The following is a 72089-nucleotide window of genomic DNA, read 5'->3' as shown; positions in this document are numbered from 1 at the left end:
CTGCTAAATAAAGTATTCAATCAATCAATCAATTTGGGTAGATATTTGTCTCATGACCTTGCTGCTTGGTGACTGTATTCGCTCCGTCACCCTGTCCTGATGTCGCTATACTGCGTTCTCCTAATGGTTTCATGCTGGAGAGAGTTAGCTTATTATTCTAAAAGGTTTCGTCGGGCTAAGCCGTGCATGTGTGCTTAAACGTACATTTCATTAACAAACTGCGGAGGTATAAAAGCGGATTTATGGGGCTTCAAAAGATCACAGGAAGGACGGCTTTGAAAGCCCTCTTGGTGTGTAGTAGGTTATATCAGCAGTTATACGCCGTCTTTCACACAACACCGCGACTCTCCGAAGGACGGTCGTTGCACCTGTCTTCATGGAGCCTGGTGCCTTTGCCTTTCACAGCGTTTGACGTGTGGACAGCAACAGCTAAAAACAGACAAATTATTCCGTTATACGCATAAATAGATCACTACATTTAAAATACACATGAAAAGGAAGATAACTTCAGATTAAGTGTCATTTGATATGGACTCTCTGATTTCATCTGCTAGACTAGTAGTCTAGTAGTCCACTGTTTCCCAAACACTGGGTCGGTACCCATCTTTGGGTCGCGGACACATTTGTATGGGTAAAAAAAAAACACCCACAAATGTTCATGAATTAAAAACACCCAACCCTAACCCTAATTCAATGATTTTTCAAAAGAATTTCATGAATGAAAATACAATAATTCAAATAAATTCCATAAATTAGAAAACAATGGTTTAAGAAGTATAGTGAAAATAGCCAATCTACAAGCTCACAAGGAGTCGTGAGTTTGTAGATCTGCTATTTTCCCTAGCTTGGGTCCTGGGGAGACAGCAAATTTCTCTTTTGGGTCTTGAGCTAAAAAAGTCCATATTGACTGCTAGATCACACAGGTCACCGAGTGCTCGCCTGAGCAAAAGATTAGCACAACGCACGTCTAATCGGAAGCCTTGCTTCCCACCGTCCACTATAAGACACACCGTTATTAATGATACCAGTAGATTAATTCGACTTTTATCACAGAAAAAAAGGAGCAGATATATCAAAGGATGGCAATAAGAGCCAGAGGCAGTTCAAGGATTAAACAAATGAACCCCAAAAATCTCTGTGTGTCTCGTTTAAAATTTACATATTTTCTCAACCAGAAATATATGAACAATAATAGGCCTAATAACAATACAATTGTAGGGAATAGCTAATTTAACCTGTGTACCAACACCGCTTTATAATGAGAGAAATGACAAAAACACTATTTTACACACAGTTTTGTTTTTCAACTTGAACTGTATTTCGTGGTAAACAGAAAATAATTGAGGCCTATATAGTTATTTATTCACCTGAAATAATTGATGATGATTTTCATGGGTCATTTCACGATCAAATCAACTGGGGGGGGAATGAACTGTTGTGGCACATGGTAACATAAAAAACAACTTTTTAATTGCCTTTTTACGCTTCTCTCAGGACATATTAATTGATTTGTAGAATGTTATGCAAAACATGAATGAGTGCTATTGTTTTTCCAGGACGCGCGCAACACACGGTCATTGGCCATTGGATTGGACATCCTTTTCTTGAGAACTGCCCACACGTCTCACCTTCATGCTTGTAAATGAAGGGTCTCTTTGCATTCCGCATTTCCTACTTTTTCAAATGCTAATACATGCAATGATCGGGGTCGTTAACACCTCTTCCGAACTCAGTTCTTCCTTTATTGTTGTTACTGGTTACTGCTCAATATTCCTATCACTTTCGGCTAATCCTGCAGGATTAAATATAGAGGATAGACTCAGTTCATCATTGAAGTCGCAACTTCAATTTTCGCAAGAGCATAGACTGGAGGTAGACTAACACGTCAGGGATATATACAGGAAGATAGGTGGGCACTATAGGGACATCTGGGCACCTCGATGTAAAAGTGTCTAGTAAAGTCAAGTAGGTCAAGTATGATGTGAACATGCACGGTACATCATTAGACTTAATTGTATCCTTCAACTTCTTGTGTATCGCCCAAAATGACTGGATACAGGGTTTGTAGATATTTGTAGCACTTATACTTGTCGAATGTTTAAGCATGTCCTAATCATATATTTACGTATATTTTTCAAATATAAATATATATATTTTTTTAACATTTTGAACAAAATAGCCAATTTTACATCGAGGTGCCCAGATGTCCCTAGTGCCCACCTATCCTGTTACCCGCGTCAGGAAAAACATATAAAAACGAATAATCCCCATGCGCGCGCGTCTCCGAATTACGCATGCTGTAACATGCAGACCCAGAGTAATCAAACTAATAAAAATGCCCCCATATACCCACACATGCAAAATGTAAAAACAGCAAATAAGACAACTAAAAAGAAATGCAATTAACTTAGCTGTTGTCGTTGTCATTCAGCGGCTTTCAACACAGTTTGCATAAGCAAAGTTAAGATTTGGATTTTTACGCAGCGGAGTTAATGCGCATCAGATCTTTCAATCATGCACCCCCCCCTCCTTCTCCTCCTCCTCCTCCTCCTCCTCCTCCCTCTGCCACCGTTAAATGGTGTATGACGGACGAACACAGGCACAAAGCAGCGGAAAGCAGCATTGCTGTTGTCCCTTTGTTGACAAATCCATGAAACAACTTCAGTTTGCATGGTTTAACAGCGAGAGGGGGGCGTGTGACGTCACTCTCCACGTGACGCGCGCCGATAGTACATCTTAAAGTGGGTAAAGTAGTAATCTATCAGAGACAGTCCTTTAAAAAGCCGGGCTCCTTTACAAGCATCTGTCATCTCAGAAATCACTCGTAGGAAATATACGGACTGCAAAGGAACGGCAGAAACGCGAAGCCACGGCAGGCAGTGGACGCGAACTCTACAAAACTCCGAGACAAGTCCACCCTACAGGCCCACACCACATCAGTCCACCCATCAAGTCCACCCTCACAGGCAGGCCCACACCAGCGACACGGTGGGGACATATCTCCAGAAGTGTAAGTTTCTCCGGCTGACTGGCTGGCTGGCTGGCACACTCTGACCTGCATTTAGATTTTGGGCGACATCCGATCTCCAGACGGGCGAATTACACACACCGTGTGTGTGTATGTGTGTGTGTGCGCACTCACTCACTCACCCAGTCGGTCGCTTGTTTAGGCTCCGGTAAAAAAGTATCAACTGTGAGATGACCCTGTCTGGAGGCAGCGACAGAGCCAGCGACATGTCCGGCCAAACCGTGCTCACTGCAGCCGAAGACGTGGATATCGACGTGGTTGGAGAGGGCGACGACGAGGGAATGGAGAGGGACAGCGACTCATGCGACAGCCCGACAGGAGGAGGAGGAGGAGGAGGCATCATACACGACCTCCGAGGGGACGAGGAGGATGAGGTGGAAGAGGAGATCGAAGTGGAGAAAGAGACGCGGTCCGGCGGGGGGAGCCCGAGCTGCGAGAGCTCTGGCGAGGGAGAGACGGGCACCGCGAAGGGAGACGGCCAGGACGGGAGCGCAGCCTCGGGAGGAGGCTCCATCACGAAGCCAAAGAACAGCCTGGTAAAGCCGCCTTACTCCTACATCGCCCTCATCACCATGTCCATTCTCCAGAGCCCGCAGAAGAAGCTCACCCTCAGTGGGATCTGTGAGTTCATCAGCAGCCGCTTCCCGTACTACAGAGAGAAGTTCCCCGCCTGGCAAAACTCCATCCGTCACAATTTGTCTCTCAACGACTGCTTCGTAAAGATCCCCCGGGAGCCAGGCAACCCCGGCAAGGGCAACTACTGGACGCTGGACCCGCAGTCGGAAGACATGTTCGACAACGGAAGTTTTCTCCGGCGGAGGAAACGGTTCAAGAGGCACCAGCCGGACATCCTCAGGGACCAGACGGCGCTCATGATGCAGAGTTTCGGGGCGTACAGCATCGGGAACCCGTACGGCCGCCACTACGGAATCCACCCGGCCGCCTATTCCCACCACCCGGCGTTGCAGTATCCCTACATGCCGCCCATGGGTGGTCCCATGCTCCCGCCGGCCGTCCCCCTCTTGCCCTCCGCGGAGTTGAACAGAAAAGCCTTCAACACGCAGCTCAGCCCGAGCCTGCAGCTCCAGCTCAACAGCCTCAGCTCGTCGATGATCAAGTCCGAGCCCTCGAGTCGGCCGTCGTTTAGCATAGAGAACATCATCGGGGTGTCCAGCTCCAGCGCCGCTCAGACTTTCCTGCGGCCCCCGGTGACCGTTCAGTCGGCGCTGCTGAGCGCCCAGTCCCTCTCCCTGAGCCGGTCGGCTGCGATAGCGCCGATGCTCAGCGTGCCGTCGAATCTGATATCTGGACAGTTTTTACCGTCGGCCACAGCAGCACAACTATCCAAATGGCCTTCTCAGTAACTTTTAAGGGATAGTTCACCCCTAAAATGACCTTTTTTCCCCTATAAATTACTCATTCCATGGAGCCTTGAATTCATATAGTTTTTTTTGTTTTTATCGCATTCCTAAGCCAATAATCTGGCCGGTTCAAAACCAAAAAAATCTCCATGAATTCAAGGCTTCATGGGGTGTGTAATTGATAGAAAATAAGTATTTTTTGGGGGTGAACTACTCCTTTATAAGACAATATAAACATAAACTCTTATTTTTGTATAGAGACATTATTATTGGGAAGATGAACCGACGCAGCACGAATAATAGGCAGCACTGGACTCTGTAGCCATGTAAAGACTTTAAAAAAAGAAAGAGAGAAAACCGAAAAGGAAAGCTTTCTGTACAGGTAATATTTGTAAATATTTGTAAAGAAAAATGATTTTACTTGTTTGACTTTTACCCGTTTCTTTCGTTGATTCTTGTTGTTTGAAATGTAATATCTGTTAGAGGGGCTTTTCGTGACCATCAGCCTATTTTAAACTTTCTTTTTTGTATTGGAAGCTCATTACAAATGGACTAATAATAATCGGCACAATGTTTGCTTCCTTTTCATACAAGACACAAAAAGCTCCGAAGAAATAGCCTGTTTATAAAAGATCAAATATATGTAATTCTATGTAGCTATACTGTGTTGTAAACTGGATTCATTTGTAAATAAATCTAAGAAAGGATTAACATCTATTTTTTATCAAGTTTCTTAAATTATTACTAATACTATAGCCTAATTCACGAGAATGATTCAAACTGTAACTATATTAACCACATTCTAACATAAATACGAGGAACGCGAGGGAAATTGATTTAGACAAACATTTATTTATTTATATGAATATTTTAGTTATGATCATGTAGACATAAATACACCTAGCGTTATATCATTTTTTTAGGCTGCTTGTCATTAATACTTACTTCTAATCTAAATACTATTGAATAAGATTAAACACATTATTAGGCCAATTCAAACTATCAAAACAATTAATATAACATTGTCAGGACATCTCTTTTAAAATTGTTGCTGTAGACTAATAACCTTTATTTTTGGGTCACGAATATACATAACTTCACATTATCACATGCAGTAATTACAAACTGGTTAACCACAGTGTGTGCATTCGATTCAAATATCTTAATAGGTTCACGCATTTATTTCTAAATATAGGCCAATTTAGAAATTAATAATGCGAATAATCCCAATGAACAATAGCAACAATATTAGGCTGTTTACATTTTCATTCCAACGCCGACAAAGAAGGCGCAGGGGGGGGGGTCTCAACCTTTTCAGGCCGTGACCCCCAAAATAACCATATATTTGAACTGGGACCCCCCATCTTGTTTGACTCGGTTCCACAGATAAATATTGTGAAAATAGCAGATCTACAAGCTCACAACGCCTTGCAACGCCAGGCGTTGTGAGGCTATTTCCACAATTTCGGCCTCTTTCTTATTATTTGACAATTTGGCCAACGTTTTATAGTATCGTTTGTTGATGATACTTTTGATGCAGTATTTGGTCTTTTTCTTTTCTTGAGGTATTAAAAAGGCCTTAAAAGTCCTTAAATTGTTACTTCACTATCATCTTGGGGGACCCCCAAGATCATCTTGGGGGACCCCCCCACAAAAAAAACATGTGGGGGTCCCAACCCACAGCTTGAGAACCACTGGTCTAACAAGAACCTGCTACTATAAAAGTAACACTTAGTTTCGCAGTTGTGTCTGGCTAATCACTTTTACATAAACAGCAAATGGTGCACACAGCGAACAGGGGGTTATAGGGGGGCTATATTTATCTGATACCCATGGGAAAAGAGAAAGGGTCTCTCTCTCTTTTCACTTTCAGACACCGAAGGAGGTGCTGTGGCAGCAGTTGTCACGCGGGTGGCCATTCCGCGACAGACTCCTTGTTACATTGTAATTATTATTATTATTATTATGATTGAGACCATTTACGAGCATTATAATAATGACCGCACACACTGCAGATTGTCGTAATCTATTGAAGAAAGGAGATTGTGCCTTTTTTTCCCGTCTTTATATTTTCCCCTATATCTCATTTTTTTAATAAGCCTGGGTATGCGGCTATATCAAATTTCAATTAAGAAAGATGGGGAGACCAACACTATATTCGTGCATTAGGCCTATACTGCGAAAATTCAAATTATTAATTTATTAGGATGGATGACAGATTGTTTATGATGCCTAAAATAAAAAATAAGGTTCCTAGTGACTTGAAAGAAAAGAAACACAACATCATATATTGTGAATATTTCAAAGAGTTCGTGACATTCTAATTATTTCCCCCCCTATATTTGATAAGCTAATTTGCGCGAAAATGTTGGAGGCTCACAGACAAAACCATAAGAGCCGAGGAACGGGCCGCTAGAGGGCGTTTATTGACACCTTGATCTTTATCACACCAGTGGTTCTCAACCTTTTCAGGCCGTGACCCCCCAAAATAATCATATTTGAACTGGGGACCCCCCATTTTGTTTGACTTCATTCCACAGATACATATTGTGAAAATAACAGATCTACAAGCTCACAACACCTGTGTTGCCAGGTGGTGTGAGCTTATAGATCGGCTATTTTCACAATGTTGTCCTCTTTCTTAGGCCTATATCATTTGACCAATGTTTATAGTATAGTTTGTTGATTATACTTTTGATGCAGTATTTGGTCTTTTTCTTTTTCTTGAGGTATTAAACTCGTTAAATTGTCACTTCACCATCATCTGGGGACCCACCCCCCAAAATCATGTGGGGACCACCAGCTTGAGAACCACTGGTTTAAGGAGCATCGCTTATCGAATGGTGCTGCATCTATTAAAACAAATAAGCAGCTAGCAGTTATGTAAGCTTATAGACATAATTTATATTGGCACGTGGACACTGTGAAATTGCTGAGATTCATCGGGTTTTAATGGCGGACCTATTTTAGTATAGAGTGACGGGTGGGAAAGACTTGACTCTAACAAGTGCAAGGTTACAATAGATCCCTGCGTTATATATACGCACACACTTGACGTCAAATGGACAAATAAACGCTCCATGCATGGAGTTGCTCTGGTGCCATGAAACTAAAATCAAGCATTCCTAGGTTTCTGTTGGAATTCCCCACCTTTTTTTTGCATTCGAAAAAATATAATAATTTCCCATGAACAATTTGACACTAAGTTGTGAGATTGCATTTGCTGTTTTTAGTGATTTTAGTTTTAGTGAGTAGGCTACATATATAGCTGAAGAGTAGGCCTATATAACCAGGATGTGAATGGTCTGTGGTGGTTCTAGTTTTCATTATAAATGGGTGCAGTTACTGAATTATGCCTATTTCGGTGGTTATACTGTAACCACTGATGGAAATTATTAAGGAGACTTTTTTTCTTTTCTTTTTTTACACCTAGCATTTGCAAGCAACCAAAATTGTTTCCCAATTTTTTTAAATCTATTTAGCAAATTAAACAATTATTGTGTGCAGTCTCTGACAGCCATGCAGTAATCTTTTGTCTTGATGACCCTGCCATGCAGAAGTCAAATGTATTTAAAGTGGATAGACCACATGGTAAAAATGCTTATATCTAATCATGATACTACATGATCAATGTGTGTATTTAATATGATTAAATTAGTTAATTAATTGATATATCATTTTTTCCCCTCCCACACACAAATGCTAATTTCTTTGTGAGATGCACCATCGGTATTTATAAATGGCTGTTTTAGCATTGCTGGTAAAAGCTGTCATTTAAAACCAATATCCAGAATGTTCTGTCTCTGTGGAGGCCTCTCCGCACCTGTGCAACAGCAGGTGCGGCTGCATAGATCATTATCGTGCACGCGCTCCTGTGTAAACGCGTGTGTGTCCGCGTGCATAACGTTGAGCGCAAAATGGTCTATCTGCTAAATTTTGTTTTTCAATATGGATAAATCACACGAACCACGTCATCGCTACAACGCCTACTCTTCAAAACACATTTATATTAAGCTATGAAGAAAAGCACTATAATTGCTTAAATGCCCCCAATTTCTCATATTAGTTATTTGTGAGAGGATTTTTAAAAATTAATTGCACGTGGGCAGATAGCTTTGTCCCGTGAAACTGAACTCAAAACTTGCTCAATGTCATCTACATTTGTATTTTATAAGAGAGACTGCATGCAACAAGGGCACAAAGCAGTTGTAAGTTCATATTTCCTATATTGAATCTGTGATGTACTTTTTAGAATTTACAACATATACAAAGCTCCTATAGCTGGCTAATTCTTGTGACATTTAAAAAAGAATCTATGCACACACTAATATTTCCTTGACCTGCCAATGAGACACATTTCAACCGCTGCCATGATACAGCAGGGCAAGGTTATTATACAGAAACGTTATCATTACTATGATAACAGAATGGGAATATAAAACCTCCCCTTGAATTGTATCTGCATACAGCAAGTTGACATGGTGGGTGTATTTACATTGTTGAATTGATTATACAATAATGGTATCTGTAATCTATCCAAAGAAGATCGGAAGATCAAGACCAATGGAACTCTCTGCCAAACCCAACTCATAAGAGCCAGGCTTGAGCATGTAGGCAGCTGTTAAGTTTTCAGTTTAAGAATGAGCTCCTATTTGACATGGGTACTGACTGCTGCATGTCGGTCCTTTTATTTAATCATCTGGCTTCAAGATCAATTAAATGGTTGCCATGCAAAGGAGTAGCTCAGGATATGTAGGGGTGGATTTGCACAGGTCTTCTTTGTTAAGTTTGCCTATAGTTAAAGACAGTTAATGGTACCTAAACCACAGAATGCTATAGTTAACTATAATCTTTCAAGGGCATTTTTGTTTGAAATGTTGTATAAAGAGAACAATTTGCGTAACAAAAGTATTTTTTTAAATTAAGGGATGCATTACTGACAAGGATTATGTTCAGTCAAATAATCCACTAATGTTTAGCCAACTCCATTTGCTGTTATTTCAAATTAATTTTCTGTGATGACTGTAGAGGATAGATGTCATAGAGTCAGTGCGAGTAAGTATTTCTAGGTACAGAAATATGTTGTGTTCATATCTCAATGGCATAACTTGACATACCAATAGACGTCATCTGTCTGAGTCTAGCTTTTAAGGAGCAGGTCAGATTCACAGTTCTCATTAATGAAACTTCAGAAACATTTAGGCTCACATGCAGTCTCACACATTCCAGACAGTATTATTCCACTACTTCCTTTGACCTCATGGAGAAATCAACACCATGTTGAGAGCTACTGTAGTACAGCAAAATTTAGTCTCAATCCTCTAGGCTACTCAGGAAATAAACATCCATTGCCAAAAGGGATATGTGTATGTAGCTCATAGAAGGCTAATTCAAGGCTTTACTATTCACAGCTCTCTGCTTGTTTACAGTGATGACATTCGTGGAAGTCCTTCCACCTCATGTATCTATCCTTTATTTGTACGGCAGGGTCTAGCAAACATGATACATAACAGTGAGGTTGCAGGGTAGAAAAGTGCAGCTCATAGCTTTTATGATGATTAAGACAAAAGCTATATTACATCAACCTCAAGATTATACTTTTTTTGGGCTTTCCCAAAACGCTTTTAACCACTTAAACCCTACTGTACATCTTTGTACATCAAATCGAAAAAATATCAGATCTGCAAGCTCACTGCAATGTGATGTATTGTCAGCTTGTAGATCTGCTATTTTCACCAAATGTTCACCTATTTTTGCCAAATGTTCACCCGTTATGCCCAGAATAGGAATGTGGTTAGTAACCACTCCTCATCTGTGTTAATGTTAGATAGTGTGAAAAGAATACGAGAAACAGTAAAGTAAAGAGCTTTAGCTTGTTGTTGTCCCAAACTGAAGCTTTGGCCTGTGGGCAGCTGTGACAGAGTAGAATGGCATTGGCGAGCAAGGCCCAAACGTCCATTAGAACTAGGTCATCTCCCACCACGAGCTATTGCCCAAGCCTTCTCCAGGCACAGATCACAGACAGTAAATGTAGATACAGCAGTTACTGAATATTTAAAAAGGCATAGAGATGAAGCAATAAATGACAAAGTAAAGCTGGCGCGCCCGAGCATTAATAACTAATGCACACCAGTGAGTTATAGGCCGTTCTCATTGTAATGAAAGTGTCATTGCAAATCAGCAGTTGTCCAAGGTTATTATTATTTATACATAATTGATGTCCGAACAACGAGGAATGTGTCTCGCCCAACAACTCTCAACACCTTGGGAACAAAGACCGTCGGTGTCAACAGAAGTAAAGGTCACAGAGAGGAGAGCTGAGATTTACATGGTAAGGAGAGCGGAGGTGTTATACACCTGTATAAAGCATGCTATACAAGCTATACATACACAAACTTAAGCCCAATGTATGACTGTGTCGCTCGCTGAAATGCACTGATTTTGAAAATAACTTATTTTCAGCAAGTGACATCATTGTGCAACAAAGTATAAATTGGGCTTTAGTGAGTTGGGCTTTAGTTAGTTCCTCGCAGAGCCGGCGAAAACTTCTGGGAACTCAGATTAGGCTTTAGTGACCTCTTGTTGAATATATCCTTGGTTCTCAAACTGGGGTCCGGGGACCCCCAGGGGTCCTTGGAGGGATACCAGGGTGTCCCCAGCAAAATGTGTTAATATAGTCACAATCACTTTAACCACTTTAACCATATTTTCTTGTTTGGCTATTCAAAAATAGCAGATATACAAGCTCATAGTGCAGCACCGAGTGCCGCGCTATGAGCTTGTAGATATGTTATTTTTGAAAAATCGTGAAAACTTGTGCAAATCTTTGAATATATATATTTTTAAAGCTAACATTTGTAACTCAAATCTTTGCTTTTGGGGGTTCCTGGAACATAATATTTTGAGATGGGGATCCGCGGCCAAATACATATAAGAAGAGAACCACTGGAATATATATACTGTATACTATGAATACAGTATAATGGACTATTTTGTAATGGGCATGGTGACTTTTTTCTATGGCAGCAATCTTCCCATCTAGCACTGCAGAGGACACTGCAGCCTCTTCTTTTCCAAATACAGTATATAGAACTGGATGCACATTTTGTAAAAGTTGGTATATGTCTAAATCCATGTGGTTCAAAAGTGAACATCATTTAAACATCTTTGCAAAGGTGGGGTAGGTTATATATTCTTGTATGCTAATCCAGTGTTTTATATCTAAAGAGCTATAGAATGTTAAACTTTTAACAGAAAGAATTTGAGAAATGTCTGCCTTTTGGAGTAGTATAGTCATTTGTAAAAATTACATATTTTAATTATTTCTGAAATAACAGTCCAACAGCTGACCCATGGTAAGTAAGTAGGCCTACTGAACGTGTGTAACCATTGGCAGACATTTCGCATTCAGCACCTTGCCACAGGCCTGGTTCCATCCATGAACCCATTCACCAGAACCACATGACCCATGTGGTTGAATATCGTTGCTGTAGGGTGGAAACCAAAACCATTCCTTTTTTATATTAAAAACAAACTAAAATAGTGATATTATAAGCTCACAGTGTGTCACATTGTGAGCGTATCTGCTATTTTCACTACTTTTGTGGGACACACTTGTAAGTAGGGCGTTAATTTACAAAAAGAACATAAATAATTGAAATGTGGAGATATGAGGTTTCTGCCCGACAGCAAGGCTATGCATTGATGTCTTTACAGTCCACAGCCATAAAGACATTCAAGAGGCGAAGAGGGGTTATTTCAACTCAAGTGTGATTTTACACAACAAAGGGCTATTCTACAAAACATAACATAACATACTACAGTTGATACCAGACCATGTTATGAGCACACAGAATGAAGTTCTGTGCTTAGTCTATTTGCAGGAGAATCGAGATGGGCAAAAAGCAATATCAATAACAATTTGTAAGAAAATACAAATTAAATGTAATTCCATTAAAACAGCCAAACAGTGTATTCATTGGGAGTGCAAGTGCATTGCATTACAGTATACAAGCTCCATGACAGCTCTACTTGAATTGGTCTGGTTGTTGTAGCAAAACAGTTTAGCTCAATTGTCTTGCAGTCCAAGTCTGTAATATCACATCACTGTGAATCAAATGGACGAGAGGGAAAAGGTGACAGTATCAGGATGCTGCCAAGGAGACATTAATGATAAACATGTTTTAAATTAATAGATGATGATTATTTGAATGAAATTAGTAATGTCCCCTCATATATTTATTTTCTTGGGTGAATTCAGACAATGTGGGACTTAACCCCTTTTTTGAATATTTAATTTTAAAAGAAAAAACATCTCTCTCACACTTATGCCAGTGTGCCAGTGATCACCCTCCCCTGTCCCTAAGGTTGCCTACCCTTGTTGTAGCCTATGTGTCAATGGCATTGTGGATGATTATTGCTGAAGATGGATGGAGAAAAGCTAATAAAGTGCATACTTGGTTTGGTGGGGTTAGAACCAATTGGATATAAACTATATATTTTGTAGTTATAATCTCCTCTGTGTTTTAGAAATTAAATCGTTTTTCACTGTCACATATGCATTTGCTAATAATGGGACACACCAACAAATCATTTAAAAGGGATTAATTAACAAGCACTTTGGTTTTAGCCTATTATTTAAAAACGATATCCAATTCAGAATAATTGTAATAGTTGATGATAAAACGCCTATCTCATTCTGAATTGCCTCAAAGATAATGAAAATATTAAAATTCTTTGTTAACAAAATTATTTTTTACAGAGCTTTGTGAATTTCTTATAACAGATAATAAACTTTAGGGTGAACTGAAGTTTGTCTCCATTAAACATCTAGATTATTTTTAAAGTGTGTGTGTGTGTGTGTGTGTGTGTGTGTGTGGGGGGGGGGGGGGGGGGGGGGGTAAAGTATATACTGGAGTATAAAGTATATACTCCAGTGGGGGGGCTAAAGTAAATACTCCAGTAAAGTAAAAGTACCTCAAAATTGTACTTAAGTACAGTACTTGAGTAAATGTACTTAGTTACTTTCCATCACTGAATGTCATTTACTTACCCGGTAGATCTGATCATTTGCCTTCAAGTACAAGTTAAACTCAGGGCGTTCACTGAAACTGGGAATTTCAACTACCAATCTAGCACGAAGACAATGGCGATACAGCGGAGGGAGAGGTTCCCTCCTGTACAGTACACTTGTATTGGATTGGTTCCACTCAAAGTCCATCTTTCAATCCCTTTATGTGACGGTCACCGAAGTTCAGGCTTCATGATTGTTTTCATTCTGGAGCGGACATTCTTTTATCCGATGCATATTGAACGCCTGCTCTAGCAACACGTAAACGTCAACGGCCGCCGTCCAATGAGAGCACGCTACGTCGCTTTGACTGGTGACGTATCAGGAAGTAAGTGCAGTAAACAGAGAAATGAACACATTCTAGGTTTCCTTTCGTGTACCAAAACAATCAATTGTTCTAGGGTTTCGTGTACCAAAAAAAAATCAGTGTCTGCTGTCAGAAAGCATGGAAACGTGGAGTCTCATATCCATCTGTGTTATGCTCTGTCTCACTGCGAGATGGGGGGTTTCACTCAACTCTTATTCAGGTGGGAAATGTTTGCAGCACACATGGTGTTACCATTCAGCCTCTGGTTATATCTGTAGGGCTGTCACGATAATACAATATTAGCCTTAGATCAAGACTATCGTAGATGTATTTAATCGATTGTAAGTAACATTTGTATATCTACGAGAGTGTGTCCTGGACCTTCACCAGTAAAGCCCGTATTTCTCCGAACATGTACAAATGTAAAATATAATGTGCTTACCCGGTTGCCCCAAATGTTGACTAGCAGTCCGGAGTCTTTGTGCAATGTATTAGTCCATATTTTTCAATAAAGAAGTGTTTAAATCATGGTTTAAAACCCGTCTGTGGCCGAACGCCATTTCCCCCCTCGTTTACTTCCTGTTTATATTGAGTGTAATTCCGGCTTTCACCGGATGCGCCCCGTCACTACCGCCCATTGGGCACTTCCGACAGAATCGGCCACAGACGGAATTAAAACACTTCTTTATTGAACAATACGGACTAATACATTGCACAAAGACTTCGGACCGCTAGTTAACATTTGGGGCAAGCGGGTAAACTGGTGAAAGTCCAGGGCGCACTGGGGGGTGGTCGTCAAGACTCTCGTAGATATAAAAATGTCAAAATCGATCAAATACATCTAGGATAATCTTGATCTAAGGCTCGACGATTAATTGTCACACAAATTATCACGATTAACGATTTAATTGGGTTTTTGACAGTGAACATTGGAACATTATGAATAAAAACTTAATTTCTGTTTGCCTTTTTAGGGTTCGTAATAAGAAATTGCACAGGGCACATATGCAAATAACTTGAATAGACAAATAAATTATAGACATTTCATCATTTTATACATGTAAAAATAGCAGAAGTAGCTGCTATTTCTGCTAGTTTTTATATTTGAAAATGTGTGAACATTTTTCAACATGGAAATGATTATGACGATTATGCAAAAATAATTGCGATTATCTCAAATAATTGCGATTAAACGATTATGTAATAATTGTGACAGGCCTAGTAATGAGAGCTATGGTTCTTATGAATCCTTGAAATGTTTACTTTCCACTCAAAGACCTAACAGTCGAATTATTATTATGTCTTTCCTATCCTTTTAGGTGCAGGCAAACCACCCATGTTCGGTGACTATGAAGCTCAAAGGCATTGGCAAGAAGTGACATACAATCTCCCTGTTCAGGAGTGGTCTGTATAAATAGTCAATGCACTATTACTCACTATAACTACTGCAGTATAGCATTGGGTATTAAGATTTAGCTTTTATTATGCCATGGGTCCAATTTGAACTCCATTTGGAAAGTAGGTGTGTTTCACTTCAGCCTGTGTGTGTACTCACTCAATAAGTAATTTCTGCGACTTGGAGTCAGATATTGTCCTCTAGTTTCATATCCATTTGAAAGTTCTGGCAGAAAACGTGTTTAGGGTTTAGTCACGTGTCGTACAACAGAATGTAAATTAGGTATTTCACTGTGAGATTTGGTTTCAAATCCAGAGTTATATGCATTTGTACAGGTACTTCAACACTACTGACAACGACTTGAACTACTGGGGTCTCGACTACCCTCCCTTGACTGCCTACCACAGCCTGCTCTGTGCTCATTTGTAAGTCTGAAAGTAAATTAGAATCACTGTAATTTCTGCTTTAATAGACACATGCAATGGAGCCTGGGTCAAAATAAAAGGCAGCTTTTGTTGTTCTTGGCTCAAAATCTCGTTACAGTAGCCTCACACATAAATAAATATGTAACTGTAATTGAATTGTTATTGACCTCATACAAATAGGGCAAGTGAAGGATCAATGTTATTACTGCAGATAAATGATTAGACTGTGCATGCATATTTATGCAACCAGTTCAGACTAAGTTTTGATATATTTTAGATGGTTATGGTTAGTATGCTAACTTCATTAAAATCACCTAAATATATATATATATACCGGTAATATAAATATTGCATCACAGTTGTATGCCTCTGCCAACCAGTTGCTGTTTACATCTATGTCTGTCCAGACTCATATAGTATGTACAGTAGTGAATGAATATGTTGAAGGAATTCAATGAAAGTGTTTGTTTTTGAGGTCACAGTGACCTTGACCTTCCACCAGCTGCTACTCAGTTCATCCTTGAGTCCAAGTGGATGTTTTCCCTCAAAGTGTTCCTGAGATATCACATTCACAATGTTGGGACGTACAGACAACCTTAAAACATAGAGCATGGCTGTACACCGGTGGATACATAAAAACACTGGGCACTACCCAAAGAATGTTATAGTGCTATGGTCCTCTTTGTTTCATAAACTTACGAATGAGATGATATCATCATGATATCATCTCTCCTCCTGGGAGAATTTGTGTGGCTTGGTCTGCTGATATCTATTCGCACGCACTGAAATCCTGGTGTATGACATGTGGTATCTCTTTCTGCCCTCATGCTCAACTGTCAGTGCACAAGGCAAACCGATGAAATAATAGGGTGTTTTGCAAGTTGAATGATCCACCTTTTATAACATTTTTTTATGATTGAAAAAGCACATCTGCATCTGTAAAACGGACTCTGGTGTCACTGTACTTTTCTGCAGAGCCAAGGTGATAAACCCTGAATGGGTGGAGCTGCACACCTCTAGAGGTTATGAAAGCCCGGCACACAAGGTGTTCATGAGAGCCACAGGTACAACAATTACAGTACAGCATAGATTTCTGCTCATCGCTATTGGGCAGAAACCTTGTATTTCCATATTTCATGTTTTTATATTTCTTCATAAATGAATGCTATTTGGTCATCCTTTAACCACTTAAACAAGCCAATCTAGTTGTGAGCTTGGTTTTGGACATGATTTCTATGACAGTGATAATATCAATGTACTATGTACTAAAATAAGACTGATCATTTTGATAGTGCTTCGTAGTGCTACTGTACAGAAACTCAGAAAATTGACTAACAGGTGGATTGTTAGTTTTGATTAGACAGCTGTTATTTGGATCTTAAGGAAGTCATAGATATGTACTACCATGTTACTGTATATACTGTACATACAGTACTGTTAGACACATTATTTAACATGCTGTTTCTTCCTTTCCCTCCATCACAGTCCTACTTGCAGATCTGTTGATTTACATCCCTGCGGTTGTTATATACTGTTTTTATTTATCTGATGGATCCTCCAGGAAAAAGGTAAAACCAGTAGCTAGTACTGCGAACTAAAAGTTAATTGTGAGGAACACTTATGAAAGCTGGTACAACCCTCACAAGATTTGTCTTGTAATAGATTTTTATACATCATTTACATATTTTACAAAATGTTTTAATAATACTTTGTATATATGAGAAAACAATAACAAATACATGAATTTTGAAATAACTATATAATAACTCTATATGGTATAGATTGAGTGTAATGATAACCCTGGAATAAATAATTGGACTTGACAATGAAAATATGCCAATTTGTCCCAGGTTTGCACTCTCCTCTGCATCCTGCTCTACCCTGGTCTAATTCTCATTGACTATGGGCATTTCCAGTATCCTTTTATATACAATCAAGTACAATTTCCTTATGTTAAAAGTGTGATTTTATTCTGTTGTTAAAAAATTACCGGAATGTGCCTGTGACATCAGAGATTTTGATCACTGCATTTGACTGTAGCCACCATTTGCTTGATTATACGGTAATGCCGAATTCACACCAGGAGCAGTATAACGCTTCCGCATTCTGATCAATGCATTGTCTATTGAAAGGAGTGACTGTTGCCTTTTCCACTGCAGCAGGAGGTGGGGCCCACAAAAAGCAGTGATGTAAAGTTGAGAATGGTTCAACTTTGCCACTGTATGGCTAGTAGAGAGACTGGCAGCCAACCAGAAGTGCAACTAAGAGCGAACTTGGCATACACACAAGGTCCACAACATCATCTTTGTGGGTGTGTCAAAACACAGTGATAGAAATCACTACCATTGTTGGTGTGAATTTAGCATAAGACATGTTGGCGTACTTTAAGGTTGCTTTTGTTACTAAATCACCAGTGATAAAAGAAGCATCACCCATCCTATGCAATACACCTGAACTTGTTTCCCAGCCTTTTATGTTATTTATTCTCCAAGAGTGATTTGGTCTGTAGTTTATTTTGTATAGGGACTTAATGCTCACTGTTCAAAGTATAAAACATATTGCTAAACTAAATTCAAGTGGGTTTGTGCAAATAACATTTACAATTTTAGTATTATATTATCAAATTGTCGAGGCATGGCGTTACTCATTTAATTTCATTATAACACCATTGTTACATCTTACGTTACAAACTATTACCACTATCATTATGGAAACAGGACAGAAAACGTGCACATGTGAATTGAACTCGTCAGGTAGAGTACCCACTGTGCCATGGGACGCTAGTCTCATGCCCACCCACACTGAGTTGCTGATTTACACAAAGCTTTACTCAACCTTGTACATGGAAAGATTGGATATGAACCTTGACTGTCAGGTACAATGGAGTGAGCCTCGGCTTGGCACTGTGGGGGGTGCTTGGTCTGGGTCTGGGCTGGGACGCGCTGGGGTCCCTAGCCTTCTGCCTGTCTATCAACTATAAACAGATGGAGCTCTACCATGCCTTGCCCTTCTTCTGCTACCTCCTGGGAAAGTGTGTGAAACAGGGCCTTACCGGACGAGGGTGAGCTGTTTTGGCCTATCTTTGTCAACACTTCTTCCATAAGTCTTCTCTCTCTCTTGCTCTCTCTCTCGTTCTGTCTTCTACCTTCCTTAATTTTCTTTCAATCCCGCCTTCTTCCGTCCACAAAAAACGGAATGATGATTCCCCTCACTGAATGATGATCTCAACTTTATTGCTCAATCAGAAACTAATTGGCAATAATTTAACAAATTGGTAATCATTTTATAAATACATAACTATGGTACAAAATTACTGCAGTTTAGTGCCCAGTATGGGAAACCTCAGAGAAAGGGATCTTATTGTGTTTTTTTTCGGTTATTTATATATATATTGAAGGTTACTCATTATGGCTTATAGTATCAGTTAAATGCAAGACACATAAATGTAATGTAAATCTATGGGCAAGCATTAACGCAAAGCGATCTCATTCTTTTACCAAGGTAATCAGATTGGATGCTGCCATACTAGAACTCCCAGTGACTGTTTATCTAGTAACAATGTACCAAGGGCATCTGGTAGCAAATGGAGAGCTGGATTAGAAGGGCCAGGGGGAAGATATGTCCAGATGACACTCTCACCATGCCCAAACTCCTCTGCTATTCCTGTGTGTGCAACTTCTACCAGCAGCTTCACAGGTCCAGCTGACAACATACATACCCTGACCTACACTAAAGACTTTCAGCTGATGCATGGCTTTCACTGCATTCCTGAACAGGGGGTCAAATCTGGACATGCAAGTAGTAGCACTGCTTAATTGTTCCAAGTACAAAGTAAAATCCTCAGTGTTAATTTAACTTGTAAAAATGAACCCAAATTAACCTATAATATCTGAGTTAAATTAACAGTGAGGACTTTACCGAGTACTATCCGTAAATATTCATACTTTATTATATATTTCTTATTTTAGAAACTCCCGCAGCAAATAATGAATAGAATAGGTAATACACTATATTTACTGCAATGTTTCACACAGTAAAATCCTAAGAGCTCATTCATCCACTTGATGAATGTTGAGAGTGTTAAAACATTTGTACACTGTACAGAGTTAAATTTACATTAGTATGCATATTTCTCCCAGACATTGTGTCTCTCGTTAGTGTCCCTGTTGTCTGTTTGTCTTGTAGGTTGTTCTCGCTGGTGAGGATCGCTGTGACAGTGTTGGTGACTTTTGGCCTCTGCTGGCTGCCCTTCCTGTCTGACCCCGGCCAGGCCTTGCAGGTTGTCCGCAGGATCTTTCCCGTGGCACGAGGGCTGTTTGAGGTACAGCTGAGGTTTCTTAAGGCCCTACGCAAGCCCTGGATAAATTTAGTTTCACCCTGAAACCCAGGCTTGTAAAAACTCATTATTGCTGTCGTCATGCGGGAACATAGCAGAAGTATGCTTCACACCGTTTGAGATTCTAACCTTTGGTTTAGAAAACTTGAGACGTACATGGACATTTCTTCTGACAAATAGCCATAAGCCTGATAATAAGATGGTGTCGCTCACCGAAATATAAATTAGGATGCATTAATAAATGCATAAGCCATTCATTGGCAGTATTTGGCAGCTAATAACAAAATAGTCTCTCTGATATCTGAGTGTGTGTAGGCCTACTGTAGGTATTTTGGTCGCTGAAATTACACTGTTATTTTTTGTTAGTTTTTCATCAGCCCTTGGCCATGAATCCTCATAGACCATGAATATCATGTATAATCACATTACTTTAAAAAGTGGATGTGGATGGATTATTTATGTTGTTTGTAGCAAAACATTCCTTCACAGTTATACAGTTACACACATTAATTCCTGGGAGCTTCTACTGAGCAGATCCTCAGTCTGGAGCAATTGGAGGTCAAATGTCTTGCTCAAGGACATCTTAAAGCCTGATTTATACTTAGTTGCGCAGCGTGTCTCACACCCAAAATAGTGGACTTACAAGCTCACAACACGTCGTAGTGTGTTGTGTTGTGAGCTTGTAGATTGGCTATTTTCAGTGCGAAGTACCGATGCACAACTAAGTCAACTAGATCAGGCATAACAGCATTTCATGATCACTGTCCCCACCCATATTTTTGCAGCTGGTCATGTAATCACGATACTTGAGTAACAACGTGATAATATTTTAGGATAATATAAATTTTCTTCCCCAATGTTTTGAGAACATCAACAATTTAAAAGAACTTCCTTGAAAATCAGGCATAATCTCCAAAGCTCTCTTCTTGCTTTGCGTCTGGTTCATACACTCTGTCCCACACCTTAACTGGAGCTAACAACCTTCCACCCGCTGTTAATTCCTTAGCGCTTAGCCAATTGGAAATGGATCCCCCGCGGGATCAAAGAAAACAGAGGAGCAAAACGGTGAAAGGTCAGGGGATCGGTTTCACTGTCCGGGGGTTGTGATGTCAGAGGATATAGATAAATCTACCTAATTTATGGCCAGGGGTGTTTTCAGCGCGTCATAGCTGAGCCATGTTCTAACTGTACAGGGCAACGAGGGGTGCCAGCTCGGCACTTATTGCATATCAGAGCCCGTCCAACAACCACGGGCAGCTGCGTCTTTTAGGTGTAAACATGCCTGTGTGTGTGTTAGAGAAGATGGACGCACACACACACACACATGTTCATTGGTTCATCAGTGAGATGCTAAGATAGAAGTAGTGGATGAAATGATTGAATGGGATAGGGTTTAGTCAGAGAGAGAGAGAGAGAGTCAGAGAAAGAGTATCGTTGCAACATTTCCTTTACTGGATCTGTTGTAAAGCTGTCATGGAAGGGACAGAGGGAAAGTCTGTGTGTGTGTGTGTGTGTGTGAGTGTGTGTGTGAGTGTGTGTGTGTGTGTGTGTGTGTGTGTGTGTGTGTGTGTGTGTGTGTGTGTGTGTGTGTGTGTGTGTGTGTGTGTGTGTGTGTGTGTGTGTGTGTGTGTGTGTGTGTGTGTGTGTGTGTGTGTGTGTGAGTGTGTGAGAGAGAGAGGTGACGGAGAGTTCTAAGTCAAAGTCCACGGCTTGCCTTTCTTGTCCCGTTCGCTGAGGTTGCAACCACCACAAGCTGTCATGGATGTGAGAAGTAATTGAAAATTCTACCAGGGGAGTGAATGGCACCATGTGCCAAGGCAGTATTTGTTCAATGAAATGATGCAAACATAATACACAGGGTGTGAGAGACACTATACCCTCCTGAGACGATAGCGACAGTTTGAGAGGCTCCGGGGGGCAGGTTGCCCTGAACTATTGTGAAATGTCCCTGTAAGCAGAAGCTACGAAGACGGGAGAGGGCGCGAGAACGTGGGGGTGGGGAGTGGTGTGTGACTGATCAAGGATGGTGGTGGGTTTGAAGAGTGTGTGTGGGGGGGGCAGGCAGGCGGGTAGTTGTAAGTTTACCCACTGAGACACATTCTGGTGTCTCAAGTTGCTGCCTGCTCACAAAAATGGCACCAAATGCTTCTGCCTGTGAAATTCCACGCTAGCTTATAGGTGAAGGAGCCTTCCCCCCCCAACCCCTTGCATTTGCCAATGCGGCAAACCCCCACCACCCAGACCCGTTCATGTGTTGCCCTCAGGCTGCGTCCAGGAACATTCCGGTAGTGGTTATTTGGAGTAGGGCGGCAGAGAGGAGAGAGAGACAGACAGACAGACAGACAGACAGAGAGAGATGGGGGCTAGACGACGTGGATCGGCCCAGTGCTGACTAGGCTGCCTAAGATCCACACAGCTGTGTTCTGAGCAGCTGTGTCAAGGAACAGCGAGAAGGACACTCCATAGAAGCAGGCTCTCTAGACAGGATCATACCACTTTAAGATCCTGAATGGAATGATGAGGCTCATCTAAGGGGCAGTACCTCTATGGTTTCTCAAGAGTGGGCTTCGGCCTTAATATCATCTGATCTCTGCACAACTGCTTAAGCGTCTAAACCAACTGGACACATCCTCGTCGCTACTAAAATACAACTTCTTTCTTCCAAGCTGCCGTTAGTGTCATGCATAACCAACATACCTTCGATTCTGCAATTTATTCTTCACCGTTGACAGGTCCAGTGTTGTGCGAGACTATTTGATGAGCTCCAGTTTAAGCCAAACCATTGAAGATTTATTGTAAAATATCAAATATGAATCCGTTTTGATATACAAAAACACATGTTTCTATGGTATGGGTATCAGGACAGCAGTTTTTCTTCTCATAGGCCTACGGGTGGTCTAAATCTGCTGGCTATGCAGGAACAACTTTGTCTAAGCACTTAACCCGGTGTCCCCAAGTTTACAAATAAGTACATCGCTTTTTTTGACGTCCCGCGTCTCTGACAGACAGTTGATTTATGACAGAAGGGTAATCCACTCCTGTACAAATGCCCTCTGGAATGCCCTGAGGAATCTTTATTGCACTTTCAGTTGGGAAATGATTACATAGAGCGATGCCACTTATTTGCTTTCTCTTCAAAACAGAATCCTTTTTAAAAGGAGTCATCGGTATACTTGGGAGTGCCAGTACATTTGAAAGGCTGTGCTTTTTTTTGTGCCAGTATTGATTTATTCAGCGGACAAAAATGTCACCATATTGTCCTTAACCACTTAAACCCTATATACTTCGTTGATCAGAGTCTATACTGCCCCCCCCCCCCCCCCTTTCACTCTACACCAAATCTCATTGCAGAAAATAGCTGATCTATAAGCTCACAAGCTTGTAGATATTGTGACACGTTGTGACTCATTGTAGATATACATATATATATATAAAGACCTATATATATTTTAACCAAATATTCGGCCCACAATAGGGACGCTAGGGTTCATGTTAATGTGTGTGTGTGTGTGTGTGTGTGTGTGTGTGTGTGTGTGTGTGTGTGTGTGTGTGTGTGTGTGTGTGTGTGTGTGTGTGTGTGTGTGTGTGTGTGTGTTGACAGGATAAGGTGGCCAACACATGGTGCACCTTGAACCTCGTGATAAAGATCAGAACCATCCTGTCCACTGATTCCCAGCTCTACCTCAGGTAATCCCTCTATCTGTTTACCGCCTCATCTTCCTTCTCCTTAATCTCACCAACAACATCCATCTTTATTTACGTCTTTCTCCATCCTTCTCTCTGTCTCTTATTCGCACTCTTTTTCTTTCACACGAATGCCACGGAGCTTGCCCAAGGGGGAAGACTATGATCTAGCAGTGAGAAAATAAGTTTATCCCTTATAATAATATCTTGTGAGGAGCTTCTGAATGTAGAGTCACAGCTGCTGTGGGCTGCACTCACAAGAGGTCGAACTGGAAAGCACGAGGAAGCACTGAACCATGCTTGGTATTCAGAGCTAGAAGTCAAATGTGTGATGTAGATACTGTAGATACGTTTTATCATATAAAAGTTCATGGAATTTCAGCCTTTATTGGATAACGTTTGTGTGTGTGTGTGAGGTGACAGGGTGAGTTTTATTTTTCAGTATACTGTAATGGGAAGACATAATACGTACTACATTTTGTGATGAGAAAACCACACACACTATGGAGTTGCAGAGGTGAAGAAGATGAATGGATGTCCAGTTTGCAGACCTCCATTAATCTTTTAGTAAATCAAATATATTTTGAACACCTATATAGGATAAAAACATATTTTGAGTGGCTGGCTAAAAAAAAATATATATATATTATACATATGTACTTTTGTAGAAACCTATTTACATTCCAAAATATATTTTTGTAAATGATGAAGTGAAATACATATTTCCCATGAGGGCAAACTGAGAGCATCACAATTCCACTGCAGGCCATCATGTCACGGATACGTTTTTGGATATGATGTGTTATTTTAGCTGAAGCCGTTTTCCTTCCCCTGGAGGCCGATCTATCAGGGGGAGAAAAGGCTGGGGTGGTGATACAAGTCATGTCATCATGGTGGGGCGTGCTTAAATAACCTGGCAGGCTAAAATTAGGAGCCCTGTGTCCACAGCATGGACACGATTCTGTCAGACTGTTAAGTCCTGGGATTAGGTTGGACTTCTTTGACTGCAACGCATTTCAAACAAATGAAAAACACTCTTGTCTTCTTGGCTGGGGGAGTGGATTACTAAATGCTTGGGTGTGGGTGCACTGTGTACTTAGAACGAATCAGCTGTGTGATCTGTGTCCTTCCGGACTGCAGAACCCTGCCCTCTGCATAACACTTGGCCACACATGCACACGCGTGCACATGCGCACGGCGCACGCACACACACACACACACACACACACTCACTCACTCGCCCTCACTGAGGGCAGGCGTTTCCGGCCCTGTCCTGCCCATGGGAGACTTCAACGTTTTCAGGCCAGGGACCCCCAAACTGATGGGGAGATGGAGCATGGACCCCCTACCTCATAGGGTGGGGGGGGGGGGGCTACAACATATATTGTATAATTATGTATAAAATTGTGTTCATATTTATAAAGATACCATTGTGCATTCAATAGTAAGCTATTCAAAATAATAGACAGATTAATATAGTCATGCTTTTATTTTAAACATACATGTACAGTGAGAAGGGTGTCCGTACTGCCATTTATAAACATACCTCATTAATTGAGAACAACAACAATCTGTCAATTGCACAATAATCATGTATACAAGCTATTCAAAATGGACAGAATCAGGATTTATTTTACATGAATTTAACATAAATGTGGAAAATGTTTTAAAGATATTTAAAGACAAATGGAATTTCTTTGAAAAAATAATGAATATATACATATGCATATTTAAAAAATATATTTTATATATACATAAAAAAGAATATTGTCTAATCAAGCAACAATTTCGCGGACCCCCTGCAGTACCTCCGCAGACCCCCTAGGGGTCGCGGACCCCCTGTTGAAGACCTCTGCTTTAGACTCTAAGGCCTAATTTATACTTAGTTGTGCGCCGCACATAGAAAATAGCAGATCTACAAGCCAGCAAAATGTTATGTGCATGTAGATCTGCTATTTTTGGTGCACGCACAACACAGTGTACTGTATATCAATCCCTCAACGTAGCCCCGTGACATGGCTGCCCTCACACCTGCCACCCCACTTTCCAGCAAAACACTCACACATATTGTCTAACAGTCTCAACCCTCATTCAGTGACAATTGAAGTCAAGTCAAGCCAAGTCACTTTTATTTACATAGCACATTTAAAAACAACAGGAATTGTTGGAATTGAAAGGGTTAAACTAATGCTGGGCTGCCCTAAGTAGGTGGGGGCAGTATTTATACATTTCACACATAGCTGGGGTCTTATGTGTGGGGTAAAAAAAAGGGCAGCGTGCACAGCTGGGTTCTGTGGTGTATGGGCTTAGTTTCTGGGATGGGCCGGGTTGATTGTTTACACATGCAGTAAAATTAAGTCTTAACAATTGTGAGAGTTAAATAAAACAAAATATTTTGTTGTTGTACAAGTCTACAGTGTTGCAAGTACTGTATATGTGGTACAAAAACAGCATTAGCTTCTTAATTGTGAGTTTTGAATAACGGGTAAGGACAAGGAGAGAAAAAACGCTGCAGTTCTGCAGCTCAACCAAGGCTGAGTTGACCAAAGCCTTTATCATTGCTTGCTCAGCCGAAATGCATTGTTTTTTTAATGATTATTTGATCTGACTACAGAAGGCAAAACTAATATTGTTATTAGTAGTGACTAGTGACAGAATGGGGGACCATGTATAAATTGCACATTCACTGAAGGATTAACACAATTATGGTAAAGAACAGTAAAATCTTTAAATAAAACATAACTGGTCGTAATTGAAAAAACCTGGGGTAGCCCGATAGCTGAGTGGTTAGGGCACATAGGCACAATGTCTAATGCCTGACAGCGAGTTGCCTGACAGCCGTTTGCTGAAAGTCACTCCCCTACTCTCTCTCTCCATGTTTCCTGCCTCTCTACTCTGTGCCTATCAAATAAAGGCTAAAAAAAGCCCTCCCAAAAATAAGAAAAAATAAAATAAAGATCCCAATCCCACTAAGGCTTCGTCCACACGTACACGGGTATTTTCATAAACGTAGCTTTTTATATGCGTTTTGGGGGGTTCGTCCACACGCAAACGCGTTTTTGCTCCATGTAAACGCATCTTTTGGAAAACTCCTGCCACAGTGTAGATTTTTAAAAACTCCGGCTATGTGTTCCCGTGTGGACACGGTAAACGGAGTTTTTGCATTTAGCCGTTAACGTTTAGCCGTTGTCGTGTGGACAGAGAGATTTTTTTAAACAGGGCCGTGTAGACGCGGAGGTTTTCAAAAACGAAAACGAAATATCTGCGTTTATGAAAATACCCGTGTACGTGTGGACGAAGCCTGAGGGTGGCACTAGGGGAAAAGACATAGGGTCACCAAATTCAGTAGGTTCATCCTCTGGGGAGCATGAATGCGTTCAGCAAGTGTTCTCAATCTGCCGATTCAAATTTGAGCTATCTTGTGTGCCAATGGACCTTTTGACCTAATGGGTCACCAAATCAGCAGGGATCCCAGACCGTTTGTCTAGGGAGCCTGGATGTACTGTACACAGCAAATTCCATGATAGTTGTTTTTAGCCTGTAGTTGTTTTTAGATATGTTGTTTAGGACCCAAGTGGTGGATGGACTGACTGACCACCCAACATTACCATCCTTAGAGCCTCACTGGGCTGAAGATATCAATGTTTACATTGGCTCTTGATACTTATACGTTTAAGTTTATGTTTCTTCAAAGTACTTATGTGAGTGTTTACCTACATTTTCTAATTATTGTCTTTCAGTTTTGCCCTCACTCTCCTCGCAGCGTTACCTTCCTCCATCAAACTGTTGACAAAGCCCACATTCTTGCAGTTCAAACTGGCCTTGGTGAGTGTCTTCGACTTGCTTAGAACACCCAATCCAAACAATAAAACATTTTGATCCCTGCCAAAAGAAAGACGAGGCACTGTCTTGAATTATGAGCTACTTACTTATCAGCAGCCCCGCCATAGCAGATAGCAGCCAGAAAAAGAACCAGTAATGTATTATACGCTACTATAATGTTATATGTGATTTCCCCTCAAGACATATATGACATAATTCTCAGGCATATATGTACAGAATATCTAATTTCTGATATTTCATGTTATCCAGGCCCTTTTGCATTTCTGTAAACTGTATGCTTATCACAGTCACTTTCTGACACAATACCACACATCACACTATCATAGTGTTTAAATTATTATTATTATTATTATTATTATTATATTAAAACTGTTAATGCTGTCTCTGCTATTATAACTAATTAAGTTACTTAATTGTAGATATTTCTGATTTATTAGTAAACTCAGCATTACTTTCAGGTCAATTCTTCCCTGGCTTTCTTCATGTTCTCCTACCAAGTCCATGAGAAATCTGTCCTGCTGCCTGCCCTGTGAGTAGAGAGCTGACACTTACTATGACTACCCCAATGTGTAGTCGATTCTGTCGCCTACCACCTGAAACATTTAGGAAGATACTGTATATAGAACGTCTGGAACTGGTGATGTGAATGTACACGGCACTTTGTTCATGGCTTGAAGAGATCCGCATTTTGTCAACTTGACATCATACTTCTGCTGCTGTACTTCCACAGCTGCCGAGGAAAGATGTATTTATGTAGAGAGAGCTGCTAACTGAGGGGTTATGCCCCTCTGTCAACATGCCGAGAGCCACATGGACACAACAATGTGCAACCCCTTAGCTTCCATTTGTTCTGACTTGTGTGTGTGTGTGTGTGTGTGTGTGTGTGTGTATGTGTGTGTACGTTTGAAGCATGCTCTCACCAGGCCATTTTTAACCTGAATGCACTATTTACACGTCATGTGAACATGCAGACATGTGTGTGTTTCCTAAACATTTCCCTCACCGCAACCCTGATGAAAGGGTTTGGCGCCTCGTGGTGGAGTTTGATAGTGGACAGTGCAGGATTTTGTTCCCAAGATCTGGGCTCATCTATTAATCTAGATTAGGGTTAGATTGTTGCGTTATTAACTATTGAGTTATATCTCCCACCTGTTCCTGAATCAATCAGTAATGCATGTCCAGGGATTAGGAAAGAATGGCAGGCGGCAGCTCAGGGTGTTGTTTGCGGAGGATCAATTATTGGGCTGTAACAGGATCGCCAAAGAGCACTGGCTGTAATTATGGGCTCAGGGACCAGTGGAAAGTGCTCCCCTTGGATTGCAACGCAGAGATGGCCCGGCTAGCACTGATGCAAGGAGCCAGGTTTATTTAACATTGGAATACAGTCGTACAGTATACGGTAGATGTGCAATGCATGCACGCAAGTACACACTTAAACATTCTTCATGTAATATCTCATCATTGATAGAAAAGAGGCTCTTAGTCTTTTCCCCAAAATTATTTACATTTCCTGCGATTCAACCTTTCACATGAGTTATTGACGTGTAGGTTTTAATGTTGAAACCATAAATCTGTCTCTTTAAAGTTGTGGCATCTCAGTTTGATGTGCAGATAAAGCCTATCACGAATAAACATTCAGTCATCTCATTCTTGAAGCACACGGTAAAAGTCTGGGTCTTTACTGGATATTTAACAGTAACATTTATGCCAGTAGTATCCATATTAAACTGTCTCTGGATTGTCACGACAGGACGCAACAGTTTGTGGGTGATTCCAAGGGTTCAAATCTAGCTTGCTGCATGTTGGCATATATCCACATCTTACTACAAATATCATCTTCTTTAGTATGAACAGTGTTAACAACCGTGTTAAAACAAACTTTTTCAGGCCTGTCTGCCTCCTGTTGAATGACCTTCCCCTAGTCGCCATTTGGTTCCTGCAGGTCTCTACATTCAGGTAAGGACGTGCGGAAAAAATATCAGACTTAGGCAAGACTGTCCTTTGGTAGAGGTTTGGGTTATGTAGTTACCTTGCCATGATGTAACTCCAAAGGTGGACAAGAAATCAAAATGTATTGCTCCATTGATTAGAAATTGATAATGCAAAATATGCTCCTCATTGACATTGTACGGTGAAACAGCTCTCAAAGTCACTATATTAGCACTTAAACGAACACAAACAAAGCTAATTCAGACAATATAGAACATCATTTTTTCTTTTGACTTTGAGAGCTGTTTCACCGTACAATGTAGGTCAATGAGGAGCATATTTTGACTGATCAATTTCTAATCAATGGAGCAACCATTTTTGATTTCTTGCCCACCTTTGGAGTTACATCATGGCAAGGTAACTACACAACCCAAACCTCTTCCAACGTGTTCTTGACCATTAAACCAGTAAAGAAACACTAAACATAAGTGTAAGATTAGTATTCATATTTTAAATGAGGGTTCTTTAGAAATGTTTCATTTTGGGACAAATGGTCATGAAAGCATTTTGTTTCTGTTGAGAAGAGCTTTCCCCACCACCAGAAAGATAGTTAGGTCCTCCTAATGCTTTAGCCAGTCAACTGTTTTTTTAAACTACTATTATATAAGATTACGCTTACTGTAGACACATCCTCAGTCTTGCTTTGAATGGCGTGTGGCATGCAGAAGACGCACTTTCTCCCTCTCTCTATACACCAGCTGTTGATAAATTCTTCCGGCAGCACTAATTGTTGTGCGCGTGGTTTAGTATAAGGATATAAGATAAGTATCTGTGGATTACACAGCATAGTCTGCATGCCTGCTTTCTCTATGCATGCGTTGTATGAGGACACCAGGTCATTTTGTAGCAGCTTCTCGGTACAGTCTGACAAAGCCTGCTCCGTAATCTGCATCCACTACTCCCTCCACCATTAAAAAAAAATACATCTTTTGTTAGTGTAATTGGTCGAATGACTGCTCATGCACAGTAATTGTAAGGGCACAGAATGCACTCTGTCTGTTGAATTGATGAAGTATGTATTTCTAAAATGTCAAACATTTATCTCCTGAATGGAGGCGATTTTGTCGTACTATCACTAGTTTTATTGTGGACGGTTAGGTTTTTATGGGCTAAGGAAATATGTAATTTGCAAAGAGTCAACTGTTGTTCTTGTCTAAGTCCCTCTACGATAATAAGATAAGCTGAACATGAGGGTTAGGTCCGTCCCTCCCTGGGAAACGAGGAGAAGACTTGGACTACGTTACCATTTGAGGTTTACTGCTACTCATTTTGCCAAAGAACTGAATGTACTATATATAATGTAGCTGAAAAACTACATTAATTTGTATTGTATTTTTTGGCAGATTTGTATTGATGTCTACAATGATATCTGATCAATCAAGCCACAACACATAATGTTCATTGAAGCTGTGTGAGACCTTAATCTAGAGGGCCTCGGGTGTTTCAATCAATCATTAGTCCCTTTATGGTATTAACCACTTAGCCATTGTTGTATAATGGTGTCACGCAGCAGAAATAGCAGATCTACAAGCTCAGAATGTGTTGTGAAATCTTGTAGATCTGCTATTCATGCCATGCAACACATAGGAATAGGAATATACTATGAATTAAGCAGCTAGGCCCAAGCTTTTTGAGAATTTTCACCTTCGGTATAATGACATGCTCAAAATATGGACGCCAGGGTTCATATGTCTTGCCAAACTGTATAAATGCTATTATTTGTCTGTTTCTGTGTAAATAGCATGCTGCCTCTGCTTCTGAAGGATGGGCTGCTGATACCATACATAGTGACATCGCTGGCCTTCCTCCTGTTCAGCACCTACCTGCTGTCTGCACTACAGCGCTGCTCTGAAGACGAGCTCAGACTAGGGGGCTACCGCAAGCTGCTGTTTTTCCTACCCACACTTGATTTGGCATTCATAACCAAATGGAAGGTAATTCTCGAACGGTAGTAAGTATAGGATAATATAGTAGCTGAGTTGTTGTGCGATGGTTTATCAAAACACGACACCACAGCACACAGGACATGATGGTGGCACAGTGGCTGGTTTGCATAATTTTGCAGGTTTGTTTTCAAAACCAAGGGCACAGTCTTATTGCGACCCGATGACAGTAACCAAAGCACAGACTTGGATAGCTCGTTCAAGCTGTGAGTTGACATCCGCGTACTGTTCTCTGGACTCCAGGTGGCACATACTGTCAGAGTGGCACTTGACCTAAATTGCATGGGTGCGAGAAGATACATCCAACTGTATAAATAAAGATCATGCGGTGCTGTAAGCTGTGTAAGCTGTCCGGTGATAAAAGCCCCTGAGAGCCAAAGAATTATTTATCACTTATTTAGGTTTCCGCAACGTCTGAAGGTGCTGCACCCGCGGCTCTCCTTAGCGACATGGGCACCGATAGAGTGTCAGAACTTAAGAGAAGGCGTCTTTTTATAGCGCGTACCATTAACATAGGTTTGCCTAGATATATTTATTTACACAAGCGGCATAAATAACGAGCGCCCAGTGATGGTGATTGGGTTTCGCTCAGAGGAGGGTGGGCAGCACTGCAAAAGGTGCTTACTCCCACCTAGCACACTCGCTGATCCCTAGGCCGTCGATCCCAAATAGACACATGAATGTTGATCCCACTCCCATCAGCAGCTCTCTGATGGCTGCTCTGTAGCTGGGTGAGAAGAGATTTTGAACGGGCAGATATAACTCGTCCCATAACAGATCTGCTCAACAGTGTTGTACATGTATCACATTCACAAGTCATACTCAGTCAGTCCTCATATGACAAATTTGGTGTCAGTCACAGAATAAACACTTAATGTCATTTGTCAACTGTCTTGTTGATAATATCAGCCAGTTTGTTCTCATATATAGTTTCACTTGATATTTAATTATGCAGAAAGCCAACAGTTTCTTTCTTGCCCGGGATTCCCCGTCTTTTGTTTACTGGGATAGAATATCAAGTCAAATGGTACCAAAGAATAACCGCTTGATATTTTTTTATGACAATAGTCTCGCGTTGCCAGACGATCTGGGGTTTCTGCCTGTCAAACCTACTGCTTTGAAAACTAATCATGTCCACAACCCAATATGAAGGGCCACCCCATGTCTTTACATTGATTTTGCGATGCAGGTTAAAACAAAACAAAACATTCTAGTTATTTCCATCCAGTTTTAACAATGTAAGCTGGGAGATTGTCCTCTGTCTCGAGTTGAGTGAAGCATCTCTAGAGCACGATTTTTTTAGTGTACCATGACTCTAACATTCTTCCAGGATGGTCTCGTTTGTCAGAACATTCTCAAACAACCAAATATCCCAATGGAAGATGAACTGGTTTCATTGTCATAAAGGTTAAGGGACCGGAGTACACCCCCAATGGTTGCACTAATGATTATGATTAGCTCGCTCCCTTGAAGATGAGAGGAACATCCTCAAATGGGTTTCCATCATTTGACCATATACTGTGATTTCTCAAAACAACTTACTTCCTGTTCCGTTTTCTGTTGCACAACAACAGCTTTGTTGTAGTGACCATTTGACCCCATGCCTTGGGGTACTCAGTCTTTCTGCATTTTAGCAGAAAGACTGGGCTGTGGATGCGACCATGGATCATCTTCTTGTGAAGTGACTCTCTCTCTGTCTCTCTCTCTGTTCCAGTTCTACATCAGCATCGGTGCCATGGTTGCTTTGAGCTACGTGAGTGTAGCTCTAGTCCCTCCAGCCAGGCTTCCCGATTTGTTTCCCGTCTTGGTGTCAGTCTTCTCTTTTCTACAATTCCTGACATTTTTTGTGTACTTCAACATTGTCCAGTTTAGTGGGCCTCCCACTAGAAAGAGCCAGAAGAAGACTAACTAACATCATGGGTGCCGAAGGATTGGATGTAGTAATACTACTAGATGTTTGGAACTAGTTTGAGAAGGTGATCACACCAGACGCGTCGCTACAGCCACGGATGATTTCAGAAACGTCTTGGCAAACAGTGGCTGTCCACATAAAGTGACTTTCTTGAGCTTCCCCCAGTAATGAGCATTCAGAGCACTGTATTTGATGTCTACAAGCGATGCGACTCCACACCTTGCGCTGAAAAGTTGAGAATATTTAAACTTTTAATGCGCACCTAAAACCGTGAGAACAACGTGGCACAAGGGAGGACCATAGGAAAACAATGGTTTTGCTGGTGATGCAATGTGTCTCGGTGTGATCGCCCCCTTTCTCCAGAAAAGCCTCTGTGGAAACGAGTTTCTGTGTCTTCTGTTTTCTGGTCTCATTTTGTGTGGAATGGTCTTTGGGATACTTGAGACTGAATTGATTCTTAGTTGCACGATGGCGTCACTTACTGAAAATAAGATGAAACAATGCTTGTTCGCTTGAAAATCTGTTATTTTTGGCAAGCAACACAGTCGTGCGACGAAGTATAAATTAGATTTAAACTGCCATTTTCTATCCCCAGCTAAATTCCTGAATTGTTAAATCGAAGTTTAATACTTACAAATGGGCATGAAAGCTGTGATATCATTTGAAAGCAACAGATAGTTATACTGGTCTGGTTTGAGGCAATAAAAACTGGGTTTAATAATAGATCAAAGCCATCCTCTTTGAATCCAGTTCTGAGAATAGCCCTTTTCAGCCTCATATATGAATTTATTAAATGTGTGACTACTTGAAATTCTAAATTCATGACATACTGTAGGTACAACTGCCTTTGAGTTTTCTTTCTTTTACTTGGACCAATGTTCAACACACATCATTCTTGCTACAGTCCCAATCATTATAGCATTGAGTTGCTTCTCTCATGTATGAAACATTGAACACATTCTAAATCCCTTTACATCCAAACTACCTCCTTTGCAAATTAATGAAAATGACCAATTGATGGAACTGGATTGAACCAGTGAGAGAGCTATCATTGTAGTCTACACATTGGATTATTACAGTCAATGTCTAGTAGTAGTATGCATCCATTATTAAGCCTAGTTACCACAAGTACCAACAGGGCTCAGTCAATATATTATTGTCAATTAATTTTTTTAAGTACCGTATGTGTCCTATATTTTTTACTTTCAATACATTTCCTTTTGTACAAATTAAGTGTTTTTCTAAAAATAAATAAAAAGAAAGTTCAGACTACCTGAAATGTACATCAGATTTATTGCTACACTGTAGAATAGTTTGTTTTGAATCGGCTTCATAGGAACTTTCCATAAAACTGTCCATCTTTGCCATGTAGTCAGCTAAATCATAAGTGTGGTAGAGACACTGGTAATAATTACACAAACTGTATCCCTCAAGACTTTTATTCAACATCATTAAATATTCATTACAACCCACAGACAGTGTGAGGGTTCTACACGGACGGAAGAAGAACTGTGCATTTCAAACAGAACCTGCGACCAGGGCAAGCCTTAAAAAAGAGATGACAGAAGGTGACATCTGAACATAATGCCATAAAGTTGAAATACCACAGAAAAAAGGTACAAGCAATCTCTCCCTCCTCTCCCTGCGAGTTAATGACAGACATTAAAAAAATCCATTACAACTATAAATGTTATCAGGTCAGTGAGGGCTGCATGTGTATCTGCGGCTGCAGGCCTTGCCTGCAGAGGGAATGAAAGGAAACACAGCCAAGAATTACAATTACTAGAGGAGGGTATGGATAAGGACTGTCCATTCTTACGCTGTCTATCAAATGCACATTACTACACAGATATCACCGGGTTAGGGTTTCGATTTGCTGGGGGGAATCCATGCCTCTGCTTTTGATATCCCCCCGGTTATTCATTTTTAGCATCAATGGGTGTGTTTTATCCCTGCTTCTGGTCAAACTGAATTTCATTTTGGGAAATGTCTGATATGGTTGATATTTATGTACAGTATATAGCGCTTAAAGGGATACTTCACCCCCAAAAAATCGATTAGTCACCCCATAGAGACTTGAATTCATGGATATTTTTTTGTTTTTGTCGCATTCCTAAGCCAATAATTTGATGACCAGCGGACCGATAGGCAGCGGTTCCGGTAGGAGACACAAAGGAGACTCTTTCCGGTCATCAAATTATTGTCTTAAGAATGCGACAAAAAAAAAATATATCCATGAATTCAAGTCTCCATGGGGTGACTAATCGATAGAAAGAAAGTCATTTTGGGGGTGAACTATCCCTTTAAGTGGTTAAGAAAATGTCCCGTCCGATTTACTAATTGAACCCTGGATACAGCAATAACCAAAGACCGATTAGCGCACGTGGAATGGAATCAAAGTCATATGTTTTATCTATTTAAATAGAATGTTTATTAGATGTTTCTTATTTTCCTCAAAACAAAACACAATGAACTGTCAATTTGTGAAATATAATGTGAGTAATGCAAAGAGTTTCTTGCAAATAGTAAAATCACACCATGCTTGAGCAGTTACATAAGTCAAGCTCTTACAAATACTGTACTAACAGTAGGCAAAGTGATAAGCATCTAAAATTGGCCACACTGGTCTTGTTTACACTGATTCCCTATTTATTTATGGGTGTGGAGTGAGGTTGGTATGCCACTTTATGGAAAATATATTTGTCTTTTTTTCTTTCTTTTTTTTCAATTGTGACCCAGGAGGTGCTCTTACTATGGTCATTGGTCTACTTGAGGGTCAATAGTTCAGTGAGCATTTGCACACTTGCACAATGACCCTTAGTACTGTATGTACCGGTAATTTTAAAATGACTTTTCCACCTACAACCCGAATTAAAATCTCTGTCACCCAGGAACTCATGCTCAATAAATAATGTGTGTATTTCAGACATAAAAGCTACCCATGTTGATTTCCCTGTGGCTGAGGCTAGGCGTATTAGGCTTGTGAATGCCGTAGTAGCGGGACATACCAAGGGTCCTTCTCCCAGTAGCCAGAGGGGCTTGTATGAAAATATTAGTTTTGTTTATGGGTGGACTGGCTTTGTCCTTCACGTGGCCTCTAAGGGTGATAAAGTGACAGTTATATGATCCACCTTGGGCAGAAATAGGAAATGTTGCCGTGAACACCAGCTGTTGCTTAGGTCGACTTGGGCATGGGAAGGGGCCTCGGCCTTCCCAGGCACTGCCAAATAAAGAGACTGCCGTGATGTGTATGTGTCAGTGTGTACGTGGGAAAGAGTATTTGACTCTCACATCCGCTCTTGTTCTCTTAGTTTTCCAAAAGGTGTGAAACTACTCGGCTGGGGAAGATTGCATAGTATGAGCCCTAATGGGGATGAGGGTTGCCGTCTGGAAGAACATTATTTTCACAGCGTCGCAGCGTAGTGCTTATTGTAGAATCAACATTTGTCAGCTGCGAGGCAGGGGCTCCACCAGATAGACGCAGCTCAATGTAAATGTGTCCAAGGCTGTGCTTTTGCTGTATTTGACACCACCCCCCCCCCCCCCCCCCCCCCCCCCCCCCCCCCCCCCTCTTCTGTGAATGACGGCTTCCCAGACATCTCTGCCTCACAACTGACAGCTTGGATTCCACATTCATCTTCTGTCTTATCAACCTCCGGAATGCACGCACACCGCTACACGGGAGGGAAGAGCAATTCTATTAGCTGTCAACAGCCGAGACACCTTGCCATCCAAAACCTGGGGAATATAGGCGAGGCAAAACATGAGTATAACCCCAATGGCACCCAGTGATATTACATACGTACGCCCTGGTCCACATCGAGGTGGAATACTAAAGAGGTAATGAGAGGCATCCTTTCCCCCACTTTCTCTAGATATCTGCAAGTAAATCAAGGTGGAGCCTCTAGCCGCCATTGTATCTCAAGTCTTTGTATCTGATGATGCAAGTTAAAAAGAAGAGCTATATTATTGTACCTTAACCAATGATGGACTTCAAGAACGCATAGGAGCTTCCTGTTTGTACGCCACCTAGAAGAGAATTAAAGTCAAAGTCAGAATCCAAGTTGGTGCCATTTCAAGCAAACAGGAATGTCTGTTCAAATAATGTGTGTGATTGGGGTACAACAACATAAAACAAATACAAAAATAAGAAATAATGTATTCCCATTAGAAATTAATGGGGCAATGATGTCTAAAAAGCCTTAGAGTATCATCCTTGAATAATATTAATCTGCGTTTTCATTTAACTCTAAATTAAATTCCTTTATTTTGGAACGCATATTTATCAGCTGCATTAATATTTCAGTTAAATATGAAGCATACGGTGAAATGACATTCACCCAGTCAGAAATCATGGCCCGAGAGGACTGCATACTCTGCAACCTATGGTGGCGATCGAATGCTTGCTGGCTTCACTTTGGGCCAAAACGGCCTAATATACAACTCCCCCCTTTAATTGCAACTGTGTGTTTAATCAAAAAGCATAAAACTCCTGGCGGGTATGTGGCATCTGTCCCGAGTGGCCTCCTAGGATTGATGTGCTGGATTCGGGGAGTTGCCTGGTCCTGTAGTCCACGACCTGAGACACTGCCCCATCACTTTTATCACATCTTAAGGAATCTTCTCTTTTAATACAGCCCATTACTGCTGACATACAAATCTTCCTCAACATGGCCCCATCTATGGCCTGATCAATTTTTATACTGCTGAGCCGTCCCCTTTCTCCTCATTTTGTCATCTCAAAATTCATATTATATAGGATTTTCTTATGGGGAAAATTGCAATAAAATCCGTTACCGCCCAGAAGATGTGCACCGGTCAGTGATTGGCCGCGACTAAAAAGCTTTAGAGAAAATAAAATTTGTTTCTGTAGTAAGCAGAACTGTTTAAATGTTATTTATTTTTATGCTCCTAAGAAAATATATTGTGAAGTGCAACATTGATTTAGAACATAACCATGTCTCAGGTACGGGTCGGAGGGGCAGAATTTATGAATCCTTTGCACAACTCCTTTAATTGAATTTTCCAAATCTCTCACCACACACAAATAATCAATACCTGCTGCTGAGGGAAACTTGCCTCAGAATTATTATGGCCTTTCTTTTTCCATTCTGTAGTCATCAGCACATACAGGCACCGCGGGTATTTGTAATGCCTAGACTATACCCAGTGGATTTATGCTCGCCCCAAGCCTGATTTGCTCACCAAAAGTGACTTCTGAGGAGTGCTTACTGAAACTTTAGTTAACCTTAAAGGACAGCGGTAAGCGTTTCTCAACACTGCTTGCTTGGAGAAAGAAACTCATTTGAAAGAGAGACTGCGTTATAACAGCATTAGAGAAAAGGGGGACAGAGAAAAGAAAGAGGCAAAGGAGACGAACGAGGTGAAGGAGGAAGAGGTTTGGGAGGTGGAATCACAGGTTTAAGCCTGATTTATACTTTGTCGTACAAAACCGCTGCGTGCCGAAAATAGCATATACCATACTCATAACGCATATGCCGGAGTGTAAATTAGACATCAGTCATCAATGTTAAAACATCCATGTGGATTTGCTCAGCTGACTTGGCAGGATATGGGAGCTGATGGGGGTACGGTGCCCAGGGCACAGAACCTGGATAGAATCGTGTACTGTGGTAGGATGGCTGCTGTGGAATTTTCATATATGGCTGTTAAGGAAATGAACATGGTTTCATGTGAAAACAATAAACTGTCTCCAAAAGGTTGCCATCTTGAACCATCACTGAAATGATATCTTATGTTATCACTGTGAACGAGGTGAGGGCTTTTAACCCTCTCATGCCGACTCGGGTGACTGAACACTGTCTCTGGTCACATGGAGTCGTACAGTCTAAATGCTTGGTTGTGTAACAAAATAGAAAGGACAGACACTCAGACAGAGTCCCATTCTGGGTGTGGGGATTTTCTTTTGCTGTGGGTCTGTTTTATGGCAGCCCATCAGGTAACTGGAAGGTGTCTTCAGTCACATGGAATAATTCTGCAGTCACAAAACAGCCCCGAGGTGCTGCTCGGATCAGCAGTGTAGAGACTCACGAAGCTCTGAAAGAGCTCTGTTCACATAAAATGTATCCCCCATACTGTAGATAGCATTTTTTGCCATGTGAATTTTTCATGGTACTTTTTGTATCAAGTAAGACGCCCCGAGCCTCTAAAGTTCACTTACAAACCGACTAGATGCCCCCCCCCCCCCTTTTTTTTCTAGAGTGCTGAACCAATTGTCTCATGTTGGCCATGGGTTGTTTCTCACTTACGATCAGTTCTAGAACGTATCGATTTCAAACGGCTACAGCATACTGTGAATTGAAATAGCTAGAATCGTATATCTGCACTAGCGCTCATGGTGGGTCACAATTCATTCGTTAGCCATGTCGGCTGGATGAACAAGAATAACCATGATATAACATCCTGGAACAACGAGGGACGTGAATGTTGACACCGGGAGTCAAGAGAATGAACACCGCTGTCAGTTAGTCCTGGAGCCGCACTAACACACTTACCCTTTCCAGTAGGGCTCCTTACACCTCTTCATGCATTTAGCACATAAACCCAAGGCCTGAATAGCATAGCAGCGAGTCTAAACAAACATTTTACACTATGGAAGAATCATGCTTCACAACACCATCAACATCATCTGTCTGGATTTCATGCTCCCCGCAGATATGGGCCAGAGATCTTCCATAGCTTTGAATAACAGTTTGTTTACTTAAAATGTGTCTCAGGGAAACAGAGGGCCAATTCTCTCCCCGAGCTATCCGCTTTGACGTTGTGAACTCTGTTGTTGCAAGGGGGTTTATGCACAACTGATAAATTTCATGCCTCCACCATGTGATAGAAAATGTGACATTCCTGCAGCGCGGATCCACAAGGCAACTTGTATGTCAGACCCCTTCCCTGGAACTAATTAAAACAATTTCTAACAACCTTATCGGAAAACAAGCTTCACGTTGGACAATGGGCCCCCTTCAGTTTCCACAAGTCACCATTATATGATTGGATCACAAGAATTGCTTTGCTGGAGGCATAATATGTGCTTAAAATAATCAAATTAATTCTTTCCTTGGGAAATCTGCTCGTTGACTTGTTTGTGTTACCATAACAAAATGTTGTTATTCACCAGAGTTCACAGACTGCCTGATTGTCTAGAAAGCTAAAAACAAGCACACACCGAAGTCATTATCGTTAAGATAGCCAAGCAATGGGAGGATGTAAATCAAATCAACCCGTGGAGATAGATGAGTCTGGACATCAGTCCTTGTGACCACTCTCTCTTCCGGCTCAGCATGAAATCAATCAACTTCCAGAAACAAGTGGAACCAAATACCTTTTCTTATAATCACGGCATTGTGAGACATAAGGAAGCCAAGAAGTCACAATCACAGCAATATAATACGACACTAACTGCCACTGGTCACTGTTAGTCAAGAAAAGTCATGGCCGAAACCATTGTGACGTCATGAAACAATGAGGCTGATTGGTCTGTTGATTTTAAACAAAACAAAAACAAAATACACATACTGCCTCAGGTGAACACAAAGTACAACATTTCTCAAACCTTTGGACACCACAGATGCCATTCAGGCCAAATTCAGAAAATAAATCTATGTGGTGAACACTTTCCACACCAGTCTTTTCTGTTTGTCTAGATCAGTCAAAGTCAAGTGAAGATGTTCTCCAAGTAGTTGCCAAATTTGTTTCTTAAACTCCATTGTTTTGGCCATCAAATTTCTCATTGATTAACACAATAAAATCCCAGCAATGTTTTGTGTATGCATGCGTGCGTGTGTGCAGGTGCATGTGTGCGTGAGAGAGAGATAGAGTGTGTATGTGTGTGTGTGTGCGTGAGAGAGAGATAGAGTGTGTATGTGTGTGTGTGTGTGTGTGTGTGTGTGTGTGTGTGTGTGTGTGTGTGTGTGTGTGTGTGTGTGTGTGTGTGTGTGTGTGTGTGTGTGTGTGTGTGTATGCATTTTTCCTGATGGTGAGAAATGTAACAGAAGTGTAACAGAATATGACAGTGTGTTTACTCTGACAGTGTGAAAAGTTTATTAGGTTAATTAGTTGACCAATTACCTTGAACATGGTTCTGGCGAGCATCATTTCCATTAAAACTGGCCTCTGCAGCTCTGGATGCTGAAAGCACAAAGTGCTATTGCAATTCACTTTAAATAAGGAAATAATGAGTAAGCACTGACTTTCTTTTTTCCTATCTTACAATTATTGAATACAAATAAATAATATGAAATATCACCTACATCTAGATCACAATCTGAAAGGATGTTGTCACATTTGTAATTACAGTCTAATTCAGTTTCAAACTGAGTTTTGACCTTACCATTAAGGTCTAATGGATTACGTTAACACAGTGTGTAACACACAACTAAGGTGTCTTTTGCCTACTCACTCAGCTCACTGTATCTCTTCAGTTCAGTGCTCAAATCAGCAGACGGGGCTGGCGTGGTGAAGAAGTGCCTTAGCTCATTGCTGCCCTCTGCTGACTGATGGAAATACAGCTTCAGAGACAAGTAGGGTAATACAACAAGCAGAACAGTAATTTGGGGCAGGAAATGGAAATGAGATGGATTTGAAACCTTCTCTCTGTGTGTGTGTGTGTGTGTGTGTGTGTGTGTGTGTGTGTGTGTGTGTGTGTGTGTGTGTGTGTGTGTGTGTGTGTGTGTGTGTGTGTGTGTGTGTGTGTGTGGGGGGGGGGGGGGGGGGGGTCATGTCCCTGTACGTTACTGTTACTAAAATGGGAGCAACATAAATTGTCATCATAAACCTAAGAGTTGCCATCTGTTTTTAAATATAAAGCCACATTTAAACTGGGTTTTCAGTATTATCATCATCCCTCACGCTGATGATGAAATCACGGAGACACTACATTTCCTCATTCTCTGAAGATGGAGACCAAAGCATAAGTGTCACTCACCACTATTTCCTCCAGCTGTTGCCGTGCCCTGATGAATGCCTTCCCTGATGCTTCCAGTTTAAATCTCAAGACGTGGAATCTGGTTAGACAGAGTAAGGAAAGAACTGTGAAAACTAGGTTACACAGGTTTTGCAGTAAAGACTCACTCAAGATTGTGGTAGTGTGATGATGTGACCCATACATATAATCATAATTTTAATCAAATTACTTATTACAGCTCAGCTCAGCTTACTGTACAACTGGAAAATGAACAATTAACTATTAGTGATCTAGCAATATCTGCCTATTAGAACTTGGCACTGCAAGCACAGTTCTAGAGAACAGAAACACATGAAAAGTTTTTGAATACATAAGGGGTGGTGTAACAAAACTATAAGAACTGCTGACAAAACAGCTCCTAACATATATTTTCATGGCTAAAACAAACATTTCTTTTTTCAGATAAAGCAGCCATTTTGTTCTTATGTCTTACTCATGGGGGGGGGGATGATATGATATATAAGCAAAATGGACACCATGTGAAAAATGTCAAATGTTGGGCAGCCATTTAGAAAATGTTTAATATTGACATGTTCCTCTAGTACTGGGACCAAATAATTATTATTTTCTATCAATAATAATAATAACAACTAAACACCCAGTGAAATCCTAGGGTTTAGTATTCACGAACATGACATGCAGCTGTTGAGAAGCTTTTGTGCAGGTGTTCTGAATGTATTATAAATTACAGTTCCTCTATAATGTTAGTGGCTGCACTATAAAATTAAAAAATAAATGCTGGCCTTGATGGATAGCCCAGACATCAAACGTCTGTGCCTTGGCTAAGGAAATGGCTCTTGTGTTAAAGTGCTCTTATACAACTATTTTTAGTGCTATGTAAATCACTGATAATTTGGCCAGTGATGAATCCCCCTCATTCCATGTCTCCTGTCATTAAATTCTTATATGTCATTTTGACCATCAGCAAAGTGTGGCAATTTAAATATATATCAACTAATAGAGCGAGGGTTCTCTGTAACCCTTTGTATTCATACTTACTGGCATGAATGCTACTGTTCAAGGTTAAGAAAGAATCTTAACACACAGCTTAACATTTTACACAACAAAACATACTAGAACTTAATAGATGTAAATCTTCTCCTTGGATACTCACTTTTCTAGATCTGTCTGTGGGGCCTTTTTAAAATTTGCAGCTTTGGTGGGGCCTGTTGACAGAAATGACATACAGTACATCAATCTCCAAACCCTCAGTGTTTGGTTGATACTGTACTTAATAGCAAATTGCTGCTATTTTGTGCCTTGAACAAGGAAACTGCTGTACTTGCAACAGCATAAATGCATATTGCTCATAGTCTGACTCAAATGAAAATGAAATCCTCTAAATCTGTGGTTTTCAAAGTGGGGTCCAAATGAATGTCCATTTCAGGAACAGACGGTACTTAATTTTAATACAGACAGTGGCTGCAGAATGTGGATGGAATAGTCATGATTCCCCTCAGGGAGGAGCTTGAAGACTTTGTACACTTGTTCAGCAGCACAATTTAGCTGACATAAAAATACCAGAGGGTTACAATGCCATTCTTCTCTGAATGAAGAGACTTTCTTTCTACCCAGTTACATATTTCTTTTTTTTTAAAACACATGATCCATAGAGGAGACAGGCTGTTTGGAATTGTTGCGTAACTTAATTTACTCAGTAAACAATGAATATGTTATACGCTTCTTCTCCATTATAGTGATCAAGTCTCTGTATGTAGAGGACACATAAGAGGAGCCTCGTAGAGGGAATATCATTATTGTAGTAAACATTAGATCCAGTTCCGATTTTGGGAAGTACTTCCCTTTTCACAATTTGGAACATAAATTAACTATACACAGCAAAACTGGCAAGTAAAATATCCATCCCTTTTGTCTCCAGTCTGTAGCTTGGTAATGTAAGATACTTTCAGTTAGTTCATGTTGTACTGGATGTATATTTCCAAATAGGCCTGCAAAGATGGTTGCATGATATACACACCTCGTAGATTTGCAGTGCCAGTCAGGGGAGAATAGTTTGAGTCACGTACTGGTATTTTGGAAGGTGCACGCTGTTTAAGCATATGAGACAGAAATAATAAAAACGATTTAGACGATATAGTACATTGAGAACATTTGTTAAGATAAGTTCATAAACAGGATACAGTAATCAAGAAGGTTTAATTCGTCACTAACTCATACAAGTACAAGCAGCGAAATGTTGCAACATCCTAAAAGTAAGAGAAGAAATGATGATGTAATAAAAAAATATGTACAGTGAGAAACAACTATAGGATCTTGTCTTAGGCAGGTACATTAGCTTATCAATGTATCAATGTATCAAAAATCCTTGATTATGCAGGCTAAAATCCTTGATTTTGCCACGAAAAATGCAGGGTTTTAATGTAATTTCAGGAAGTGAAATATGCAGGAATTTGCTAAATATGCAGAAATATGCAAAAAGTTGTGGAATATGGGAAAAGTTGCGAAATATGCAGAAAAATACAAAATATGCTAAATATGCGGGAAGTTTGTGCAGAAATATGCAATTATGCGCCCTTTTTGAAAAAGAATTACCCACGCATAATCTGTGCCATTTGGCTGATTATGCGATAAATTATGCGATCGTATAATCACATTTTTCCGGAGGGTATATCTAGACATATCTAAATGTGCAGGTAATGTGCATATACAGATCTAACTGTGCAGGTAATGTGCATAATACATATCTAACTGTGCAGGTAATGTGCATATACAGATCGAACTGTGCAGGTAATGTGCATAATACATATCTAAATGTGCAGTGCAGGTAATCTGCATATGCAGATCTAACTGTGCAGGTAATGTGCATGTATATCTAATCAATAGCAGGACTCAATGTCACAGTCAAATGTGCAAAGGAGAGGAGCATACAGTCAGGAATATTAAGGCATATTGTGTCAGTAGTAATACATATCTGAATTTTACTCACATCTCGGGCTCGGCTGTTATCCATACAGAGAGCTCGTCTGGCTCTGATGCATTGCAGAGACACATTGTTATTATTAACACTATTAACATCATTAGTCACAGAGTCATTATTAGCCAGATACAAACAAACAACTTTTAGGATCCATGACATTATCACTCTCCTGTTCAATATTACACTATTTCAGTCTTTATCAATGAAGAAAAGATACAATGGAATTATATTAAATGTAGATATTCTGAATGTGGCCAATGTGGTTTCTTGCTGAAAGTAGAGCGAAAGTATTAAAAGAGCTAAAGATGTCCATGTTTTTGTTAATGAGGTTAAACCAACTTCACCGCGGTGTAGTTTTGAACATTTGGACAACAACTGCAGCAGTAGCCCTGAAACATGCGACTTTCTTCATTTACCGCCCGCACATCTACATAAACGTTCACATTTCAAATATAAAGTGCTTACCCGATGGCCACGGATGTTACAATGATGTACGGGGCCACAGAAGTACCTGTTATCTTCCGTATTGTTCAATAAAAAGCAATTTAATCCGATCGGTGGCCATTTTCTCATAGAGTTATAATGTATCAGAGTGTAGTACACCTCCCAACCAATAGGGTCACGACGTAGTTGAAAGCGTGGAGAAAATACAGAGAAAATGGCCATCAATCGGATTAAAATGCTTTTTATTGAACAATACGGAAGATGCAGGTACTTCTGAGGGCTCGTATATAATTGTAACATCCGTGGCCATGTGGTAAGCACTTTATATTTGACCAGGTGGTTGAAATTCATCCATGACGTATTGTGAATTTGTACTTCCATGTACTGTTGTTCTCATGTCTTACTAAATAAAGTACATCAATCAATCAATCAATGACTGTCGTCGTGGTCGTCACAGACGACCGTCATGTGAACCATGGATACTGTAGCAGAACCTCTGCAAGGCTCAACCATGGTTGCCAGATCTGCATATTATAATTTCCCCGCAAGATTTTATTTGAAAATAGCCGATCTACACGCTCACAACGCGTCGCATCTGGACGCGTTGTGAGCTTGTAGATCTGCTATTTTCAAATAGCTGATGTATATGTTAAAGTGCTCATGTGGCCCATAGTCGCTTCTTTTGGGCTGGTTTTCCTAGACCTGGTTGCTTGTTTCTCTCACAGAATCTGGCAACACTGGGCTCAACACCCATTCCTGCGGGGTACAATTTACAACTGACAACGCATTTAATGTAGGCTTTAATATTTGATAAATATAAAGAGACATGGGTACTACTACCATAAAGAGACACATGGGTACTGTCTACTCACTGAGTTTTTTTGGACATTGTTCTTTTCTTCACAAAACAAAAAAAAATAAAGTAAACAATCCAAACTGGGCGCGTGTGCAACATTCAATTGTCCCTCTTAAATACGACCTGGTCCTGACTACAGTTCCGGATATATTCCTTTAATGAAAATAAGCATTAAGATATTTACCAATAACCGTTTGATACTTTAAAATAACACCTATTACTATTATTATTATTATTTTACTACACATTATGTGTGGTGTGTACATCCAGGTAAGTCATTTGAACACATTGTTGCTGGATTTTCTAAATCATATGTTTCTTCAGTCTGGTTTTGGTCGTGCACCACTGTGTTGCCATGTCCTCTTATAAGCGACATTGGGCTTGTCTTTCTATAAAGTTGCTTGTAAATATTGGTTAGTTAGCTGGTGTTTTTGGGGGCTTGTTTCTAAAGTGTAGTTGCTTATTTTAGGCTTGTTTCCGGACCCCCATTTGGAAATATTTTATACCAGGGACAATCATACAGATTTATGGTGTTAAAATGTTTCTAAAAATATTCCTCAGTTTTTCTAAATTTCTTCCTCGATTTTTTTGAAAATAGCAGATCTACAAGCTCACAACGCGTTGCCTCGTGATGCGTTGTGAGCTTGTAGATCTGCTATTTTCAAATAGCAGGGCGAAGGGCTCGCTTGTTTTTGGCTTGTTTTCATAGACCTGATTGCTTATTTCTCTCACACAATCTGGCAACGCTACCACCGATGTTTACATAGCAACAGTATCATGGGTTAGATGCTATTGCTCAGCTCTGGGTTAGATGTTAGATGGTGTCAGAGTCAGACAGTCATCAATGTTTTACACATTACCGTGTAGACAGTTGCTAAACTACTCATATTAGCAAAGGTAAACCGCATGCGTTGATGTGTTTATTTCGTTGTGTTTTTCAATGATAATAAACCATAAAGTAAATAAGAGTTATAGAGGATAGCGAGCCCACGCTAGCTGTTGTCATCATATCTATAACATCACCTCGTCACATTGAATACTTTATTTAGTAGTTTGCAAAAAAAAAGCACAGAAAGTACAGCTGGATGTTAAAAAGGATTAAACCCAAGAAAGCACTATGGCTTGTTTCCATTGGGGTTCCTGTAGACCTGTAGAGATGATTAGGCCTGTCAGTTATTACACACTCGTCTAATCGCAATTATTTGAGATAATCGCATTTATTTTTGGATAATCGTCATGATCTTTTCCATGTTGAAAGAAATGTCATATCGTTTTTCAAACGTTTTCAAAAAGTAAATTAAATTAGTAAAACGCATTGATGCGTTGTGAGCTTGTAGATCTGCTATTTCCACAATTTATGTTTTTACAAAGTATAAAGTTATTACATTTGTCTGTCATTTCTGTATTATATAATATCTTTAAAAAATCTAATAATATGACAGATATTATTTGTCATGTCTGCCCCTGTGCAACTTCAAAGCCTAAAAAGCTAAACAGAAATATCATTTGTATTCATATGTTCCTGATGTGTTCAATGACAAAAAATGATGATCAGATTGTTGTTGTTGTTCTTATTAAGTTCACAGAATGTCATCTCCTCAGGCGTTACTTCAGGCCCTCGGGCTGCACAAGAGTCTTGTTGTCATCATATCTATAACATCACCTCATCACATCAGTATGATGATCAGATTGATGTTGTTCTTCTTGATATGTTCACAGGATGTCATCTCCTCCAGGATCCTCTCAGGCCCTCGGGCTGCAGAAGAGTCTTGCTGCTACAGATGACGAGGAGGCGTTTTACATGCAGTGTAGAGCCGCATACCTCGCTGTGTTCAGATCTAGTCTGACAAATATAGCATCAAAGCAACAGTTATGCCGTGGTAAGCCATATTACCAGTGTCACTCTGTCCAATAGGTAACAAGATCAAAGAAGACTGGGCATCTCAGTGTTAAATTGGCTATTTATTCCAAAATATTAAAAAAAAATATATATATGGACATTTTTTTAAAGTAAAGTATATGATTAGAACATGCTTAAACATTCGACAATTAAGGTGTTTTGTATTTCTACAATTGCTACAAATTGCTACAAAATCTGTATATCCAGTCATTTTGGGGCATAAACAAGAAGTTGATGGATACAATTAAGTTGATAATGATGTACCAGGCATGTTCACATCATGTATACTTTACATTACTGAAGACCATTTTTCAAATATTAAATGTTTTGACATTTTGGACAAAATAGCCAATTTTACTTCGAGGTGCCCAGATGTCCCTAGTGCCCACCTATCCTGTATCCAGTGGGAGGGTGGTGGGAGCAGGGGGCAGCAGCATTTATGACAGCCTCTCTGGTTCATTGTCATCAACATTTGTTCGATTGTTTCTTACCGATTCAATGTTTCCCCATTTATCCTCTAGTTCTTCAGCAGGCTGGTAGAAACCCATCCCAGGCAACTCTTAACAAATACTGGACTTCAAGAACTTCTAAACTCAACTTTGATGATTTCTGTGAGATTCTCAAGTGTGAGAAACAGATGGAGGAAAATGAGCTCATGAGAGCTTTCAGAAAGATGGATGCAAACGGTGACGGCTACATCTCCCACAGCGAGCTGGAGAAGGTCCTCACGTCTGTAAGTAGCCTACTCAACCAGCGAGTTAGGGGCCAGGAAATGATTAGCTACATGTTCGGATAGGGTCATGGAGAAAGAATGACTTATATTCTGTTATTTATTATTATATTTAATGTATTGTTGTTCCTGCCTTTATATAACAACATATTGTGAATCCAGCTGAGCATGTTACTGAGTCAGTCAGAATCATTGATGAAATGTTACATTTCAGTGAATGTATTTTTATTTTCAAAGCTCATAACGCCATTATTAACATTTATAAAGTGAGCGTATTCAGACGTTGAACCAGTGCCATTCAGAACAACTTAAAACACATGTGGTTACTTTCATATGAGTTGATGTTTCACTTTATGTTGGCTGTTAAAGTTCTACTAATGTTGCTTTACATTATTTAACCACTTAAGCCCTCTACAACTAATAGCGAAAATACCCCATCTGCAAGAGCTTGTAGATCTGTTATTTCCAATATTTTTGGAATTTTAAGGGGGACATTTTCTAAATCTTTAGAAACAATATGCCTATAAATACCCAAAATGGGGACGCCAGGGTTAATGTGGTTAATTCAGCCATTGGCCATTAGTTAATTCAGAAATTGGTCTGATCATATGAGACAGATCTTTCAATGTGTTGTTTTCACTGCTAAATGAAACTTGAATTTACAGGGTGGGGAGAAGATGACCACTGAAGAGGTGAATGCCATTTTCTCCTTAGCCGATGTCAACAAAGATGGCAAGTTGGACTATGCGGAGGTGAGTTAGTTATCACAAATATTAACTGATGGTTTTCACCAGTCTTTCTCTATCATAATAGTTTTCTGTCTAAACCTCGTATACAACAGTAGATGGTCAGCAGCATCCTCTGGATATTCAATTCAAACTTTATTCAAGACACACACAGGGGGGTCCATAGTGAAGAACACATAAAACATATAAAAACAAAACAATAAATAAACAAGGCATAAACAAACAAGGCAGGACTTTCAGCCTTATCTCTGCACATACAGGCTAGAGCGCCAGTGTCTCCATAGCTTAGATGACAGCCTAACAGAGCTCTTGGCATAGATGCTGGATAAATGTTTTATCTGTACAACAGTGTACAACAGAACTTGTTTCATTCAGTTACCATTTTCCTGTGGGTTTTACAGTGTACCTTGTTCTCATGCCATCAAGTAATATTTCCCGTCACCCTTTGCTTCAGAAAGGTGGTCGTACATCCCAGTGATTTTGTCTCCCTGTCAGTTCTGTAGATTGTTGGTATCCACAGCAGAGCAGTGTCAAACGGCTGCCTTGGACAGGCTAGAGGCTGATGCCAAGCTGAAGAGGCAGAACTTTGGCAACCACTCAGACGGCCCTCCAAAAAGATCTACATCATCAAATCTGTCATCCTCCACGGCAGCAGCAACAGTACCCCAGCCTCCAGAGACACCGCGGACAGAATCAGACCCCGCCCTCAAGAAAGGTACCTGACTAACTGTACGTTACAGCAGTGGTTCTCAAACCTTTTCATGTCAAGCCAACCCCCAGAATGATATGTGATTTGGCCGTGGACCCCTATCTCAAAATATTTTGTGCCAGGGACCCCCAGAAACAAAGATTTTTGTTCAAAACGTAAACAAAAGAATTATTCAAAAATCTATTTTTTTGTTCAAGATAAAAAGAAATAGCAGATCTACAAGCTCACAGCGTGTCACTTCTGTGAGTGTGTAGATCTGCTATTTTTGAATAGCCAAAGTTGTGATGCTATATTAACTAATTATGCTAATCCACAATTTCATTCTATGTTACCAAACATTCGTTATTGATCCCAATGCCTAGAAATGTGGAGGAAGATAAAAAATGTTTTCAAGGAGAGTTCAGTTGGCAGTCCCCATCATTCTTTTTTATTTTCCTTACGGAGACAGACTGTAGGAAAGAGATGACGCAGGATGAAGGCACCGCTAGCATCTGATCATTTCATAATCTAGCAGGAATGGATCACATCTGGGTCCAGAAACAACACTCTCTAAACTACTAAGCCCCCATGGCACATAGAACGCAGTTAATCCTTCCTCACAAACTGTATCCCAGTGTAGCACTCCTGCTGCGCCAATCAGTTTGCTTTTTTATTTCATTACGTGAAGAAATGGAATTTACTTAAAAAAGGCACTTTTTGGATGAAAAGTGAAATCAGTGTGCTGTTGGTTGTCAAAACACCTTCAGACCTTAACCACATGAACCCTAGCGTCCCTGTTCTGTGCATGTCATAATAGGCTAACATTCAGTAAAAAGAAATTTAAATAGCAGCTCAACACAACACGTTGTGAGCTTGTAGGTCAGCTATTTTTCGCAAAGGTAGAGGGAAAAAGGTATAGACCCCCGCTGGGACGCAGGTCAATGATATATTATACTATGTATAGTCTTTAAATGGTTATGACTACAGATCATCACTACAATCCTAGCCAATATTCCATTACAGATTCAGAGAGACAGAAATCATTTAAATGTAATGTAATTTGGCTGCCATGGTAGCAGTCCACTATCATATTTCAATGCTTCTATGTTCTTTATAAGCAATGTTTTCAAATGTAGACAACATGTCATATAATTGTTTCTGGTTTAAAGCAACATTCAACAGCAGTAGGTTCCAGCAAATGTTTTATGCCGATATACTGTAAGTGGGCCTGTAATGCTATTACTGTATATCCCGTGCAGATGTTTTGTTTGTCATCTCTCTCGGCCTTCCGTTGTTTTCATGTGTCCACCCACTGAGTTCCAGCCTTTTGACTGATTTGCAGATACATGCAAACATATTTACTGCTGATAGTACGACTACAGATTTCCCACCAGCAGTCTATAGAAGGCTGCATGTATAAACCAAATACCCATTTGTATACACACACGCGCACACACACTGTCCACATTCGCCTCACAAATTAGTTATAAGGAATAAGTAATAGCTCTGTTATTGATCGATTTTTCACTCTGCCATGACAAATCACCTCATTAAGACACAGTCCATACATCATAATTTCCACACAATTAGAGCAGTGTGTTTGGAGGGTGGAGACTGTAAAGCGTTGTGATTTGGGTAATCATGTCTGCCATTAAGAGGTCGACAGATGCCCTATCTCTATGCCAGTGAAAAATGCAGCTTTGGAGAGAGCTCTATAAAGAAAAATACAGGGATTTTTATTTGTAAACAAGGTGACTTTTGTCTTATGCTTTATCTCACAAGGAAGGAGACAAGGAACCAAACTCTGATTTAACCCATTAAAACCGGGAAAGCATCTGTGTCATTCTAGATTGAATACGTTGGCTATTCAAAAATAGCAACGCTACAAGCTCACATCGCGTCTCTTCGTGCCGTGCTGCGAGCTTGTACATCTGCTATTTTTGAACATTTTTGAAAAAAAAAAGTTTTTTTTAAAACAAATCTTCTTTTCTGGGGGTCCCTGGCACAAAATGTTTTTAGAGGGGGTTTCTGGAGAACCGATCATCCAATTGAGTTCACCCTCGACAAGGCACTCCCTTGGGTCCGTGACAATACTGTACATCCTCCAAAGGACATGTGCAAAGGACAAACATACATACATTCATGCAGCACATACATAGAGAGATTCCTGGAATTTAGAGATAGATGTATTTAGAAAATATATTTCTTAAGCTAGCTAGCAGCGCTTTTAAAATTAAATAGGAAAAGCCACTTTGTGCTATAGAATCTTGAAATGGCACCTATGTGTGTGGAGGAGAGGCGGAGAGGACCGGTGGTCCCAGTAGGAAGAGCCAGGGGCGGGCGGCTATAGGAAGATAGAGTGGGTTGCCTTAAGTGGTCAGTCCGTGTTCATATTATTGATTTGGAGGATCCCACCTCTGCTCACAGAGGAGATGATGAGGGATTAGATGGCGTTGGAGGGGAGGGCCTAGACGACCGCTACTGCAAAAACAAATGAGCTCTGAGATAGCAGCGGGGATTATCACATTATTGTGCCTCTCCCACGTATTGATTTATACCCGTTACATTTTAACCGCGGGTCTGACATGTGCTGCTACATGGGCGCACATGTTGAACAGGCTTTTCCTCTGAGATAAGAAGAAATGTTTTGACCTCTTATTTGGTGCTAGATTTGTCAGGAGAAGGTGCAGATTGCTCAGTATAAGGGAGGGTTTCAGCAAGAATCTTTTGTATTGGTTTGGGAGTTCGAGTCATTATGGGTCTGTGACACACTCAAGGTTTTCTTGCCATTGCCAATCTACTGTACAAGTTGCCACGAATATACTCTACCTGCAATATACGTGTTATTGCACAGTAAAATGATTACCATTAATTTAACTTCAAAAAAGATTTTAATGTGTAGTAAACGTTAACTCATTCAGTGCCATTGACGTGTTTGACATGTTTTTCCCCATAGACCCTGGGTGCCAATGACGTGTTTGACGTGTTTTTGAGTTGTTGTTTTTTTACACTGAACCAGGAGATAACGTGATCTGAAGATTTACAGCTCCATTGACTTGCTGTTTAAAGTATTTGGGAAAAATCCTGTATCTCGGCTCCTGTGTTTTACTATGTATTTTTGGAGAGACATGCTATTTTCAACGGAGTATAACAACAGGAGGTCGCGATGACTTTATTTTTTTTCTTCACGGAAGCACAGTGAAACCCTCTGTGAAACCTTCCGCCTAGGGGGGCTCCCTAGGCTGTGGGGGGAGTGCAGCACCCAGGATCACACAAAATTGGCACTGGGTGAAAAAAAGGGTTAAAAAATCGTGGGATAATTTTTTTAGAAGAAACCCTCCGTGATTAGCAACCATCAGGGGATCGATCATACTGGAGATAAATATTCTGTGACTACTTGAAAAGGTAAGAAAATCGAAAATCGCCGGCACTATGGGCAATATTTTTTGATTTACTAGGCACTGAATGAGTTAAGACCTGGGATTACCCTGCCATCGTGCGCTACAGTATACTGAATGAAGACAGGGTAAACTGTTCAAAAAGAACACTGTCGGTATCAGTTGAACACACATTGAAGTCTTTGTTATACCACATTTTGCTACATCGTTATCCACATTCAGCAAACAATTACAATTTGGTTCCTTAGATTAAAACACTGTCATCAATACAAATTAGATCCATGACGAATACCCCAGCAGTAGGTCTATTTATTTATACGCGGAGGTAATTCGCTGTAGTGCATCACATAGCTTTACAATCTTGACTTCCTGGTCTTGGAAACAATCAGGCCTCTCATTATTGAATTGATATTTTGCGGCTTCAATTAGTGCATGGTGTGTGTGTGTGTGTGTGTGTGTGTGTGTGTGTGTGTGTGTGTGTGTGTGTGTGTGTGTGTGTGTGTGTGTGTGTGTGTGTGTGTGTGTGTGTGTGTGTGTGTGTGTGTGTGTGTGTGTGTGTGTGTGTGTGTGTGTCTGTGTGTGTGTGTGTAGGTGAGGGAGGGTGCAAGATAATGGATTAGAGGGGTTGTGTTTGTGCCATTTGTAATTTAAAATGCCTCCATAATTAATTAACCGGCTTCAGCTTGAGAACACACTTTCCTGGAAGTCAAAAGCAAGATAGCCGTTTTCATTTGAACTTCGCAATGGACATCTGAAGACAGATGACTGTGTTATCCTTAATGTTCCAACTTAATTAGATTGAGTAAAGTTGTGTACGTGTTTGTGCGTGTGTTCTTTCACACGGGTGCATTGCTGAGTGTTTGTTATCAATGTGTTACTTGTTTTTCCGCGTGTCTCGCAGACGGTCGCTCATCTTCCCGTCCCTCCTCCGCTCGCAGCAGACGCTCCTCGCTGTCTAACGTCATCACTATGACAGCCAGCAGCACTAGAGCCAGCAGAACACCAGAGCCCTCTACTCTACAGGTAAAACCTCTCTGTTACTGTCCACATGTTGTCAGGGTTAACACATGACTTTGTCATGTAGAACAGTGGTTCTCAACCTTGCGGGGCGCGACCCCCCCCCTAAATAATCACATTTTGAACTGGGGACCCCCCACCCTGACAAGAACTTGGAATTGAGTTGAGGCATTACATTTAGTTTGACTCTGCTTGTAGATCAGCTATTTTCACTGTTTTTGCCTCTTTTTATATTATTTGACAATTTATATTATTTGACAATTCAGTTTTTATAGTATAGTTTGTTGATGACTTTTGATGCAGTATAGTAATGGCCTTCTTTTCTCTCTTTTTTTGGTATTAAAATGTCTTAAAAGTCCTTAAATTGTCACTTTACTGTCATCTGGGGACCCGGCCAAAATCATGCGAGATCCGGCCACAGTTTGAGAACCACTGACATAGAAGATGCTCAAATAGGAATAGCCACAAACCTTGATACCTGACAAGTGTAATTATATTGCAACGGAACAAATTCCTCTTTAATACTGGGTGACTGCTGGGACCGCTATTGAAAGAACCAAGAGACACATCAAACAAAGATCAGAATATAGAAGGTCAGAATATAACAATGAATTACTATCATGTTTTCTTATAATTAATAAATAATTCACGGTATTGGGATCCCAGAGCTCAGTTTGCATCTCAGACTTAAAAACGCAGTCGCTTGATGATGTTAACTATCCTCTCAGCGCAAATGTTTGTGTTATCAAGTTTTCAAGTTGATGTGAAATGAAATGAAGCAGTTTATTAAAGTAACCTAGAATATGAGTGTTGCAAATCTTTATGTACTCAGTCTCCTCTTCAGACATCATGGTTCAATTACATTCTATCATGAACTGAACAAATGACAAATGACTCCCTCCCAATAACAAAACATGGATGCCACTGCTTAGGCAGTGAGCTATCTGTAGCCTGTTGGAAACACAAAGGACTTGCAGCTCAGTTGTCATGGCCACACAGCTTGTCTCTGGGTGAATTTAGCCCTGGGTAGATAGCCATACAGTGTATTAATCCCATTCTCTTTGTTTGCACAATAAACCTTGTGGTTTTCTTAACAGCATTTTTTTTTAAAAGTGTAAATATAGTATAAATAGAAAACATCGGCCCTCCTCGCCATCTCTCATATTGTGGAGAGATTGGAAAGGGCCAGACATCGTAGAAGTAACAAAAAGTGTGGATTACTTCTGTGGGAAGTTCCTCTCTCTCTGTTCGCTGCTTATATTGCCAGGCCCAGTCTGGTAATTGGGTATTGGTGGGAAGGGGCAGGTTGTGTTTTGGTTCGAGATGTGTGGGTGTTTCTATGTGTGTTTGACTTTTTTCCATTGCGTTTTAGTGGTGTCTAAATGTGTCCCCAAGAACTGGACAATCTGGAAAAATATTCTGGCCCATTAAGTCTGTTTTGGTTTTCTGGACCTTGTTAGGAGACATATTATTTATGGGTTTCTGGGCTAAGGTTTGGTTTTGGTTAGAGTTGGATTAAGGTTATGGGTTCAAGAATGAATTGCAAGTCATTAGAATGCCCTCACAAGTGCTGCACTGTGTGTGTGTGTGTGTGTGTGTGTGTGTGTGTGTGTGTGTGTGTGTGTGTGTGTGTGTGTGTGTGTGTGTGTGTGTGTGTGTGTGTGTGTGTGTGTGTGTGTGTGTCTGTGTGTGTGTGTGTGTGTGTGTGTGTGTGTGTGTGTGTGTGTGTGTGTGTGTGTGCGCGCGCGTGTGCGTGCGTTCATGCGTGCAGAACAGTCAATCACCCCTGTGGCCAGAGTAGGTGACAGTGGCCTGTATTAGTCTTCTGGCTGACCTGTCTCTGTGAGGACATTATTTCTGAGGTCTTTAAAGAGTGAACATGAGCCTGCAGCAATTTCCCTCATTTAATATAATCTGGACAAACCACTGAAGTGTTATGGTTTGATCCTTTATGCTTTTCGCACCCCAAGACACATATTTTGAGGAAATGGCTTTCCTCTGAAGATGTGACAAGCTCCGTCTTTATGGTGCCTTGTTTCTTTGTTTAACATGCTGATTTACTGGGCCGCTAAATGAATATATATAGCCTATTTCAGACTGTGTCCGTATCAGCTGGGTTTTCTTTTAATGTGTCTCCAATGACTTGAATGAAAATGTCCATGTTTTGCCTGTTCAATTTCTAATTATTATTTTGTGTTGGTTATACACCAAAAATATAACAGCATTTAAAAATGAGAGAAATGTTGTGAGGATGTTCTCTTGATGTTTTCGAATGGCCACTGGAATGCTGATCAAAGATGATCAAAGTTAAATTAGTTTTTAACCATATCAGATCCTAGTAGTTGATTTATGTCAGCCTGTCGTTGAAATGTAGTGTAACACAGCCCTCTGGTGGACACCCATGCATATAGCAGTTATTTGTGTGGAACTGTGGAGTTTGAGATATTACTGTGACAGTCAAGTCAGCACCTTTTTACTGATACCTAGCTTAATTCCCTTATTATGCAAACTAATAAACTACTATATTCTCACATGTACTCATATACAGTAGATGTCATGTCATTTCCTGACTACGGTAGTTTGATAAATTAAGGATTGGGATCCAAATTGCCACCAGCCCAGCCCACCACATAAGATCTACGATGTTTTGTTCTCTGTTCCAGGAGTGGCATCAGTCCTGTATGAAGGGATGTTTCTTCTTAGAGGATGATGGGAGTGTCAGCTCTCTGCAGTACTGTCTGCACCTGCCCCAGACCACCAGCGTCTACCTCACCATCCAACCCCTCAACCTCAGCCAAAGGCCTGGTAAGGGACAGGTTCATATGGCTACAGGTGACCATATCCCACAGCAGTCAGTTTGTTCCTACTGCTTATTCTGGGTGTGAAGTAAGCCATGGCAGCCATGTGAATATGGCTGCAACAGTTCAAACTATCAAACTAATCAAACTAATCAATGATTACATTTTTTTTTCCCCCCAGCAATTTGTTAATTTTGGGGGGGTTGAGTACATGTATTAAAAGTTTTATTTTAGATTCAAGTCAATCAATCAATCAAACTTTATTTACAGTATATAGACATTCCATACAGCTGCTACAACCCAATGCGCTTCACAGAACAAAAGAAGAAAAACATAAAAAACAAAAAATAAGGCCTGACAGCGCCTCGCAAGTTCAAGTCCCGATCCCAATGGCATTTGCTGCGTCACTCCCCATCTCTCTCTCCCCATATATAAAATAAAATGATTTAAAATAGATTAAAATGAAATCTAAGTAAAAGCAATACTAAAAACGTATATCTTAAGATTTATTTTAAAACTGTCTACGAATTCTAAAACTAGACTACCAGTGGAGGGACTTTAAAATGGGTGTAATGTGTGCTCTCTGTAATGCAGTATATACATCTGTAAATATCTGTGGTGTTCATCTGTAAATATCTGTGGTGTTCTTGGTTTTTGTTTTTTGCTGTTTTTCAGACCAGTCCTCATGCTGGATGAATGTGGATACCATTCTTTTTGTCGTGTCACTAAGTGAAACCAAGGAGGACTCCACCTTTGTGTGTTTTACAGAGTCAAAAGACAAAGAGGTTTGTTCTATATCTTATGTTACTTATTTGTATTTGTGCGTGTGTGCGTGTGCGTGTGTGTGTGTGTGTGTGTGTGTGTGTGTGTGTGTGTGTGTGTGTGTGTGTGTGTGTGTGTGTGTGTGTGTGTGTGTGTGTGTGTGTGTGTGTGTGTGTGTTTGTGCGCGCGCGTGTGTGTGTGTGTGTGCGCACGTGCGTGTGTTCCCCCTGACAAGGGCCACATTTCTTTTCACATCAAACCAGTTGATTGGGGACACATCACATGTCTAATTGGGGACAACATTATTATAATTGGTTAGGGTAGGGTGTATGTGTGTGTGTGTGTGTGGGGGAGGGGGTCTTGAATGATATTACACGGTATGAAAGCTGACTTTTAACTGCTGTGTGTGTGTGTTTGCACAGAAGTGTGTGTGGAAGGGGGAGTTGAATGCCGGCTCCTACTACCTCCTGCCCTTCACCAGTGGCTGCAGGCTGAGGAAGAGGAGCAAGAAGAATCAATCCAACAAACCCGCTCAACTGGTGTACAGGACGGATACTGGAGAACTGGACCTCAGCAGGGAGTTCAGGTCCGCTTGTGTCTGTGTATTTTGTGTGTGGATGCCTTCTTGTATGTGCTTGTGTTTGTGTGCACGTCATTTCATGTTAGGGCAGTGGTTTTCAAACACCAATGGGCAAGTCAAAATCTCAAGGCACACCTGTATTCATAGCGGAAATAGCTGATCTACAAGTTCACAATCATTGTAGATATGCTATTTTTTTATAAGTGAGGTTTGGACACTGACCAATCCTGCACCGTGATTGGCCAATAGTCTACAACGCAGTCTACAACGCTAACCCTTCCACAGTCAATGCAAATCTATACTTTTGCAAAGTCAGCCAATCACATTACAGCTAGTGTCATCACCACTAGCTGTAATGTGATTGGCTGACTTTGCAAATTCAGGACTGTGATTGGCTAGCGAAACACATGACACATGTGCAGCCCTATGAATAGCAGTATGGACTTAAAAAAACTGGAAGTGGTTAATGGTTCATCTGTTGGACCGTACTGAACAGCTGCAGGGTCATGTGTAACATTTCCCCTGTGATGTTGCTACTCTGTGTTTGTGACACAGGGAGGCACTGTCTGATGTCTTTGATATGGCAGACCTAGATGGGAATGGACTGCTTAGTCTGGAGGAATATAACTTCTTTGAGCTGCGGACCAGTGGAGAGAAATGCGACAAAGAGGCCTGGGCTGTCTGCAAAGGTAATCATTTCACCTCCTGTCATCACAACTGCAGTTATGCGCTGAACATCTTGTAAGCAGTGCAGATGGCAAGAATCATGACCAACTGTATTCATGTTCCCCACTTTGGCAGCAGTCTTAATTACTCTCCGCCAGGAGAGTATTGTTATCACTGCGTTTTCACTTTCTAAACATGACACACCGATTGGTCAAGCCTCACGTGACACGTGAAATACTGTGATCTGATTGGCTAGTGACGCCACCGGGCCTATATATACATGGCATCACTCTGACAGTGTCTCCGCCACTGTCAGAGTGAGGTAAGACGGGAACCATGAAATGGCTGCATGGCTGATACATAATTGGCAGATAGGACAGATAGGACATTTATATAGACAGGAGGGATATGACATAGGACACTTATACAGACAGGAGGGATAGGACACTCACACAGACAGAACGGAAGAGGACACTTACCCAGACAGGTTGGATAGGACACTTACATATACAAGAGGGATAGCGACCTATAAATACATGTGTCACTGTGATAAGCCAGATTCCAATACCGAAAATCCGGCCACTAGCTCACTCCCAGACCTTCGAACCGGAAGTAGTCAAGTAGTCGCGGTCCAATTGTTCCTATCTGTCTTATTGGACAGATAGGACAGATAGGACACTTATATAGACAGGAGGGATATGACACTTACATAGACAGGACGGATAGGACAGGAGGGATAGGACACTTACACAGAATGAACGGAAGAGGACACTTACCCAGACAGGATGGATAGGACACTTACATATACAAGAGGGATAGCGACCTTCGCGACCTTCGAACCAACACAAGTCTTCTGGCGGAGAGTTGTGCTCCGAGGAGCACTTTTTCTAGTTTAGTCTCATTTGCTCATCCCTGCTGAAGATTATATCGCCTTTATCCATTTCCTTACACTATTTCCCATTACAGGTTTAAGTATTCAGAATGAAACTCAATACAATTACCACATATTTCCAAACACATTTGGGAGACGCCCTGTCATCGCATGGCATTGTATTACACTATTACTCTGTCACATCATTTAGATCTCATTTGCCAGACATCCTTGGCTATGAAAGTCTGAAAGAAAACACAATTGTTTCTGGTATCAGATCGGGTAACAAGAAGAAGTACATTTATTCTCCCCAGCTACAAAGTGGTTTGTGGAGCTTTACCAAATTTCTTCATTTTCTTTGGTCACATTTCATAAACAGACAGACACTTCTGTTCTCCTTAAAAACAAATATGTGGCTTAGCAAATAGCACCAGATGTTCCAGTTGAGCTGCTCAAAAGTTAGAACTTCTGGGTGTGAATGTATCTAACTGTGTATGTGACAGGGTGTTCCAGAAAAGAGCAAACATACCAACTCGAGTAAATAAAGGCACAAATAATACTCGTCTTTGTGCAGCCTGGCTGAGTGGGCTAAAGCACTTACCACACTTCGGAGATGTGGGTTTGAACCTGTTTTACGTTTTACTCCCACCAGTGTTGGGCAAGCTGGCTACTTTAAAAGTATCTAAGCAACTAGTTACTATTCATAACTAGAAAAATGTGCTCTTAGCAGGTAGCTAATAGTTTTGATTATTTGATTTAATACTTTATTTGCAGTTTGCAAAAAAAAAAGCACTGGAAAGAACAGTTCAATACAAGGTCTGCTAAGAGGATTTTAAACCCAAGAAAGCCTATGGCTTGCTTCCATTGGGGTCCTTTGTACTCAATTCATCAAAATATTAACGACGGAGACAAATATACACTACTATGCAAAACATCAAATAAACAGTTTGAAAACAAAAACTATAATATGTACAGTAAGCTGTTCGAGGGGGGGGGCCAGCAATGTTTCATGGCAATCGGACACTGCGTACATGATTTGAGGCATTTTGTTCAAAACGGGCCACGCCTGTAAACTTTAGAAGCCAATCTTAGCCAATCAGGATGGAATATGAAAATTCAGAAAAATCTGCCTTGATCAAAATGACTATAGAGATAATGTGTAACGATTTGCATGATGTTAGGACAAAATCTGTAGGAGTAATATCAAAAATATTTTTTGCAAAAATCTGCCTCCTGGTGGCGCTTTAACAGGCCAATGTGAATGATTCGGGGCAAAGGTTCGTTCTGCTCTGGGCTCCAGGGAGCGTGTGTGCACAGTTTCACGTTGATCGGGCCAACAGTACCGGAGATTATCTGTACAAAGACCGACAAACGGACACATACACACACACACACGGACGTTCGGGGCGAAAACATAGTCTCGGCCACGCCTTCGTCCTGACGGAGACAAAAAGTAACTGAGCTACACTGAAACATCTCTTTCAAAATAAATAGCTAGCTACACTACAAGTTACAAGTAAAGGTAGCTAGCTACATTGAAATAGTAAAATACGTAGGTCAGTATAGATATAAATAGAGACATTTTAAATCAACAGATCTTGGCCTGTATGTGGTTTTCCACAGAGAACTTTGACACCAGGAGGAATCAGCTGACTCGTCAGGGCTTCATGGAGCTCAACTTGATGGAGGCCACGGAGAAAGATGGAGACCCCGCTGACCTGTGGCTCACCCTGGAAGCCATGGGCTACAACCGTGCCCTGGAGTTAGTGGAGGTGAGGTGTGCACAGGTGTTCACTGTTCATACATAAACCCACAAATATACACACAGAAACACGCACATAAAAATAACTACAGTAGTAACTCTTGAATCAGAGTGTCCATGCATGCGTGATGCTTATACCCACATGTATCTAATCAGTGAGTGGCCACCACAGGTGATGTGTCTTAACCACTTGAAACCTAGCATCTCTATTCTGGCGGGAACATTTGCAGAAAATAGCAGATCTATAAGCTCGCAACATTATGAGCTTATAGATTAGTTTTAGAACTATTTTCGGCAAAGAGATTTGGTGTAAAGCAGTTGTTCTCAACCAGTGGTCCCGGGACCACCAGTGGTCCTTGAGGGGGTTCCAGGTGGTCCCCAGATAAATGATGGAGAGTTGGTTACCAAATGGACCCTTATAGATCTTTAACTCTTGAGAGTGTAAAATGAAACCAAATGGATCCTTACGGGTCCATTTGGTTTCATTTTACGCTATCAAGAGTTAAATTATTGTTAAACATCTGCAATACTTAATTATTTATCTCTCATATGGTACCACATCAATACAGCATCAATACAGCATGGAATTGTGGACAAAATTGAATCCAACGATAACAAATTATTATTAGTCTTGGATCTGAGAGTCTAAATCTCATCAAACGGTGGTCCGTGGCTCAAATGCCGAATAAATAATGGACCTTGATGTGGGCTCTTCCTATTATTGTGAAGCAGAATTCACAAAGCGTTGGATTGTTCACCCACTAGTAGGGAACGTGTGATGGGGTTAGACCGTCGTGAGACAGGTCAGTTTTACCCTACTGATGATGTGTTGTTGCAATAGTAATCCCGCTCAATATAAGAGGAACTGCAGGTTCAGACATTTGGTGCACATTTGGTGACATTTGATTTCCCTCTACACCACTGGTGTAGAGGGAAAAAAGAGCAGGCTAAGTACAGATCCATCCCCGGTCAACTAAGTATCAGTTTACTAACTATAGACTGTTTGAGTGGTTTTGAGCTACCCCTGTGGGGGTCAGTCCCACTCCCTGTACATATCGGAATAGTTTGTAGGGTGGAGAGATAGGCTTGACACGATACTAACTGTTAACATTACCACCTCCTTCCACCAGGCCTGTCCATTTCAGATAGATGTTCACTGTGAGGGCACCCAGCCCTCCATTCAGCCGGTCAGTCTGGACTCTGGCACGAGGCTACAGAACCAGGCCCTGCAGAAGTCCATCATGTCCAAGGCTGAGGCCAGGGCACTGAGGGGGCAGGACAACATCCTTATCTACACCTACAGAGGAGAGCACAGGATCTCCTCTCTCATAACCAACAAGGTGGGCTGCAAACCAATGGCTCAGATTGACCTAACCTACAGTCCAAGTCCATGATAACAATTTCACAAATAGGAAGCTTTGATTTTAGTTTTTTGTTTTGGCTTTATGCCTTTATTGTTAGCATAGTAGTCTGACAGGAAATGGGGATAGAGATGGGAAGTGACATGCATCAAAGGCCGTCGGGACTCGAACACGCAACGCGCTGTCAGGCTACTTTGGAGCCTAGGTGCCTGGACCGCTGGAGTAGCTGTCCAGGCACCTAGGCTCCAAAGTAGCCAAAGCTTTTACATTTTAAAGATATACTTAGACATAATTGAGTTTTATAACACAACTCGTCAGTATTTATTACACTAAATGTATGCTATTGGTCTTTTTTAAAAGAGCAAGCTGCTGGATATCTGCCTGTGTTTTTATTACGCATCTAGTGAGGAAGGAATAAAAGTGCTACAGATGCAGAAGGGACATATTACAGAGAGCGCTACACTTAGGAATCTGGGAGTCCAATCATGTAATGCAAGGCCATCATGTGGGCTTGAGATTTGACTGCCCCAAGGACTGCACTATTCTCTCCCACGTTCCAACTAATATAATGTAATACTGGCATAGTGCCTTTATTAGAGTACATAACTTGTGTTTTGAAACACTGGATGTTTGTTTCTTTTTATTGTGTGTGGATTTATGCATGATAACACAATATCATAAGGCCTGTTTGATGTGTGAAGTTTAAGTCAGTGCAGTCAACTCCCAATATGCAGTGGAAAAGCAGCATAAATGGGGGACTCTTACTCTTTGGATAGACCTTTCTCTGAAGTTGTAATTTATATTCAGCCACTGTGTTCATTCACATAGCAACAGGAGCCCCTCTGGAAGAATGGGTGCTAAGCTACATGAGTAGCTTAGACTTGAGTCTAGTTTACCAAAACAGTTAAAGAATGTTAAACTGGTTTTATGTTATTTCATATTTGCTTGTGGGTCACAGTAATAGCATGTCCCCCTCTAAAGAAGGAGTGAAAATGAATTAGTTTCCTAACTAAACACTAAATAGAAACATATATATTAGGTTGTATCAGTGTTTACAGAAACAAGGTTCAAAAGAAAGGAAGAAACAAATATCACAAATATTCTCATATTCGTATGAAATTAACACGTGCCCATGTGCATTTACATATCAATGACATAACCATTGCATAGTGTATATTAAAAACAATAATCAGGACAAGTTTTAACTATGGTGTAACGGTTCCATTGTGTGGAATGTCATTGCTGAGGTAAAGAATGTATGCCCGATGAGATGTTTTAATAGTTAAGAAATAGTTGAACAAAATTGTTTTTTCAGTGCACAAGTGTTCAAAGGACTTCTGTAAAATTGTAGCTTTCATTTGGTAATCATTTTTAATCTACATGTACATTGTTTAATTTAACACAGAACTTTGATATCTCAATCTACTGGGATGTCAGGATTTGAGAGGCATCAGTCAAAGATCAGTTGATCATTCCAACAAGCAGTGATATAATCCAACTGGTGCATGTTTTTCATTGTGTTGCAGACCAACCAGAAAGCAACAGTGCATGTGAACAATGAGCAGAGTAAGAACTGCTCCAGTAGCAGAGGCATGAATGTGTTTGCTGTGGAGGTGCCAGCCAGGTCCAAGATGGTAAGGGCCCATACATTTCAATTGCATTCTGGTAACTCTCAAAGAACCACAAATAGCTGATTCAATCTTTTAAATGCCTCATATTCATCTGTTACGTATTCAATTTCCAGGGTAAATATTTTTTTCTCAATAGGAAAATGATCAGGGATTAAAAAAAAGAACATCTTTTTCTTTCCGTAAAAAAGGATGTGCTGCATTTTGAAGGCATTAAATATCAGCATAATGTTTGAAATAAAATACATAAAAATAGAAGAAGTAAGCACGAAATAGGATAGTGCAGGACATTTCGGAAGCACATGCCTGATCCATAATATGATCTCTCAATACACTTCTCCACCAGCTCTGCTATTGTGTTCAAAGGGTGGCACGGCAGTTTTTGCACTTAATAACACAAAAATACCACAAACCATAATTACAGCAAAGTCATCCACGAATAACACATTTGTGAGATAGCTTTAGCATTACATCTATTGATTATTTTCTTAGCGATGATTCTATAAATTAATTACTTATCGAGAAGAATATTACATATACGTATACATAAATGAATTGGCGCGCGGCGAGGGAAATCTAACCGTTTTTTTTATAATCAACAAAATCGATTAGTCTTATTAATCACTTAAGCCCTACTTTATACTTCGTCATACAATGCTGATCTGCTCATTTGCTATTTTTGAAAATCGATTATTTTATTAAAATCATTTGTTTCTTTATAAATTGATTCAGTAATTTGGATGTATTAACTGTTGTACTCTGGTGTGTTAAATAGCTTCATTCATTAAAATACCTTGAACTTATACAGTATAAAGAATCAAGGAATCTGACATACAAATTGGAGGGTAAAAGAAGAGAGAAGTGGAAGGAGTTTATCATTATTGAGAAGTATAATATAGTGATGTGTTGTTTCACTGGTTTGTCTACTCTACTAGGTTTGCCAACATGTCCTGCCCATCAACGAGAAAGAGGACTGGACCTACTGCTGTGTGGAGAGCATCCTACCATGTTAATAGAGCTATACTGTAAGGGTTTCAGAGTTTTTCCTCACACTAATGTGCCTTTGTATGTGTGTGGTTTTCTTTCTATTGAACTGTAAAGAAATTGTGTACTTTTAGATGGTATGAAATTTGTATATAATAATTTGTACTTTTATATGATGGTTTTGCTGTGAATCAGATCGTGATTTTATCATTTGGCCACAATATACTTCTCTAGTGAAACATTTTAATTGTGTGCCTTGCGTTGTAGACCCATTTATTATGTACCGTATGTAAATTACATACACAATACATTGCATATACATGACATCATGTGTACTGGCATTATATTTCAATAGTTACATTAAATTCAAGCAGTCAAAGTGTGGAAGTGTTTTGGATTCATTGAAAATCAAGCAATTCAATCTCAGTGGTTTCATTGTAGATATGGTGTAGGCACAGAACTATGTTTTTGGATTCAACATCTTTCAGAAGGCCCATAATGGTACACAACAGCTGCTTAAAACCCATTAAGACCTGAGGCCAGTCTACAAATGCCTTCTAAGTCAGTAGTTCTCAAACTTACAATATTTTTTTTAAATGTTCAGAAGTAGCAAATGTACAAACTGAGTCTCCCACGTGGAAGACCAAACTTCTACTGCTCTTCTGGCACGGAATTTCTGCTTGGTATGAGGAGATATTGAACTTATTGAACCCATGAGCTTCAGGTAGTACTACTTGTCAACCAGTAGGTGTCCTACCCAACACCAGGGTCTAAATATCTCAATGGAAGAGTAGGGTGACCACCTCAAATCACTACAGATGTAGTTATATTGTATTAACACACTACCGTACAGACTGGTTCAAATAACGTTTTATTCATCAAAATAAGATCCAGATTGCAGCTTTAGATCCTTTCAATATACTCTTAATCCAAAGAAACTGCTCTTTTTGTCTGAAAAAAATACTTTCAAAACACTATGAAAACCATTTAAGTCAATCTGGTTGAAACACAATGATTCTCATTTAAATCCACTAGTTGTTAATCCATTCCAATAGATGGGCTACTTTGTAATTGTGTTTGGTTAATGCTCCAGTTACTGGCCGTGTGTTGTTTAGATGCTGTTATTATGGCCACTGACCACCTCTCTCTGTCTTTCCACCATGTCTGTATTCTTAATATGGCTGCAGTGTGGTGTGGGATAGAGGGAGATATAGGTCTGGCAGTGAAACACATTCCTCTGCATTGCACTCGGGTCTAAACTTTATTTGTCCTTGGCCTTTGCAGCTGACGGCAGTTTTGACCTTCTATTTATATCTCCCTGGCCATTATGTTGCCCTTTGACTTTCTCTACTGTAACAGTAGAGGTGGCTAACTAAATGTCACATGACACGTGAGAGCAGATGTATTTAATCTCAGGAGCCCCTGTCTGCTCTTCCTTTCTCATCACAGATGTTTGATAGCACTCAACTGGTTGGGGAACGTATTAGTTTCGTTTCGTTCATTTGATTTGTGTGTTGTTTAATTGTGCAACGTCACATTATTTAGTAAGAAAATGTTATAATATACCAACAGTGGAAAGGAATGATCCCTTTACATTTTTATGCAACAATTAGTTGCATAACAAATGTGAATGAATGAATCATCATTCATTTGTTAGTAAATTAAACAAGGCAGCTGGAGTATCTGTGCAGTAATTGTTCCCAATGCATGTAGGAAGACTAAAATCTGGATATAAGCAACTTTTTAGTGCAGAACCTCCAATCTTTTTTAAATGTTGTAAATTAGACTTTAAACTTACATTTTGAAAATTTAGTTGAAAGTGAACCATTTTGCCAGATGTCATCATCATCATCCTTTGAGTGCCCTCAAGATCTGAGACGCAAGCTGCCTCCACTGGTCTCTGTTGCTCATTGCCACACCAAGTTCATTCACATACAGTCCTGTATCCCAGCTCAAAACATCTGGACATGTGAGTGCCAGATGTCGATAGATAAGATTAAGGGATATAACCAAACCATCATCATAGACAGACAGACAGACTGTAACTGTAAAGCAGAACTTTGTTCTGCTTTACATGGTGATCAAACATACTGTTGCAATAGGTAAACAGCAGTGACCTGGACTGGCATGTTTCACAATAAACAGCAGCTCTCCATGTTATCCTATATACTGAACACTCGTATAGTAACATAAAAACAGGAATTTTGGAATGCCTAATCCCATAGTAGTTTTATTTTTTATTTTTTACAATAACTGAAGTTCCATCAAGATACATTTTATAATAAAAACATTACCACAATACAGGGTAATCGCTGAACGAGGAGAGAACGTGACTCCCTCACTTTTCCCAAACATTTCAATTGGTATTCAAACCAAGAACCAGGTGATATCTGGCCATGTTCTCTAACCCAGTGGTTCTCAAAGTGGGGTCCAGGGACCCTCAGGGTTCCTTGAGGGAGTTCCAAATGTTCCCTTATTAGAGTCCTGTAACTCTGAGAGTGTACAAATGGAACCAAGTGGACCATTTGTACACTCTTAATAACACTCATATAAATGTGAGTTATGGGGTCCTTGAAATTAAAAAGTTTAAGAACCACTGCTCTAACCAATACGCTACCATCTACCGTTCCTATAAGTATTACTTCTAACTGGGCTGACCCAAAGTAAACTCATTTAGGTGATAACAATGTGATAACGTTTTTCAAGTCAATCCACTCCCAAGTGTATTTGTTTCAGTGTACGTACCCTTTGTCACGACCGTCATGGATGAACTTCAACATACTGTTTGCACATTCTCTATTTACGGCCCGTACATCTACTTAAACGTTTAGATTTCAAATATAAAGTGCTTATATCATGGCTACGGATATTAAAATTCAGTTCGGGCCTTCAGAAGTACCCGTATGTTCCGTATTGTTCAATAAAAAGCGTTTTAATCTGATCTGTGGCCATTTTCTCCGTTTTTTCGCCATATTCTTTCAACTACGCGAACCCATTGGTTGGGAGGTGTATTGCACTCTGATACATTATAACTCTATGAGAAAATGGCCACCAATTGGATTAATATGCTTTTTATTGAACAATACGGATGATACGGGTATTTCCGAGGGCCCGTACATAAGTGTAACATCCGTGGCCATGGGGTAAGTACTTTATATTTGAAATCTGAACGTTTATGTAGATGTACGGGCCGTAATGGAGAAAGTGCAAACACCAGGTTGAAGTTCATCCATGACTGTCATGATATGACAGTCATGTTTCAGTGTACGTGCCCTTTAAGAGAAGGGGGCGTAGTGTCCATGGTGAGCGTAGTACGTGTGGCGACTGTGGTCCCTGCTGTGCGTTGCATTCATCTCCACCGAACCAGGATCACACGGTGCCGGGCGGCCAGCACAACAAGTACCGAGCTGCGGATCACACGGGCCGGGTTAGGGCTAACACAACTACCGGGGGACAAAATGGTGAAAGTGACAGTCGTACAGACCAAGCCGTACGCGGACCAAAAGCCTGGCACCAGCGGCCTGAGGAAGCGGGTGACGGTGTTCCAGCAGAACCAGCACTATGCGGAGAACTTCATCCAGAGCGTGCTGTCCGTGGTGGAGCCCGCCGAGCGGCAGGCCGCCACGGTGGTGGTGGGGGGAGACGGACGCTTCTTCATGAAGGACGCCATTCAGCTCATCATCCAGATCGCTGCTGGCAACGGGGTCAGTAGTGCTTAGTGAAGAACACTCGCTGTACTACCGTCTGCAGTGGTTCTCAAAGTGGGGTCCGGGGACCTCCAGAGGTCTTTGAAGGGTTTCCAGGGGGTCCCCAGCCAAATGTATAGTTGGGAAGCAAAAGACCCTTATGGGTCTGTAACTCTGAGAACTCAACACTGGTGATGATACTACAGTGTAGATTGTGGGTCCCAGAGATAAATGGTATCAAATGCGGGTCCGTGGGCTAATGTGTGTCAATTTGGGGGTCCTTGACATGAAAAAGTTTGAGAACCACTGCTGTACTGTATAAAAGATCTCTCATCATCATGTCCTCGTCTCCTTTCAAACACAGCCTTTCTGCTAACAAGCTAATGTTAAGCTAGCTGTCAACACAAGTTCATAGAAGTGACAGCGTCTTCAGCGACACCATTCATTGATGCTCAGCATGGCTATGGTATTATTTTGGGGCTACAGTCTCCCATTACTAGAAATAACGTTACTTTACAGTATTATATTATATTATTATATACTTTCCCTCGCTGACCTTTAGCTTTATCATAATCACATTTAGTTAAACATGGGTTACATTCTGTTTACTGATATAGATGCTTTACAATGTAAAGTTTACATGATTACAGACAGTGCATGGTTTTCCTGCAACAAAACAGGTTTTTGTGACATGCAGAGCTTGTGAATATGAATCTGATAGGTGTCGTTGAGGTTCCAAAACTGTCCCTCATACCAGATGTCCACTATGATCTTTTAGTGAACTGCACAGAGGTCAGTCTGCATGTAAAACTGTAGGCTACCTTTGACATTTCACGCACCGACCCTTGCAGAGCCAGAGACTAGACACCACTAGCTTAAATGGAAGAAGCTTGTTCTTCATTTCAAAACAGTTTTCTGTTTCAAAACGGTTCCCCTTTTTTCAACTTAATTTCACAAAAGAAACTGCATTTTGCAGTTAATGTGGTGCCTTGGCTAGTGTTGTAACATGGGGTGATGTTTCATAATAATGATGCTCCATGATGATGATGCCTCCACTGTGTATTTGGTGGTGACTGAATGGTGGGCGTGACGTGCAGCAGCAACGTGCAGCCAGTCACGTTGCCCTGCATACTGTGGTCTTACGCTGTTGCAGAGAATAGATGGGAACTGCATGTTCAAATAGAGGGGGAACTGCTTCTTTATGTTCATATGAAATATGTTATACCTACGTTTTCCATAGATTACTGAGCTGTTTCCCCGCACTGCAATTTCTCCACTAATGCTTGACATTAGGAAAAGGGGTTGTAGACTAGAGGGAAGTTGAACCCCAGTCATTGACCCCAGTCACAGTAGCCACTGCATGCTCATGTCTAAGCAGTGAGCACAGAGAGAGACAAACACTACATGGTCAAATCAGAGAGAGAGTCAGAGTGTCATCATTTTACAAAGGGGTCACCTTTTATTAAAGTTGCTAGACGGGGCACCTGCCTGCTCAGGAACAATGCAAGTTGGAAATACATGCCCCACTCGGTTATATCTATGTAATATCTGTTGTACCCGTGTCACAGTACCCGTCTGTACAACAGGTCTGTCTGTCTGTGTCCCATTTCTTGCCCAACACTTTGATTTATCTGGAAATGCACTATATAAAAAAGATGAGTGTAATAAATCAGCAAAAAAATTGTTTAATATGAAAACAATATTAAAAATTGTGGAGACCATTTTCATTGTACGTCTATTACACTAGAAACAAGATAACATAGTGTCAGTCATACAGTACCACAACAATTGCACTACAGTAAATTGAAACAGTATATTACACAAGGAACACGTACTTGAATTTTGACACCATACCATGCAGCGGTAGTGTCATATCATACAGTTACAGTTTTAGTGAGGATATGGCCACGTCCACACTAATATGTTAAATAAATAAAAAAAATCCACAATAGAATAAAAACAGCATCCATGTTTGTGGTTTAATCACCTAGCAACCGCTT

General features: G+C 40.5%; 5 protein-coding genes across 6 annotated transcripts in view; 4 read left to right on the top strand and 1 right to left on the bottom strand.

The window, feature by feature from the left end:
• The first annotated feature begins 2761 nt into the window (after positions 1-2761).
• Positions 2762-5058, top strand: foxd3 (forkhead box D3). The gene has a single exon (XM_084066632.1). The coding sequence runs from the start codon at positions 3199-3201 to the stop codon at positions 4390-4392; it is 1194 nt and encodes a 397-aa protein (XP_083922758.1). The 5' UTR covers positions 2762-3198; the 3' UTR covers positions 4393-5058.
• An 8744-nt stretch (positions 5059-13802) lies between these two features.
• On the top strand, positions 13803-34545 carry alg6 (ALG6 alpha-1,3-glucosyltransferase). Its single transcript, XM_084067956.1, has 14 exons — positions 13803-13986; positions 15086-15170; positions 15498-15587; positions 16563-16651; positions 17073-17155; positions 17438-17502; positions 18463-18648; positions 19773-19908; positions 23525-23610; positions 27348-27432; positions 27909-27979; positions 29338-29406; positions 31181-31373; positions 33097-34545. Exons 1-14 carry the CDS (start codon positions 13905-13907, stop codon positions 33292-33294), a joined length of 1518 nt encoding a protein of 505 aa, XP_083924082.1. The 5' UTR covers positions 13803-13904; the 3' UTR covers positions 33295-34545.
• A 172-nt stretch (positions 34546-34717) lies between these two features.
• Positions 34718-46583, bottom strand: itgb3bp (integrin subunit beta 3 binding protein). Of its 2 annotated transcripts, none has more exons than XM_084066348.1 (9): positions 46529-46583; positions 45222-45264; positions 44253-44322; positions 43389-43440; positions 42236-42314; positions 41711-41819; positions 41380-41439; positions 37270-37323; positions 34718-35033 (listed from the first exon to the last, which is right to left on the bottom strand). In XM_084066348.1, exons 1-8 carry the CDS (start codon positions 46543-46545, stop codon positions 37271-37273), a joined length of 483 nt encoding a protein of 160 aa, XP_083922474.1. In that variant the 5' UTR covers positions 46546-46583; the 3' UTR covers positions 34718-35033; position 37270. The 2 variants fall into 2 exon arrangements, with proteins under 2 accessions (XP_083922474.1, XP_083922475.1); XM_084066349.1 differs by having other exon boundaries at positions 41711-41804.
• Positions 46584-47281: 698 nt separating this feature from the next.
• On the top strand, positions 47282-66768 carry efcab7 (EF-hand calcium binding domain 7). The gene is made up of 14 exons (XM_084065909.1): positions 47282-47409; positions 48232-48392; positions 48934-49145; positions 49808-49894; positions 50384-50603; positions 54876-54997; positions 57655-57796; positions 58465-58574; positions 58974-59137; positions 59687-59820; positions 62292-62440; positions 63561-63770; positions 65318-65425; positions 66355-66768. The coding sequence occupies exons 2-14, from the start codon at positions 48233-48235 to the stop codon at positions 66430-66432; spliced, it is 1896 nt and encodes a 631-aa protein (XP_083922035.1). The 5' UTR covers positions 47282-47409; position 48232; the 3' UTR covers positions 66433-66768.
• Positions 66769-69718: 2950 nt separating this feature from the next.
• Positions 69719-72089, top strand: part of pgm1 (phosphoglucomutase 1) — an 11630-nt gene continuing 9259 nt past the window's right edge. The window contains exon 1 of the mRNA XM_084065910.1: positions 69719-70107. Coding sequence (XP_083922036.1) covers positions 69862-70107 — 246 coding nt within the window. The 5' untranslated portion in view covers positions 69719-69861. The remainder of the gene's footprint in view (positions 70108-72089) is intronic.

Source organism: Gymnoscopelus microlampas (genome assembly GCF_963454915.1).
Source record: "Gymnoscopelus microlampas genome assembly, chromosome: 9".
In the NCBI taxonomy this organism is placed as follows: domain Eukaryota; kingdom Metazoa; phylum Chordata; class Actinopteri; order Myctophiformes; family Myctophidae; genus Gymnoscopelus; species Gymnoscopelus microlampas.
Note: the sequence above shows the minus strand (reverse complement) of the source record. Positions and strands in the feature narration are given on the sequence as shown.

What these genes read in the sequence shown, in the direction of transcription:
- foxd3 (XM_084066632.1), top strand. Translation starts at nt 3,199, where the DNA reads ATGACCCTGTCTGGAGGCAGCGACAGAGCCAGCGACATGTCCGGCCAA.
- itgb3bp (XM_084066348.1), bottom strand. An exon ending in GAAGAGATACAGTGAGCTGA is followed by an intron (nt 41,440 to 41,710) that starts GTGAGTAGGCAA and finishes TTGTGCTTTCAG; the next exon opens with CATCCAGAGCTGCAGAGGCC. An exon ending in TCGCCAGAACCATGTTCAAG is followed by an intron (nt 37,324 to 41,379) that starts GTAATTGGTCAA and finishes ATTCTCTTCTAG; the next exon opens with GTGGCGTACAAACAGGAAGC.
- efcab7 (XM_084065909.1), top strand. Translation starts at nt 48,233, where the DNA reads ATGTCATCTCCTCCAGGATCCTCTCAGGCCCTCGGGCTGCAGAAGAGT. An exon ending in GACCTCAGCAGGGAGTTCAG is followed by an intron (nt 59,138 to 59,686) that starts GTCCGCTTGTGT and finishes TTTGTGACACAG; the next exon opens with GGAGGCACTGTCTGATGTCT. An exon ending in TGCCAGCCAGGTCCAAGATG is followed by an intron (nt 65,426 to 66,354) that starts GTAAGGGCCCAT and finishes CTACTCTACTAG; the next exon opens with GTTTGCCAACATGTCCTGCC.
- alg6 (XM_084067956.1), top strand. Translation starts at nt 13,905, where the DNA reads ATGGAAACGTGGAGTCTCATATCCATCTGTGTTATGCTCTGTCTCACT. An exon ending in TTCACTCAACTCTTATTCAG is followed by an intron (nt 13,987 to 15,085) that starts GTGGGAAATGTT and finishes CTATCCTTTTAG; the next exon opens with GTGCAGGCAAACCACCCATG. An exon ending in CATTCATAACCAAATGGAAG is followed by an intron (nt 31,374 to 33,096) that starts GTAATTCTCGAA and finishes TCTCTGTTCCAG; the next exon opens with TTCTACATCAGCATCGGTGC.